Raw genomic sequence first — 72,089 nt, forward strand, 5'->3', positions numbered from 1 at the left:
GTTCCATTAAAGGAAACTACGTAAGAACTGCCTTATGTGACCTTGGAGCCGGTGTTAGTGTTATGCCGCTCTCTCTTTATCGTAGACTTGAGTTGGATAAGTTGACACCCACTGAAATTTATCTGCAAATGGCCGACAAATCAACTGCTTTCCCTATCGGCATTTGCGAGGATGTGCCTCTTGTGGTTGCTAACACCACTATCTTAACACACTTTGTTATCTTGGGTATTCCCGAGGATGATGCCATGTCTGTCATCCTCGGAAGACCCTTTTTAAACACTGCAGGGGCTGTTATAGATTGCAACAAAGGCAATGTCACTTTCCATGTCAACGGTAATGAGCACACAGTGCACTTTCCTAAGAAACGATATCAAGTACATTGCATCAACGCTATCGAAAAGACGTCATCGATTCTTATTGGGAGCTTTGAATGCCCTATTCCTCGTGTCAAGATGAAGTATGATTTGCTTGTTGGGGAGATACATATCCCCATTGAGGTGACTTAGTGGCTATTCGAAAATTCTCCGTTCTCTCTTGAGATTCGAGAAGGTTTTGTCATGAGGACTTGATCAACCCCATTGACGGATTTCTTTCGATGACCATAAAATGGATGAATCAAAGAGTCACATACCTCTGTTTTGAGCTTTCATTTTCTGTTGCTTAGAAGAAAATGATGGAATTAGTTTAGCTTTTCCTGTTTTCTGTTTTAGCGTCCCGGAGAAAAATACCTCGAAAATAAAAGTTCTCCGATGGTCCTGAAAATTTAGTATGATTTTTTCTGGAATTTTTGAAAATTACTGGGCCTGAGAGCTGCCCTGGGGGCCAGACCAGTGGGCCACAAGCCCTGCCACCGCCACCCCTGGTGGCAGAGAGCAAGCTTGTGGGGCCCACAAGGACCCCCTCCACTCATTCCAGCTCCCAGCCTCTTCTTCCACCTCCAGAAAAAATTGTTTCGCAGCTCAAACCTGTGTTCTTGCTCATTTGGCTGTGGTTTTCGATCTCCTTGCTCAAAGCACCATTCTCCGAACCGTTTTGGGGAAATTACTCCTTGGTAAGTGACTCCTCCATTGGTCCAATTAGTTTTTGCTCTAGTGCTTTATCTTTCGCGTATTCTTGCTACCTTGCTGACCCTGTTCTTGAGCTAGAAAGGTTGATTTTAGCTGGTCCCCAGTAGTTTTAGCGCGTGATACGGTCTCTAGGCACTAGTAGGAGTAGTTGCTACAAGTTATGGATGGTCTTCATTCACTTTTCTCTTGAACTTCAAAAATTTCAGCAAAAGGAAATTATGTTCAGGAGGAAGTTTCATGGTGGTTCCTCAAGTAAGAAGGGTCCCCGTTTTTCTTTTCGGGAGCCCGAACCTTTTCAACTAAGGGACGCACTGGTGCAACCATGTGAATGGCCTTCCGATGAGTTTATGATCGAAGCAGGTTTCAAGGATGAGTTTGATACACTTGTCCGCAATGCCGGGTTCGAAGAATTCCTCTCAGATAAATGTGAACAGTATGCTATGCTCACTGCCTCTTTCGTGCGTAGATTTAAATTTTCAGTTGGTCGTGACTCATCCATACTGTTTGATCTGTACGATAAATCCTATGCCATGGATTTGGAGGATTTCAATAGAATTTGCAAGATACCCGATGGGGGTAGTATTAATGATCCTTCTAAGTCTTCGGTCAGAGACTTTGTCTCCAATATAACTGTTGGAGAAACCAGAGATATCACGCAAGCCACCATAGGAAGCATCCTTTTCCCTGCCTTGCACTACTTTGCCCTCTTCATAGGTAGGTGCATTAACGGCAAGGATGCACATTGTCACCTATGCGCTTCTGACCTTAGTATCCTTAAGAGCGCAGTAACAGGTGACAAGAGCTTCAATATGGGAGCTTGTTGGAGCATATATCTCCATATGTGGTTTTGGTACTTGATGACAATTCCTATGGACTAATGGTTGCCTTAAGTTACATTTATAGGATTTGTCCATAGGCACTTCTTGAAGTCCATCTGTTGGGTTCAAGGAGTTTATATGATGACCAAGATGGTATTCAAGGTATTATCCAAAGAATGGTCATAGAGACACATGGTTGATCAAGATCTCAGACAAAGAGTAAATCAAGATGATCAACACACAAAGCGTACAAGATGTACCGAGAGGGATCAAGTGATCCCATGGTATGGATTTGTCCATAGGCACTTCTTGAAGTCCATCAGTTGGGTTCAAGGAGTTTATATGATGACCAAGATGGTATTCAAGGTATTATCCAAAGAATGGTCATAGAGACACATGGTTGATCAAGATCTCGGACAAAGAGTAAATCAAGATGATCAACACACAAAGCGTACAAGATGTACCGAGAGGGATCAAGTGATCCCATGGTATGGTAAGCATTGTCCATTACGTGTTTGTGTACTAACCCATGGTCTTCGTGAGAGTTCTATGTGGGGGTTAGGTGTGTTTACATGGGCTTGCGTCAAAGGGAAGATCTCATACAACCCATGGAGTATGACGTCAAGTTGTGATCATCATCAATGGTTGATCAAGATCTCAGACAAAGAGTAAATCAAGATGATCAACACACAAAGCGTACAAGATGTATCGAGAGGGATCAAGTGATCCCATGGTATGGTAAGCATTGTCCACTACGTGTTTGTGTACTAACCCATGGTCTTCGTGAGAGTTCTATGTGGGGGTTAGGTGTGTTTCCATGGGCTTGCGTCAAAGGGAAGATCTCATACAACCCATGGAGTATGACGTCAAGTTGTGATCGTCATCAAGATTGCGATGTGCAAGTTCAAGTGGATCAGCACGAAGATAGCATGCTTGAAGCTTGTCGTCCATTATGGTGGCAATGGACTTGTGAAGATATGCTGAAGAGTGGCTCACCCATAGTGAGTATGGGGGAGCAATCAACTAGTCTTCATCAAGCCAACACAATCAAGAAAGGTGGTCCATCTTGAGGAAGCCAAGATCATCATCATCTAGCTCAAGAGGACGAGGTGCAAGGTATAGGTTTTCCCTTGATAGGTTTTCTGGTTAGGATAGATTGATGTTCTATCAAGGGGGGCTCTCGAGTGAGTAGCTTGATCGTATCGTTCGTTGAGAGCTCAAACCATTTGCATCCTTGCATCATACTTCTTGGTTCCTGTTTGGTGTTTCTCTTTGTGAGTTTTAGAGCTTATGGTCATCTTCGTGACAAGCTCGAGTTCATCGAAAACGGAGTCCATATGCATCTACTATGATGTTTTCGATGTTGGAGTTTTTGCCAGTTCTTCATTCATAGAGATCTCACGTCTTTATGTCATTGGCATTTTCATAACCGCATGGTCTTAAGATTTCCAACAAGCTTGGGTTTGGATAGCCCTTGTCGTCCTGAATCCAACAAGCTTGGGTTTGCTCGATTCGGAGCTCGTATGCGAAAGTTATGGCTGTTTCAGTGGCGAGCGGTAGTACCGCTGGACCTAGCGGTAGTACCGCTGGCCCAAGAGGTAGTACCGCTGACTGGTCGTAGTACCGCCCCTGGTAAGCGGTAGTACCGCTCCAGGAGCTTAGTACCGCCTTCCTAGCGGTTGTTCGTGGACGGACCTTTTTGTGAATACTTTCTTGGCGGTGGTAGTGCCGTTGCACTACCAGGGGCCCAGCGGTAGTACCGCTGGGGCCAGCGGTAGTACCGCTGGAGTGCCAGCGGTTGTACCGCTGTAGCCAGCGGTAGTACCGCTAGCTGGCGGTAGTACCGCTGGAGTGCCAGCGGTAGTACCGCTGCAGCCAGCGGTAGTACCGCTGGAGCTCGGGCAGAAAGTGGGGGAACGGTCTGATTCCTTCCCCCACTATATAAAGGGGGTCTTCTTCCCCCTTGGTCTCATCCATCCGTTGAGCTCTTGTTCTACCTCCATTGTTGACATTCTTAGAGCTTGCTTACTCTCAATCCCTCCAATGATTCTTGCTTGTTCTTGAGGGAAAAGAGAGAGGAGATCTAGATCCACATCTCCACCAATCACTTTCTCCTCTATGTGAGGGCAACCCCTTGGATCTTGATCTTGGAGTTCTTTGTGAGTTCCTTGTTCTTCCTCTCATATTTCTCCATAGCTTTCATTGTTGTGGAGGGATTTGAGTGTGAGGGACTTGACCACTTCGTGTGTTCTTGCCATTGCATTAGTTGCATCGGTTTGAGTTCTCCACGGTGATACGTGGAAGTGAGAAGTTGAGAAGCTTACTACCTTTGGTACTTAGTACCCTTGATATTGTTCTTCGTGGATGCTTTGGCGTCCTAGAAGCTTGGTGGTGTCTTGGAGCTCAATCATTGTGGTGTGAAGCTCCGGGAAGCGTCGGGGTCTCCAATTAGGTTGTGGAGATTGCCCCGAGCAATTTGTACGGGTACCGGTAACCGCCCCCAAGGGTTGCCACGTGTACGGGTTCGGTGACCGCCCCCAAGGGTTGCCACGTGTACGGGTTCGGTGACCGCCCCCAAGGGTTGCCATTTGTACGGGTTCGGTGACCGCCCCCAAGGGTTGCCATTTGTACGGGTTCGGTGACCGCCCTCAAGGGTCCCTTAGTGGAATCACAGCATCTTGCATTGTGCGAGGGCGTGAGGAGATTACGGTGGCCTTAGTGGCATCTTGGGGAGCATTGTGCCTCCACACCGCTCTAACGGAGATTAGCATCCGCAAGGGTGTGAACTTCGGGATACATCATCGTCTCCCCGTGCCTCGGTTATCTCTTACCTGAACCCTTTACTTATGCACTTTACTTTGTGTTAGACATATTGTTTATTGTAATATATCTTGCTATCACTTAGTTGTTTATCTTGCTTAGCATAAGTTATTGGTGCACATAGGTGAGCCTAGTTGTTTGTAGGTTTTGTGCTTGACATATTAAACATTAGTTTTATTCCGCATTTGTTCAAGCCTAAACCTTAACTATTTTAAAGCGCCTATTCACCCCCCCCCCCTCTAGGCGACATCCACGTCCTTTTCAGAGCTATAATAGCAAGGAGGCTGAATAAAAATGTCAGTGAGGGGGATTTCTTTGGTGGAGTTTATGCTACACGCTTAGCAAAAATTTTTGGAATATCCATCCGTTCATAAGACCCTCCTCTCTGTACAGCCTACCTTGATCGTGTCGCTCTAACACGCTACCAGTTCCTTCAGAGAGATCATGGATCCCTCCTATACTGCTTGATATTTCACCGGCAGCGTGTTTTCCATATTACCCTTCCTGCTCCTGCTTTCTTTGACTTTCAGGTAAAACGAAGATACTACATAACCATAGGAGAGGCAGAGGAATATGAGAGGGAGGCGACGGTTGCTCGACTTCGCGAGGCAGCTATTCAGGCAGTGGCTGTAGCACTCCCGTATAACACACATTATGATTTTGGGTTTCGCCAGGACCATCCATGGGAGTAGACCAAGCTAGGCCAAAAGCCTAAGCTTGGGGGAGTACGTGTTCTCACCGACTTTACATTCATGCTTATGCTTTCACTTTGTTAGCCGGTGTTCACACTTTGCCACTGTATTATCCATGCTAGTTTATTTTCATTTTCTTGCTTTGTGTCCTTTTAAGAAAACCCAAAAAGATTTTTCTTTCTTCTTTTGCTTGTTGGGAGCTTTCCGTGTAAATACTTTTCTTTTTTCTTTGGGTCAAGGTAGAAGACATTGGTTACAATGTTTAGTGGCTCTTGCATGCATACCTGTTTAGCTTTCAAAGAGCCATATTAGTTTGTCTTCTCCTTTGTGTTTGCCTGCAGGTTCAGCTTAGTCCAATGCACGAGCACTCTTATTATTGTTCACATCGTTCGGTCGTGCAAATGAAAGGCAATAATGATGATATATGATGAAGTGACTGAGACTGAAAAGCTGGTATGAACTCTATCTATTTTGTTTTTGTAAATATGACTAGCTTGTCATTCCAGATTCAGCTTTGTTGTGAGAGAACCATGTTTGCAATGACAACTTAGAGATCATAGTTTCTGATGCCATGCTTATTTAGCTGAGAATTTATAATGGTTTGTCTTGAATGCCAACATATATTTTGAGATGATTATGATGTAGTATGATAGGAGGGTAATCTCCTTTGAATGTTTCAAGTGGCTTGACTTGGCGCATGTTCATGCTTGTAGTTGAAACCAGTGGCGGAGCCAACGCCGGGCTACCCTGGGCACTTGCCCAGGCTCGCTGGACACTAGCAGCAGCTATAGGTATATTAAATAAAGGCCTAAACTGATCTGTAACTTACTCTACCCGGGCAAAGAAAACTGGGCCTTAGTTTCTCTCACGTAAACAGGCTAATCAGCCCAACAATTAACAAGCCAGACAATTACGTGACTGTCCAGGCTGCCAAAACAAGGACTATTGCTGGTGTCTCTTCGTTTTTCGCAGGCGACAAAATCATACGATGGATCACGCAACTGCTGGTGGCTGAACCCTAGACGACAGGACCTGGACGCACTCCCGGCGCTCGGCGTCGGCCGCCGGCGGCAAGCGACGCAAGGCTCCGAGCCCCCGGCGCAGCTCATCCCCTCATTCCTCCCATTCGGCTTCAGCTTCCTAGTTCCTTCGGTAAGAAATCTCCATGAAAATTAGGGCCAACCAGTACTGGGGCCAACTGACCAACGATCTCTCATGTCTCATCTATAGAGTCTGAATAGTTGGGAAGTAGAAAATACTGATCGAGATAAGTATACATATGCGGTAGCGGTCAGCAGTCTGAATAGTTATACATATGCAAATGATATTGCTGCTGCTAGTGTCCAGTTTGAATTTTTTGCTGCGATATTGATATTGCAAATAATATCCTCGTCAATAGATATTGCCGTTGCTATTGTCCAGTTCTTATTTACCTGTTTAGCAACTAAGTTCAAACTTTATCATTAAATTTCAGAGATGAGGAGGTTTTTGGTTGATAGAGCAAGCACTGAAAATGTGAATGGTGTGCAACCGGAAGTAGAAGTGGAGGCACAACCACCTCCTAACATTGCCAATGAATTTAATCCAAATGATATTGAGCGTGATCCAGAAAAGAGGAAACAAATTAGTGAGTATCCTCCTAATATTCAAGATCAAGTGAGAAGAGCATATGTATTGAAGGGTGCAATGCAACCAGATTTGAATAAATTTCCTCGTACTAAATTTGGAAGTTCACGTACATCAAGAGCATTTTCTAAATCTTGGTATAAAAACATCCATGGATTGAATACATCGAGTGGAAGAAGGCAACTTATTGTTTTTATTGCTTTCTCTTTAAGCAACCTGGAAGGGCTGAGCACTTTGGTTATGAAGTATTTACCAAAGAAGGATTTACAGATTGGAAGCATGCATCTAAAGCCTTCAAAGATCATATTGGTGGTCCTGGTAGTAAGCACAACTCTTCCGTCAAGCATTATGATGATTATAGTAATCAAAGACAAAGTGTGGCAAGCAATCTTGCTAGAGCAAGCAAGGAATCAGAAGAAATGTATAAGATCCGCTTGACTTGTTCTGTGAGTTGTTCAAGATATCTCATCGCACAAGGCTTGGCTTTTCGTGGACATGACAAATCCTCTACTTCTCTGAACAAAGGAAACTTTAGAGAGATGATAGATTTAGAAAAAACTAAAAATGAACAAGTGAGAGATGCTTTTGACCGTGGTGCAAGAAATTGCACAATGACATCCGGTGACATTCAAAAGGAGCTTGCAATGTGTTGTGTACATGAAGTTACCAAGAGGATCATGGTAGATCTTGGTGATAAACAATTCTCTGTGCTTATTGACGAATCACGTGATATATCTGTTAAAGAGAAAATGGCGGTGATGTTGAGGTTAGTAATTTCACTTTCTTTCATTATTTGTTTGTCATTTATTTTCTATGTTGTCAACTAACCTTGTTTTTTATATTGGTTTTTGAATGACAAAGGAAAGGTTGTTGAACGATTTATTGCTTTGTACCATGTCAAAGATACTACATCTGAAGCACTAAAGAATGCTCTTTATGGTATTCTTGATCATTATAAGTTATCTATTTCAAGGATATGAGGGCAAGGATATGATGGTGCTTCAAATATGAGAGGCGAGTTTAATGGTTTGCAGAAAAAGATCATAGATGAAAACCCCTTTGCTTTATATGTTCATTGTTATGCTCATCGTTTGCAGTTGGTGGTTGTCTCTGTTGCTAGTAGTTGCTCATCTATTCATGATTTCTTTGAGTATATCTCCTTAATTGTGACCACAACAACTACATCTTGCAAGAGAAGGGATGCATTGGCAGAGGCACAACACCAAGATATTCTGGATAGACTTGAGAGTGGTGACATATGTACAGGAAGGGTCTTGCACCAATTAACTACCCTTGCTAGGCCAGGTGATACTAGATGGGGTTCCCATCATACTACCTTGCTTCGTTTGAATCAAATGTGGTCCTCCGTGTTACAAGTGCTTAGTACGGTTGATGAACATGGACGTGGGCCATCTCAAGCAGCAGGTTTGATAGAAAAAATGGAGAGCTTTAAATTTTCTTTCATTCTAAAACTTATGTTGAAGTTGTTTGGCATCAGAAATGAGCTCTCAAAAGTCTTGCAAAGAAAAGATCTTAATATTGTGCTTGCCATGGAATTAGCGGATGATGTCAAAACTCGGCTGGCAACATTAAGAGAGAGTGGTTGGGATGATTTATTTTGTGATGTTCAAGAATTTTTTGCTGCTAATAGTATTCCAGTGCCAAACATGGATGAAGTAATACCAGTCCGTGGTCACTCAAGGAGAGCAGGGAGGACTATCACTAATCTTCATCATTACCGTGCAGAGATTTTTTATGTTGCTATTGATAAAATTTGCGTGGAGATGGATCACCGCTTCACCGAAGGAGCTAATGGCGTGCTTGATTGCTTCTCATGTCTTGACCCCAATAATTCTTTCTCAAAGTTTAACGTTGATAAGCTTGCGCGTCTTGCTGAAATTTATCATGATGACTTTTCCAGTGATGATCGTGGAATAATTAGAGAGCAGCTTCTCACTTATATAAGTCAAGTGAAAAGGCATGCTTCTTTTTCTACTTGTGATGATGTTCAAAGTTTGGCCGTGAAGATGGTTGAAACTGAGAAACATTTGGTATTTCCATTGGTATACAAACTTATTGAGTTGGCTTTGATATTGCCGGTGTCAACGACATCTGTTGAGAGAGCTTTTTGAGCAATGAAAATTATCAAGACTAAACTGCGTAGCAAGATCAATAATGAGTGGTTCAATGACTTGATGATATGTTACACCGAGAGAGAATTATTCAAGTCAGTTGATGATAAGGATATTATTCAAACATTTACTGCAATGAGGTCTCGAAAAGGGCACTTGCCTCGTAATTTTCTTTAGTGCATTATCGGTATGTTCAATTTGACCATCTATATTCCTTAAGCTTTTGATTTCACATCTCAAAACTAAATTTATTTAATTACAAATCCATTTTTATATTGCACTCCCTTCTAGGCTAATTATATGTCTCTTTTCATTACAGATGGTATGGATAGATTTACTTTTGCTCACAACATGTCGAGTTCGCCTCTATGTAAGGTAGGCTATGTATCTTTTGTTGTCATGTCTCAACTTTATTTGGTCTATGAAGCGTATAATGATATATTAGGTCAGTTTAAAATTAAATTATGTATATTAGTCTTAACTTGGTGGTATACTGCATGTTGTGTATTCAACTAGCCAAATTTTTTTAGATTATACACTTAGGCTTAACTTGCCCAAGCTCCATAAAATTTCTGGCTCCGCCACTGGTTGAAACAAAATCAACATAGCCTCTATGATGTTCGTGTTCATGGTGATTTATATCATGTTCATGCTTGCATTCAATGTTAGTCCTCATTGCATCTTGATGACTGTTGTCGCTCTCTAGTTGGTCGCTTCCTAGTCTTTTGCTAGCCTTCACTTGTACTAAGCGGAATACTGCTTGTGCATCCACTTCCATAAACCCAAAAGTTTTTCCATGAGAGTCCACCATACCTACCTATTTGCGGTATCTACCTGCCGTTCCAAGTAAATTTGCATGTGCCACTCTCTAAACCTTCAAGAAATAATCTGTTTTGCATGCCCGAACCGCTCATGTGGTGACACAGGGCTATTGATATCTTCCATGCTAGGAGTGTTATCCTCGACATGTGTTTATTCATTGTCATTCGCGAGAAAGGGGCCGGTAATTGGAATGCCCAGTTCCACGCTTAAATCAAAAACATAATTGTAAAACAAGACTCCCCCCGGATTGATGTTAGTATGGACAGTACCCGAGGATTCGACTAGCCGTGGAGTGTGATTGATTGGTGGTGGGGGAGTTAAAACTTTACTTTTCTGTTTGGGAACCGCCTATAGCATGAGCAGCATGGAAGATATTGAGAACTCTTGGTCATTGCATTGACAATGAAAGCATGCAACCCAAAATTATTATCTCTGTTTTCAAAGCTTGAGCTCTGGCACCTCTACAAATCAATGCTTCCCTCTGCGAAGGGCATGTCTATTTATTTTCCTATTGAGTCATCCTCCTCTTTTATAAGCACCAATTAGAGAGCACCTCTGTCATTTTTATGCTTTGCTTTTGATTGATATTGAGTATGACTATGACTGGATCTTTGTTGCTATGAATTACAATGTTTAGTCAGCCCTTGATCATTGAAAGTGCTCTGCATTTATGTTTTGCGGTCTCAGAAAAAGCTAGCGAGATACCACCTATTCATATTGCTTTATGCTTGTTTTTATTGAAGTGTTGGTATTTGAAACTCATTATTATTTTCTCGTTAGCTGATTATGCCATTGATATTAGTTTATCGTGAGACCTTTGTGTCACTTGCTTATGTGGTTAACTTGTGATCTTGCTGAAATTCTGGTTATGAGTTAGACGTAGTTGCAACAACAAGATCAAACAGAGTTTGTCAAAGTTTTTCTTTCTCTCTCAGTTTGTCAACTGAGTTGCTTGAGGACAAGCAAGGTTTTAAGCTTGAGGGAGTTGATACGTCTCCATCGTATCTAGTTTTCCAAACTTTTTTGCCCTTGTTTTGGACTCTAATTTGCATGATTTGAATGGAACTAACCTGGACTGATGCTGTTTTCAGCAGAATTGCCTTGGTGTTATTTTTGTGCAGAAATCAAAGTTCTCAGAACGTCCTGAAAATTTACGGGGAACATTTTTGGAAAATATGAAAAATACCTGCGCAAAGATCCACCTGAGGGGGTGGGCCAGTGGGCCACAAGCCCTGCCACCGCCACCCCCTGGTGGCGGTGGGCAAGCTTGTGGGGCCACACGGCTCTCTGCCGCCCCCAATCTCAGCTCTATAAGTTCACTTTTGTCCCAGAAAAAATAAAAAGAGAAGATTTCGTCGCATTTGCGATACGGAGGCACCGCCACAACCTGTTCTTCATCTGGAGGGCAGATCTGGAGTCAGTTTTGGGCTCCGGAGAGGGGAAATCGTTGCCATCGTCATCATCAACCTTCTTCCCTCTCCAATTCCATGAAGCTCTTCATCGTTCGTGAGTAATCTATTCGTAGGCTCGTTGGGCGGTGATGAGTAGGATGAGATCTATCATGTAATCGAGTTAGTTTTGATGGGGATTGATCCCTAGTATCCACTATGTTCTGAGATTGATGTTGCTACTACTTTGCCATGCTTAATGCTTGTCACTAGGGCCCGAGTGCCATGATTTTAGATCTGAAATTATTATGTTGTCACCAATATATGTGTGTTTTAGATCCGATCTTGCAAGTTGTAGTTACCTACTATGTGTTATGATCCGGCAACCCCGGAGTGACAATAACCGGAACCACTCCCGGTGATGACCATAGTTTGAGGAGTTCATGTGTCCACCAAGTGCTAATGCGTTGGTCCGGTTCTTTATGAAAAGGAGAACCTTAATATCCCATAGTTTCCTTTTGGACCCCGCTGCCACGGGAGGGATGGCCAATAGATGTCATGCAAGTTCTTTTCCCTAAGCACGTATGACGACACACGGAATGCATGCCTACATCACATTGACGAACGGGAGCTAGCCACATATCTCTCCGTGTTATAACTGTTGCATGATGAATATCATCCAAACAAAATAACCGACCCATTGCCTACGAGTTTGTCCTACTGCTACTGTTACTTGTCTTGCTCTGCTGCTGTTACTACTGTTGTTGCTGTTGTTACTTGTCTTGCTGTTACTTGCTCTGTTGCTACTTGCTACTGTTGTCACTACTACTGTTCCTTGCCACTGCTATTACTCGTTACACTGCTGCTACCTGCCATAATCTTGATCGTTGGTCGTTGACGGGAACAGACAATTTCCGTCAACGGGGCAACTTGGCGCCATTGATACAATCGTTAGAAATAGTCTGTCGTATCAACAGATCGTTTCTGACACCGTTGTTATCATACTACTTTGATGTTACTACTTTGCTTGCAGATACTAATCTTTCAGGTGCGGTTGAATCAGACAAATTCAGCTGCTAATACTCAAGAGTATTCTCTCACCTCCTATAGGCGAATCAACAAATTTGGATCGAATACTCTACCCTCGAAAACTGCTGCAAACCCACGCGCTGGTGGGCCGTCAACAACATTCTTCTAGTTTCATTGTCGGGGGGTGCTAGTAGCATTCTTCTGGTGCCGTTGCAGGGGAAGGTTTGTTGCCACAAAATCAGCATTAGTCTAGCTATTGCCACAGAGTGCCAGTCACTTGGGTCCTTGCTTAAGTCCATATAAAGACTTCAGCAACTTGCACGCTTTTCCTTCCTGACCATCTACTATAAACCCATCTGGTTGTTCCATGTAAATTTCCTCATCCAACTCTCCATTTAGGAAATAAGTCTTAACATCCATTTGATGAACGAGAAGACCATGTGAGGCAGCTAGTGAAAGTAGTACTCGAATAGTGGTTAGTCGAGCCACATGTGAGTAAGTATCAAAGAAGTCTTCACCTTCCTTTTGGGTATAACCCTTGGCTATGAGTCGTGCCTTGTACTTCTCGATAGTACCATCAGGCCTAAGCTTCTTCTTGAATACCCATTTGCATCCTATAGGTTTACACCCATAAGGACGATCAATTATCTCGCAAGTTTCATTTGCCAAGATGGAATCTATCTCACTATGAACTGCTTCCTTCCAGTAGTCGGCATCTTCAGATGCATAGGCTTCTGAAATAGAACTGAGAGTGTCATGTATGAGTTACACAAGAAAGTCATCACCAAAGGACTTTGCGGTCCTCTGTCTCTTGCTCCTGGTAGGAACTTCACTGTTCTCCTCCATAGGATTTTCAAAGTTTTCCATCGAAATGGTGGGTTCAGTAATTGTAACTAATTCATGACTCGACGAACTAGGCATCTCCTGATTAGATGAGGTAGCCATATCTTTCATGGGAAAGATATCTTCCAAGAAAGTCGCATCATTCGATTCCATGATTGTACCGACATGCATGTCAGATACCTCAGATTTTACAACCAAGAATCTATATCCAATGCTATGAAAAACATATCCCAGGAAAACACAGTCCACAATTTTTGGTCCTAGCTTGCGCTTCTTTGGAATTGGCACATTGAATTTTGCCATGTTGGGGAACGTTGCATGGGAAACAAAAAATTTCCTACGCGCACGAAAACCTATCATGCTGATGTTCATCTACGAGGGGGATTTCAGATCTACATAACCTTGTAGATTGCACAGCAGAAGCGTTAATAAACGCGGTTGATGTAGTGGAACGTCCTCACGTCCCTCGATCCGCCCCGCGAACCGTCCCGCGATCCGTCCCACGATCCACTCCGATCTAGTATCGAACGGACGACACCTCCGCGTTCAGCACACGTACAGCTCGACGATGATCTCGGCCTTCTTGATCCAGCAAGAGAGACGGAGAGGTAGATGAGTTTTCCGGTAGCGTGACGGCGCTCCGGAGGTTGGTGGCGATCTAATCTCAGCAGGGCTCCGCCCGAGCTCCGCAGAAACGCGATCTAGAGGAAAAACCGTGGAGGTATGTGGTCGGGCTGCTGTGGCAAAGTTGTCTCAAATCAGCCATAAAACCTCCATATATATAGGTGGGAGGGGAGGGGCCTTGCCTTGGGCCTCAAGGATCCCCAAGGGGTTCGGCCGAACCAAGGGGGAGAGTCCTCCCCTTCCAATCCTAGTCCAACTAGGATTGGAAGATGGAGTCCTTCTCCACTTTCCCACTTCCCCCTTTTTTTTCTTTTCTCTTTGATTTTTCTTTCTCCTGCGCATAGGGCTTCTTGGGCTGTCCCACCAGCCCACTAAGGGCTGGTGTGGCACCCCTAAGGCATATGGGCTTCCCCCAGGTGGGCTTGCCCCCCCCCCCCCCGATGAACATCCGGAACCCATTCGTCATTCCCGGTACATTCCCGGTAACTCCGAAAACCTTCCGGTAATCAAATGAGGTCATCCTATATATCAATCTTCGTCTCCGGACCATTCCGGAAACCCTCCTGACATCTGTGATCTCATCCGGGACTCCGAACAACATTCGGTAACCAACCATATAACTCAAATACGCATAAAACAACATTGAACCTTAAGTGTGCACACCCTGCGGGTTCGAGAACTATGTAGACATGACCCGAGGGACTCCTCGGTCAATATCCAATAGCGGGACCTGGATGCCCATATTGGATCCTATATATTCTACGAGGATCTTATTGTTTGAACCTCAGTGCCAAGGATTCATATAATCCCGTATGTCATTCCCTTTGTCCTTCGGTATGTTACTTGCCCGAGATTCGATCGTCGGTATCTGCATACCTATTTCAATCTCGTTTACCGGAAAGTCTCTTTACTCATTCCGTAATACAAGATCCCACAACTTACACTAAGTCACATTGCTTGCAAGGCTTGTGTGTGATGTTGTATTACCGAGTGGGCCCCGAGATACCTCTCTGTCACACGGAGTGACAAATCCCAGTCTTGATCCATACTAACTCAAAGAACACCTTCGGAGATACCTGTAGAGCATCTTTATAGACACCCAGTTACGTTGTGACATTTGATACACACAAGGTATTCCTCCGGTGCCAGTGAGTTATATGATCTCATGGTCATAGGAACAAATACTTGACACGCAGAAAAACAGTAGGAACAAAATGACACGATCAACATGCTACGTTCATTAGTTTGGGTCTAGTCCATCACATGATTCTCCTAATGATGTGATCCCATTATCAAGTGACAACACTTGCCTATGGTCAGGAAACCTTGACCATCTTTGATCAACGAGCTAGTCAACTAGAGGCTTACTAGGGACAGTGTTTTGTCTATGTATCCACACAAGTATTGTGTTTCCAATCAATACAATTATAGCATGGATAATAAACGATTATCATGAACAAAGAAATATAATAATAACTAATTTATTATTGCCTCTAGGGCATATTTCCAACAGTCTCCCACTTGCATTAGAGTCAATAATCTAGTTCACATCACCATGTGATTCTAACGAATCCAACACCCATATAGTTTTGGGGTCTGATCACGTCTTGCTCGTGAGAGAGGTTTTAGTCAGCGGTTCTGAAAACTTTCAGATCTGTGTGTTCTTTACAAATCTTTATGTCATCTTATAGATGCTGCTACTACGTGCTATTTGGAAATACTCCAAATATCTACTCTACTATACGAATCTGTTTCACTACTCATAGTTATTCGGATTAGTGTAAAGCTTGCATCGATGTAACCCTTTACGGCGAACTCTTTTAACCACCTCCATAATCGAGAAAAATCCCTTAGTCCATTAGTTACTAAGGATAACTTTGACTGCTATTTGGTGATTCAATCCTGGATCACTCTCTGTACCTCTTAACAGACTTGAGGCAAGGCACACATCAGGTGCGGTACTCAGCATGGCATACTTTAGAGTCTACGGCTAAGGCATAGAAGACGACCTTCGTCTATTCTCTTTATTCTGTCGTGGTCGGGTTTTGAGTCTTACTCAAATTCACACCTTACAACACAGTCAAGAACTCCTTCTTTGCTGATCTATTTTGAACTCCTTCAAAAACTTGTCAAGGCATGCATCTTGTTGAAACTTCTATTAAGCGTTTCGATCTATCTCCATAGATCTTGATGCTTAACGTTCAAGTAGCTCAATCCAGGTATTCCTTTGAAAAACTCCTTTCAAACAACCTTTTATGCTTTACAGAAATTCTACATTACTTCTGATCCACAATATGTCAACCACATATACTTATGAGAAATTCTATAGTGCTCCCACTCATTTCTTTGGAAATACAAGTTTCTCATAAACCTTGTACAAACCCAAAATCTTTGATCATCTCATCAAAGTGTATTTTCCAACTCTGAGATGCTTGCACCAGTCCATTGAAGGATCGCTGGAGCTTGCATACTTGTTAGTATCCTTAGGATCGACAAAACATTCTGATTGTATCTCATACAATCTTTCCTCAAGGAAACCGTCGAGGAAACAATGTTTTTGACTTCCTATGTGCAATATTTCACAAGTAATGCAGCAACTACTAACATAATTCCAACAGACTTTTTAGCATCGCTATGAGTGAGAAAATCACATCATAGTCAACTCTTTGATCTTGTCGAAATCATCTTTGCGACAAGTCGAGCTTTTCTTAATAGTGACTTATCACCATCATCGTCTGTCTTCCTTTTAAAGATCCATCTTTACTTAGTAGTCTTACTACCATCAAGCAGTTCTTCCAAAGTCTACACTTTGTTCTCACACATGGATTCTCTCTCGGATTGCATGGCCTCCAGCCATCTGTCGGAATCCGGGCCCACCATTGCTTCTCCATAACTCGTAGGTTCATTGTTGCTCAACAACATGACCTCCAAGACAGGGTTACCGTACCACTCTGTAGCAGTACGCGACCTTTGTCGACCTACGAGGTTTGTAGTAACTTGATCCGAAGCTCTAATGATCACTATCATTAGCTTCCACTTCAATTGGTGTAGGCGCCACAGGAACAACTTCCTGCACCCTGCTACACACTGGTTGAAGTGACGGTTCAATAACCTCATCAAGTTCCACCACTCTCCCACTCAACTCTTTCGAGAGAAACCTTTCCTCGAGAAATGATCCGTTTCTAGAAACAAACACTTTGCTTCTGGATCTGAGATAGGAGATGTATCCGACTGTTTTGGGTATCCTATGAAGATGCTTTCATCCGCTTTGGGTTCGAGCTTATCAGACTGAAACCTTTTTCACATAAGCATCGCATCCCCAAACTTTCAAGAAACGACAGCTTAGATTTCTCTAAACCTGAGTCTATACTGTGTCATCTCAACAGAAATACGCGGTGCCTTATTTAAAGTGAATGCGGTTGTCTCTAATGCATAACCCATAATCGATAGTGGTAATTCGATAAGAGACATCATAGTATGCACCATATCAAATAGGACGTGGGTATGACGTTCACACACATCACCACACTATGGTGTTCCAGGTGGCATGAACTGTGAAACAATTTCCACATTGTCTTAACTACGTACCAAAACTCGTAACTCAGATATTCATCTCTATGATCATATCGTAGATAGTTTATCCTCTTGTTACGATGAACTTCACTCTGAAACAGAATTGAACTTTTCAATATTTCAGACTTTGTGATTCATCAAGTAAATACTCATGTATCTACTCAAATCGTGAGTGAAGTAAGTACATAACGATATCCACTGCGTGCCTTACCACTCATTGGACTGCACACATCAAAAATGCATTACTCCCAACAAGTTACTCTCTTGTTTCATGTGGCATGTTTTGCATGTCTCAACTGATTCAAAATCAAGTGAGTCCAAACGATCCATCTCTATGGAGTTTCTTCATGCATTTATACCAACATGTATGGTTTGCATGTCTCAAACGTTTCAAAAATGAGTGAGTACAAAGATCCATCAGCATGGAGCTTCTACATGCATTTTATACCAGCATGACTCAAGTGGCAGTGCCACAACTAAGTGGTACTATCATTATTACTTTGTATCTTTTGGCACTAATATTATGAACATGTGTAACACTATGATCGAGATTCAATAAACCATTGAGGGTAATTATTCAAGCAAATAGAACAACTATTATTCTCTTTAGATGAATAATCGTATTGCAATAAACACGATCCAATCATGTTCATGCTCAACGCAAACACCAAATAACAATTATTTAGGTTTTACCACCAATCCCGATGATAGAGGGAACGTGCGACGTTTGATCACATCAACATTGGAAACACTTCCAACACTTATCGTCACCTCGCCTTTAGCTAGTCTTTGTTTACACTATAGATTTCATTTCGTGTTACTAATCACTTAGCAACCGAATCGGTATCCAATACCCTCGCGCTACTAGGAGTACTAGTAAAGTACACATCAACATCATGTATATCAAATATACTTATTTCGACTTTGCGAGCCTTCTTATCTACCAAGCATCTAGGGTAGCTCCGCCTCAGTGACCGTTCCCCTCATAATAGAAGCACTTAGTCTCGGGTTTGGGTTTAATCTTGGGTCTCTTCATTAGTGCAGCAACTGTTTTGCCGTTTCACGAAGTATCCCTTTTAGCCCTTGCCTCTCTTGAAACTTAGTGGTTTTACTAACCATCAACTATTGATGCTCCTTCTTGATTTCTACTTTCGCAGTGTCAAACATTGCGAATCGCTCAAGGATCATCGTATCTATCCTTGATATGTTATAGTTCATCACGAAGCTCTCTCAGCTTGGTGGCAGTGACTTTGGAGAACCATCACTATCTCATCTGGAAGATCAACTCCCACTTGATTTAAGCGATTGTCGTCCTCAGACAATCTGAGCATACGCTCAACAATTGAGCTTTTCTCCTTTACTTCGTGGACAAAGAATCTCATCGGAGGTCTCATACCTCTTAACAAGGGCACAAGCATGAAATCGCTATTTCATCTCTTTAGAACATCTCTTATGTTCCGTGACGTTTCAAAACGTCTTCGGCGCCTTGCTTCTAAGCCATTAAGTATTTTGCACCAAACTATCGCGTAGTCATCAGGAACGTGTATGTCGGATGTTCACAATATCCACAGACGACGCTCGAGGTGCAGCACTCCGAGTGGTGCATTAAGGACATAAGCCTTCTGCGCAGCAACGAGGACAATCCTCAGTTTTTACATACTCAGTCCGCAAAGTTTGCTACTATCAACTTTCAACTAAATTTTCTCTAGGAACATATAAAAATAGTAGAGCTATAGCGCAAGCTAGATCGTAATTCGCAAAGACCATTAGACTATGTTCATGACAATTAGTTCAATTTATCATATTACTTAAGAACTCCCACTCAAAAAGTACATCTCTCTAGTCATTTGAGTGGTACATGATCCAAATCCACTATCTCAAGTCCGAGCATCACGTGAGTCGAGAATAGTTTCAGTGGTAAGCATCTCTATGCTAATCATATCAACTATACGATTCATGCTCGACCTTTCGGTCTCATGTGTTCCGAGGCCATGTTTGCACATGCTAGGCTCATCAAGCTTAACCCGAGTATTCCGCGTGTGCAACTGTTTTGCACCCGTTGTATGTGAACGTTGAGTCTATCACACCCGATCATCACGTGGTGTCTCGAAACGACGAACTGTCGCAACGGTGCACAGTCGGGGAGAACACAATTTCGTCTTGAAATTTAAGTGAGAGATCACCTCATAATGCTACCGTCGTTCTAAGCAAGATAAGGTGCATAAAAGGATTAACATCACATGCAATTCATAAGTGACATGATATGGCCATCATCACGTGCTTCTTGATCTCCATCACCAAAGCACCGACACGGTCTTCTTTGTCACCGACGCCACACCATGATCTCCATCAACGTGTCGCCATCGGGTTGTCGTGCTACTCATGCTATTACTACTAAAGCTACATCCTAGCAATATAGTAAACGCATCTGCAAGCACAAACGTTAGTTTAAAGACAACCCTATGGCTCATGCCGGTTGCCGTACCATCGACGTGCAAGTCGATATTAACTATTACAACATGATCATCTCATACATCCAATATATCACATCACATCGTTGGCCATATCACATCACAAGCATACCCTGCAAAAACAAGTTAGACATCCTCTAATTGTTGTTGCATGTTTTACGTGGTGACCATGGGTATCTAGTAGGATCGCATCTTACTTACGCAAACACCACAACGGAGATATATGAATTGCTATTTAACCTCATCCAAGGACCTCCTCGGTCAAATCCGATTCAACTATAGTTGGAGAAACCGACACTCGCCAGTCATCTTTGAGCAACGGAGTTACTCGTAGCGATGAAACCAGTCTCTCGTAAGCGTACGAGTAATGTCGCTCCGAGCCGCTTCGATCCAACAATACTGCGGAATCAAGAAAAGACTAAGGAGGGCAGCAAATCGCACATCACCGCCCACAAAAATTTTTGTGTTCTACTCGAGAAGACATCTACGCATGAACCTAGCTCATGATGCCACTGTTGGGGAACGTCGCATGGGAAACAAAAAAATTCCTACGCGCACGAAAACCTATCATGGTGATGTTCATCTACGAGGGGGATTTCAGATCTACATACCCTTGTAGATCGCACACCAGAAGTGTTAATAAACGTGGTTGATGTAGTGGAACGTCCTCACGTCCCTCGATCCGCCCCGCGAACCGTCCCACGAACCGTCCCGCGATCCGTCCCGCGATCCGCTCCGATCTAGTGCCGAACGGACGACACCTCCGCGTTCAGCACACGTAGAGCTCGACGATGATCTCGGCCTTCTTGATCCAGCAAGAGAGACGGAGAGGTAGATGAGTTCTCCGGCAGCGTGACGGTGCTCCGGAGGTTGGTGGTGATCTAATCTCAGCAAGGCTCCACCCGAGCTCCAAAGAAACGCGATCTAGAGGAAAAACCGTGGAGGTATGTGGTCGGGCTGCCGTGGCAAAGTTGTCTCAAATAAGCCCTAAAACCTCCGTATATATAAGTGGGAGGGGAGGGGCCTTTCCTTGGGGCTCAAGGAGCCCCAAGGGGTTCGGCCGAACCAAGGGGGAGAGTCCTCCCCTTCCAATCCTACTCCAACTAGGATTGGAAGGTGGAGTCCTTCTCCACTTTCCCACTTCCCCCTTTTTTTTCTCTTTGATTTTTCTTTCTCCTACGCATAGGGCTTCTTGGGCTGTCCCACCAGCCCACTAAGGGCTGGTGTGGCACCCCTAAGGCCTATGGGCTTCCCCCGGGTGGGCTTGCCCCCCCCCCCCGGTGAACATCCGGAACCCATTCGTCATTCCTGGTACATTCCCGGTAACTCCGAAAACCTTCCGGTAATCAAATGAGGTCATCCTATATATCAATCTTCGTCTCCAGACCATTTCTGAAACCCTCGTGACGTCCGTGATCTCATCCGAGACTCCGAACAACATTCGGTAACCAACCATATAACTCAAATACGCATAAAACAACGTTGAACCTTAAGTGTGCAGACCTTGCGGGTTCGAGAACTATGTAGACATGACCCGAGGGACTCCTCGGTCAATATCCAATAGCGGGACCTAGATGCCCATATTGGATCCTACATATTCTACGAGGATCTTATCGTTTGAACCTCAGTGCCAAGGATTCATATAATCCCGTATGTCATTCCTTTTGTCCTTCGGTATGTTACTTGCCCGAGATTCGATCGTCAGTATCCGCATACCTATTTCAATCTCGTTTACCGGCAAGTCTCTTTACTCGTTCCGTAATACAAGATCCCGCAACTTACACTATGTCACATTGCTTGCAAGGCTTGTGTGTGATGTTGTATTACCGAGTGGGCCCCGAGATACCTCTCCGTCACACGGAGTGACAAATCCGAGTCTTGATCCATACTAACTCAACGGACACCTTCGGAGATACCTGTAGAGCATCTTTATAGCCACCCAGTTACGTTGTGACGTTTGATACACACAAGGTATTCCTCCGGTGCCAGTGAGTTATATGATCTCATGGTCAGGAAACCTTGACCATCTTTGATCAACGAGCTAGTCAACTAGAGGCTTACTAGGGACAGTGTTTTGTCTATGTATCCACACAAGTATTGTGTTTCCAATCAATACAATTATAGCATGGATAATAAACGATTATCATGAACAAAGAAATATAATAATAACTAATTTATTATTGCCTCTAGGGCATATTTCCAACACGCCAAACAACCCCACGTTCGTAGATAAGAGAGTTTTAACCTTTTCTTCTCCCATTCCTCGAATGGAGTTATCTCTTTGTTCTTTGTGGGAACTCGGTTTAGGACATGACATGCAGTCAATATCGCATGCCCCCACCATGCCTTGGAGAGACCCGATGTGTCTAACATGGTGTTAACCAAATTAGTTAGAGTATGGTTCTTTCTTTTGGATACCCCGTTTGACTGAGGTGAATAGGGAGGTGTCCTCTCATGGATTATACCATGTTCCGCACAGAAAAAATCACATTCATTTGAGGAATACTCTCCACCATGATCGGACCTAAGCTTCTTGATCTTCCGATCAAGTTGGTTTTCAGCTTCAACTTTATAGATCTTGAAATAGTTCAAAGCCTCGTCCTTAGACTTCAGAACATACACTTGGCAGTATCTAGTGGAGTCATCAATTAACGTCATGAAATATTTCTTTCCACCTTTTGTCAAAATGCCATTCATTTCACATAGATCTGAATGTATGAGCTCTAGTGGTGCAAGGTTTCTCGTTTCGGCAGTCGTGTGAGACTTACGAGGCTGCTTGGCTTGCACATAAACTTGACACTTAGATCCCTTGACGGTGGTGAAACTAGGGATTAAGTATGGCTAGTCGCGACATGCAACCAAAATTAACATGACAGAGACGTGAATGCCACACATTTGATTCACTATTGTTGCAAACATGATTAACAACTTTATTGCAAACATTTGCCAAGGATAAACGGAACAGGCCTCCAGACTCATAGCCTTTACCAACAAAAGTTCCATACTTGGATATTACAAATTTATTCGACTCAAAGACAAGTTTGTTGCCATCTCTACACATAAGAGATATGCTAACAAGATTTTTATTGATGGAGGGGACATAATGCACGTTCTTCAGCCGCACGACATTCCCCAAAGTAAACTTCAGATCGACCGCGCCAACACCACGAACAGAAGCACTTGAACCGTTGCCCATCAGCACAGTGGAAGTCCCCGCAATGTGATAAGACGAAAACATGGAAATATCACCGCATACATGCACATTAGCACCCGTGTCAATCAACCAATTGGGAAAATGACATACTAAAAGGATAGTGGGAAATATACCATACCCAACATCCTCCACGTTGTTGTCACCAAAGACAACATTAGCGGTCTTGCCGCCTTTCCCATGTTGACGCTTGTCATAACGGTGAGGGTAGTTAGGTGCCCAATGATCAGGATCTCCACACAACATGACAAACACCTTTCTTCTTGTCATTCTTCTTCTTGAAGTTGGTGTGTTGTACAACCTTGTTCTTCCCATCAAACTTTGCTTTACCATCAAACTTGCCCTTGTTCTTGAAATTGTGGGGCTGGAAGTTTTTCTTCTATACCACATTGGCACTAGATCGTCCCTCAATACCTCGAGCACGTGTGTCTTTTGCTCTCGCCTTTTCTTCCAGTACCAATGAGATCCGGAACGGAAAAATCCTGCCTCTTATGCTTCAGTAAGGTAGCAAAGTTCCTCCACGAATGAGGAAGTTTAGTGATTATGCCTCTCGCAACAAACTTGTTTGGTAGCATGCAATTGAAGTGCTCAAGTTCTCTAGCAAATGGCTGTATCTCATGAGCTTTCTCAGCCATGGAGCGCTCTTCAGTCATCCTGTAGTCATAGAATTATTCCATGATGTACAACTCAATGCCAGCATCCGAGACCCCAAACTTGGCCTCGAGTGCATTCCACATATCTTTTCCATTATCAATTGACGCATAAGCATCAACTATGTTCTCACCAAGAACACTCAAGAGAGCAGCCTTAAACAAGGTATCCATTTTCTGAAAAGCTAGTTCCCGTTGAGCATCATGATCTCCTTCAGGTTTGCCAAGAGTGGCGTCATAGCAGCTCATGGTTTGAAACCATACAACAACTCTCACGCGCCACCTCTTATAGTGGATACCCTCAAACATAGGAGGTCTCATGGAAGCAGCAAAACCACTTGGGGTAAATTGCCTATAATAAGGTTTTTGGATTGTTGGAAAAAAGAGCGATTTGCCAAGTGATTTTACTAGCAGAAATAATAGATAAACCACGACTACCATAGCAAACATATGATAGGCCATGCAATTATAGAGAAAACATGGAAGTTGCATTTGAAAGGATGAACATGAACACAACATATCCAGAAAAGAAACTACAACTAGAAGTTGATGTATGAACTCAAACAAGAAGAATACGAGAACGTACTGAGTTGCAGCTGCAGCAGAAGTGGTGTTGGTGTTGTCGTTGGACATGTTGTCGAAGAGGTGGTCGATGTCAGGGAAGAAGTCCTCGTCCGGGAAGAGGTTGTCGGTTTCCATGATGAAAGCCAGTAGTCGCGCGGAGCGCTCCCAAAAAACCTTATCGCCCTTCTCCCGTACATGACCCAAAGTGACGGAGTTTCAAAGGCCTATTGTCCCGACCTATGATGCATGCCGCAAGCCGGGATGGGAAAGAACGTAGCAGCATCACAGAGTCTGGAACCGGTGGCGAGAGGAAGTTCTGATTCGTATCTCTGGAGAGGAGAGACCTCTCTTTTATAGGCGCAAGAGAAGGAGGCGAGAGGCGAGCGACTGGAGCCGAAGAGAACGAGGGAGACGAAACGAACAGACAACAACCGAAGGGTGCAGCGTTCGTGTTCAATATCCACTACAACAAAACGTTCAGCTTTCGAGTGACCTTTCATATACTAGTCGTGTGTGGCAAAAATTTAGTTCGGCTCGGCTCATTCCCACAACCCGCGGCACGGCGGGACGAGGCGAGGCGGGCGGTGGAGGAGGAACGCGCGTGTATGTCTCTCTTGTTCTCATGCTCATACAGACCTGGCCAAACGGGCCGGCACGGCATGACACGGTCCGTGCTAATCGGACCTTGCACGACACGGCCCGCCCAGGCACGTTTATTAGTCGGGCCGTGCCGTGCCGGCCCGTGGGCTGCGCCTCTAGGCCCAGGCACGACCCGATTGTTAAACGGGCCGACATGTTGGCCCGATTAGCACGTTGGGCCGCATTTTTAGCCTTATGGGCTTATTTTTGGGCCTATTGGGCCATATTTTTGTATATATATAACAAAAAAATCTAAATATATATATAAAAAATAAACGGGTCGTGTCGTGCGGGCCCGCGTGCCCAGGCACGGCCCGAGCCGTGCTTCGTGCCGGGCCCGAGCACGAATAGCCCGTGTCGGGCCGGGCCCGTGTCGTGCCAGCCACGCGGGCTGTCGGGCCGACCCATTTACCCGGCCCGTTTGGCCAGATCTGTGCTTATACATGTGTGGAAACATTCTCCCTTATAAGGAGGTCCAAATCCCACTAAACTAGCAATGTGGGACTAAACTTTTCCACCTCTTGCCTTGCACAAAAGGCCTGCGTGGGCCTCTAGGATTTATTAGGAATTTCTAAAATTGTACCTTGGGCTGGCCCAAAAATAGGTAAAAATTCCACCACATGAAACCATCTTCGAAGGACGTACGTTCCCTTCATAATCTTTGAGGCCCATTGCATGGTCAATTGTTCAACGAAGGCCTCCAATCACCTTCACCCCCGCACGTGACCACGGATATATTCCTTTTATTATCCTTGAATTGTTCTTCCCTATGTAAGCCCCTAACCTTTTGCATCGTCCTCTCGAGAGGACGGTTATTGAGCAGCCTCGTCGAGTACACCTTGCCCATCATAGACCATCTTGCAACACTAACTTGTTCTAGAGACGGATCCGAAACCGTGATGTTCTTTCTTCATCACGATCAACTCGCCTAGCTTAGTCGAGGGGCTGGAGGCCTCCCTAGAAGTCTTGCGGTCTGCGAGAGATATTGAAGATTTCCTCCTTGTCGCGCCCGTTGTCGCTTCTGCTCATGGAATGGTCATCTCCTTTGCAGTAGCCACTCCTCTCCCCGATCACTTTGCCATAGGCTCGTCATAGGAGAGTGAAAGCGTCGCTGATCAGTGCCATCGCCACCCCGAGAACCACCGGAGAAAACACCACCCCCAATGAGAGAACCCTAACCCTAGTGCGACAAAGCAGCCGCGTGCGGATGATGGACCCGCCTAATTTCAAAGATACATTAGAACTTTAACTAACTTTTTTTGTGAAGAAACTAGTACTAGTACCAACTAAGGGCATCTCCAATAGTCGTATGATCATCGTTGGTAAAATTGTCACATAGACGCTTTTAATGACATGTCATATAATGAAAGAAGAGAGAGAATGCAATCGTATGAACTTGAAGCAACGGTTCAGGAACAAGCTCCGAGGCAAACATGATCATTTCTTCAACATTTTGTGAACTCGTTTAGTTATTTTATATACGGTTAACATATAGTACATTGAAAAGCATATATGATGTGCTGTTGGCTGTTGATGTGGACATTTATACCAACGACTGCCGTTGGAGATGCTCTAACTCGAAGATGGCTAAAAAAACTCAAGATGCCTACAGGTGGGACCGCCAACCCTAACGACCTGCTACCTGCTTGTGTACCCGGTAGAGTTACGGCCATAAAATTGTCTCCTCCACTCCTCCGACTCCACGTGCACCCTACACGACCGTGCCCGCCGTTCCCCTCAAACAGCTCCATCGAGCCGCGCTCACTTGCAACTCGGCCGCCACATGTCTGTGACACGAGCCAGCCATTAAAAATCCCCTTCCAACCTTTCTCTCCCCCTTCACCCTCCTCCTCTTTGGCTCTTTCTCACCAGCTCTACCGCCGCCTCCTTCTCCCACTACTCCGCCTCCGATCTCCGGACCCTCCGGCGACCGGGCCCCACCGCCCGGCCTCTACGCCGCCGCCCAGGCCCCACGTGCCAAACTCGCGCCGCCGCCGCCGCCGCCATTAACCAACTACTCCTACCTCCCATCATTCCTTCCCGATCTGCCAACTAGCCAAGCCCACTGACGTGCTACGCCGCCGCCCTCTCCTTCTCCCCCGCCAACGCGTTTGGCCTCCCCTGCGTCCTACTCCCGCGGGGTCCCAAGCCCCAACCCTAGAGCTCGCTAGCCCAGGGATCGGCCAAGTGATGCGCGGATCGGGGCGGGCGGGGCGGCCATGTTCGGCCGCATGAAGTGCCTCGTCGGCGGCGCCGTTGACCAGGGCAGCCCGCGTGGAGCCACCAGGAGGGTTTCGCCGGCGTCCGGCCGCGTGCACAACGCCGCCGCGGGGCCGGGGGCCAAGAGGGCCATCTGCTTCCGCCCGCCGGACGTTATGGAGACGGTGCACGAGGTGGCCGTCTACATCCACCGCTTCCACAACCTCGATCTCTTCCAGCAAGGGTATGGAGCCGTGTCTCGTGGAGATGCTTGCTTTTGGTCTTTTCTTTTCCGTGGATGTCTTTTTTCTTCTTCTTGGGTTTAGTTTCACTATTCTCTTTTTTGACTATACTAAAGTTCCAAGTGGTTTGAGTTAAAAAGTTTCATTTTTTTGTGACATGTAAAAAAGCCAATACAAAGTTTCGGTACAAACTTAGTCAATAGTTTTGGTTTGTTGGAGCATTTCGTGTTAATTCGGTTTTTCTTTTTTCTTTTTTGCGAGTCAGACCTCCCCCCCCCCCCCCCCCCCCCCTCGTACTGGCAGTTCTGAGTTTGTCCATACACATTTTTGCGCTGCGAGACGGCATGCAGATCTTTGTCTCCATATTTCTGGATCTCCGAAATTTTTATATTTTATGTCAACTAGGGAGTGCTGTTCTTCGTTGTGAAACGAGTATTGGGTTATGTGCAGATGGTACCAGATGAAGATTAGTGCAATGTGGGAGGAGGGTGAAAGCGGTAGCAAGACACCAGCTTCACCCGCAAGGGTAGTCCAGTACGAAGGTGCGTCCATCTCTTCTAACGAGGGACAGTATGATGTGATCGCCTGCTTCAGTGCTTCTGTTATTTTCACATGATTTCAAGGAAATACATGTTTAAATTGATACCTTTGCAATCTGTGAGGTTCTTGAATTTGTGTAGTGAGCTAAAAGTTCATACTAACTGTTTGATTGTTGTCAATATTCAGTACTATAGTCGAGAAGAACCATGCTACTGTTTCCTAGTGCAGAAAATGAAGTCTACCTATGTACTTACATTGGACTGTTATGGTTTTAACTTTTAAGCTCTACCTTGCTTGTATAAATCTATCAACCTACCTTGTTGCAATCTACCTATCCTTCTTAGATAACATCAAGAGGCATGTTGCATAGCTGGATACGAACTGTACAAGCATGTCAATGTCGTGTACTATAATTATCATGCAGCACACATAATATATGTGATATGTCTGTTAATCTTTGTCGAGGCTTGTATTCCTTCTAGACGAACCAACTGATAAATTGCGGTAGTTTACAAAGTGCACCTTATCTTGTGATGAGACAATGACAGGCAGCTGAGATTTCACAGCTAAGTATGTGGCCCAGGCCCACCAAACAGTGTGCTACAGTATTATGGAGAATGTGATCTACTGATCTGTACTGGTCTACCGGACCATCTGTTTAACATGGTGACAATGTTGTACCAAATATCTGTGGACTCTCATCTAAATCACATATGTTTATGTCTATTTATCTTCATTGTACACGAAAACAAGCGTTCCAGATTCCAAGGTTTTTTTATCTGGTTGCAATTACTTGAAAGATTCTTTTGTTAGTGTCCTTGCCAATCATTAGCTAATAGATAATGACATGCTAGGTGGATTGTGCAGCTCCTGATGTCGGTGCGGACGATGCTTTAGGCATTTGGAGAATAGATGACGCTGATAACAGCTTCTACACACAGCCATTCAGAATCAAGTATGCTCGACAGGACATATATCTATCGGTTATGGTGTCTTTCAACATACTCAACGGTGCAGAAGAGGTTGGAAATTCGAATGTTAGCATTCCTTTTCCCCTTTCGAATTAACTAATTGCAGCCTTATGAGAGCACATATTTTATTTTTTCAAGGGTCCAGCAGCTTCTGCTGTGATATTGAAGTACGAGTTAATATATGCCCCAACACTGGAGAATGGGTGAGTCTAGTTCTAATTTATATGTGCATTCTTTCTTCTGAGATTTAGTTCAGTCATGTGCAGCTTATGGTTTTCATTTGCCAAGACTGATGGGGTTATTGCTTCTGTTTCAGATCTGATATCCAATCTTCTAGTGCTACATCTTCAGCTGCCGTACATGAATTTAGGATCCCACGCAAAGCACTCCTGGGCTTACATTCATATTGTCCAGTTCACTTTGATGCATTCCACGCGGTGCTTGTCGATCTGACATTGCATATAGTGTACCTGAAAGCTGGTGCAAATAAATCATCATTGAAGGTACACAGGTTTGTGAAGCTTTAGCTTTAATGTTCTTTGAAATGGTGCTCCTATGCAACTTGTGTGAGGCGGTGCGGTAAATAGATGCTCTGAACAACTTTTGACAAAGTCACACAACCATAGAACTAGGTCGGTACTAGAAACTGTATGGCTGGTATCCAGTAGGATTCATGTTCTAGGTTTCTATTCCTGATCTACCACTTGAAATTCAACTCCACAAATGAGTGGAATTTTATTTTAACATTGTGTCACACAACCATAGAACTAGGTTGGTACTAGAAACTGTATGGCTGGTATCCAGTAGGATTCATGTTCTAGGTTTCTATTCCTGATCTACCACTTGAAATTCAACTCCACAAATGAGCGGAATTTTATTTTAACATTGTATCACATTTCCCAAGCGGTGTATTCAAAAGATCACAGTTGTTTTACTTTCAGAAGTTTTCCAATTATTTTGCTCTGGCAACCTGATGGACGGTCTGATTTTATTTGTTACTATGATTACTTTCTCCTTGTAAACACGCCATTTTAATATGCAGATACCAGATCAAGGTTTACGCCCAACAGCACATCAGATTGTCAAGGCATTATTGACTTCAAGGGAAATGTTACTTGAAGAATTGAAGAAAATCAGTGGTGCTGTTGGCAAAACAATAGAAGATTTAGATGATGCTGACTTTAGTCTTGGTAAATATGAGTCACTTCAGTCTTCAAAACCAGTCCATCCTGATTCTGGTAAAGTGTTCCCTGTAACTACCAAGGGTGTTGGGCATTTGGCTGGCATCTTACATGACTTTCTGGAGGCAAGTTTCATCATCCTTTTTGTAGTGACCTATGAATGCGCTCATGATATGGGACCCTTTTTTTTTTGAGTTGGTATATGGGACTTGCTGATTGGAAATATTTCTGCACAATTCTGCAGAGACCTAATGATGTCGTTGATGGCACTAGTGATGGTATGCTGTATACTCTTTCCAGTGAAGAGTTGTTAGAATTGTTTATAACCGTGAGCAGCCAACTTTCACTTCTATGGAATGCATTCTTGAAATTTCATAGGTGAACTTAACTGTTCTCTCACTTTCACTTGTTATTTGCTGTCCATGGTCCTGATGGTTCCTCAGTTAACCTACTTTTCAAAGATATCATTTGCCCAACATTGTTTTCTTGTTTACTGCAGGATAAATAAAACTAAGATAATGGATTACTTGCGGGACATTTGGGCCGTTGACAGGAAAGCAGAATGGTCAATCTGGACTAATCACTCTAAAATCGAGATTCCACACCGCTATTTGCGGAGTATGAGTGATGACCCATCTTACCGTCACTCCCTCCTGAGAGTTTCTGGTTCGAGGAAGTTTCATGAAGATGTAATTATCTCCCGTTCATAAGTAGCATATATATCACTTCTTATAATCTCTTACTAGTTTACATCTATCTGCAGCCTGTACAAAATTCTGCTTCACGGGCTGAGCTACACAGGAAGAGCATAGCCCAAATGAAGGTTAACATTATTTTTTGGAATAGTTTATGTGCACAAATATCTATTGTAAACTGTTACTAATTTGAAATCTTGCAGATCAACACGAGGTCTGTTCAAGATATGCATATATATGCCGATCCTTCACGTGTCCCGGTTGTTCTTATAGAACAACATGTCATGGTTGTTCCACAACATGGTTCAAACAAGGATTTCGCATCAAGTTCTTCAGAACAGAAGGATACTATTGTGCTACCTAAACTACAAGGAGAGTATTTGGCGCTGAAAAATATCAATGCTAAAAAAGGTGGACGCGTATTACGAGCTGTCATCTTTGTGCATGGATTTCAGGCAAGTCCCGTGCATCTGCTTTAATTCCCTGGAGTTGCAGTATTGTTGGCTATAATTTATTGTGTTTACGGAAAGCAGGGACACCATTTGGATTTACGTCTTGTTAGAAATCAATGGCTTCTATTGGATCCTGGAGCTGAATGCCTAATGTCTGAGGCTAATGAAGATAAGACTTCTGGAGATTTTAAGGAAATGGGCGGCAGGCTTGCCGGGGAGGTTGTTGCATTCTTGAAAAAGAAAGTGGATAAGCTTGCAAGACATGGAGGCTGCAAAGAATTGAAGCTTAGTTTTGTTGGCCATTCCATTGGAAACATTATCATCAGAACTGCCTTAGCAGGTATTTTCCAACTTGTCAAATTCCAGTGGATCAATCAAGTGAGTCTTTAGGTGACTAACTATATTTCTGCATTCCAATAGAACCTGCATTGCAGCCATACTTGAAGAACCTCTACACATACATGTCGATATCAGGGCCTCACTTAGGTTATTGGTACAGCTCAAATTCTTTGTTCAATTCTGGTCTCTGGCTTCTAAAAAAGCTTAAGGGGGCACAATGCATCCATCAGCTCACTTTCAGTGACGATCAAGACCCCCAAAATACCTTTTTCTATAGGCTTTGCAAGGTACAGCATCGCCCTGCTTCATTCTGGAATGCACTCGTTGCCAACTTATACCAGCTACATTTTCCAGTAAGAATTAACCATGAAGCATTCCTTTTGTTTTCTTCCTTCAGTCAAAGACACTAGAGAACTTCAAAAATATCATATTGTTATCGTCACCACAGGTTAGCCCATTTTCTCCTTTTGACCGACTTCAAGTTACGTGTGGATCTGAACTATAAAGCTCACATGTCATGCTGTATTTCTCTGATCTACCAGGATGGGTATGTACCATATCATTCAGCAAGAATAGAGCTCTGCCCTGCTGCGTCGTCTGATACTTCAAGGAAAGGTCAAGTCTTCACGGAAATGCTGAATAATTGCTTGGATCAGATCCGTGCACCGTCGTCTGAAACCCGTATATTCATGAGGTGTGATGTTAATTTCGACCAATCTGCCCATGGGCGGAACCTCAACACAATGATTGGCAGAGCAGCCCACATAGAATTCCTGGAGACTGACATCTACGCCAAGTTCATCATGTGGTCCTTCCCTGAACTATTCCGATGACAATGACCATGACCATGACTATGCTCTCTCTGTAATTTGGGAAGGCATGACGTTCCAAACAAAACCAAAACCAAACCAAACCTGGATACTGCACTACTGACCAAGAAAGGAATATAAAGGTTTCGTCACCAAGATGGATAGCACTGTAAAGTTGCCTAGCAGTAACATTTTGCCAGTTTGTTAGATTTGATTTGTATAAATAGTCGATTTGTTCATTTCGATTTATAGTCCTGTAGATGTGCCGTCAGGTCTTGATAATCCAACGTCTTCTGGTGTGGTGTATTTTAGGGCTACCAGCCAGTTTAGGAGGCCCAAACAGGCAGTGAGCTTATGTCAAATAAGCATGACATGTGTTTTATCTTTTTTTAATGATCACCACATCAGGCAGAGATCATTGTGTGGTTCTTGTCATGTCATGTAGTTGTTGATCTGTAACTGAATGTTGAGGATTCATTGGATGCCGGAGAGTGCAGTCAAACTTGTACGACTTTTGACTTTGGATGTACAAATGCATTATTGAGATTGTAAGAATCAAAATGATATTCATTATATTTGTCATCAAGATTCCGTAGATCATTTTTCATCTTTATTATTGTGCTCTAAGTCTTCTGTCTCCTCTTGGAGGCAAGGCAGCAAAGAGGACGACGAGCTGCAGCCACCTATCCACCGCGTGAGGTTTTGTTCGGTTACAGGAGATTAGTTCCACCACGGGAACTAATCCCTGCAGTGATTGGGTGTCAGCACTTGACCCCCTTGGGGGTTGACTCCCTGCCACAAAAATTCCACGGCCTCCCTCCGCCACTCGGTTAAGTCCAGACCCCCGCTTTGGTGCGTCGATTGAGAGACCTACGTACCAGAGAGAGAGAGGAAGCTGATTTTTTCCACGGGTATGTACAAGCCGTGGTATCAAGGGGTTTCGACGGGGGAAAATTTGCTTGAGGCTAAACCGAATGCGTCAAAACAAGAAGGTGGAGGTTATTTCCTAGCGGGTCCGATCCGCGTGGATCCCTGTGGTTTGGGCCCAAAACCATGCGGGGTAGTGCGTAACCAAACGTAGCCTGTAAGAGCCATTAGTTAGCGATCGTTTCTTTGAAAGATTCACAACAAGCATTTTCACACACCATCATTTGACGCGTTCTCAGCCGTCGTCACATGTCGTGTTTTGAGGGCTTTCTTTGAATTTTATTTATTTATTTTCCGCATGTGTTTTTGGCTTTTTAGATTTTCATTTTTTATTTTTTTGGTATTTTGGTTTTCCATCGATTTTTCTTAGTTTTTTGACGGAAAAATCGTAAAAAAATATGTTTTTGTTTTTTTCGCGAGAGGCATAGTTTTGCTTCCATAAGAGGCACGATTTTGCCTTCGCGAGAGGCACGACCGTGCCTCTCCAAAACAAAAAACGCATTTTTTTATGAGAGACACGGTTTTGCTTCCGCGAAAGGCACAATTTTGCTTCCAAGAGAGACGGTTTTGCCTTCGCGAGAGGCACGACCGAGCCTCTCAGAAAGGGAAAAAATAACACATTTTGTGTTTTTCTATGAGAGGCATGGTTTGTTTCTGCAAGAGTCATAATTTTGCCTTCGTGAAGGCACACCCGTACCTCTCGATAAAGGAAAATAAAGTTTTTTTTTTCCGTGAGAGGCATGTTTTTTTTTGACCGGCTGAGAGGCATGGTTTTGTTTTCACGAGAGACACGGTTTTGCCTTCATGAAAGGCACGGCCATGCCTGTCGAAAAGGAAAAGAACGCATTTTTTGGTTTTTTCCCTATCGCGAGAGGAACGATTTTTTTGGTTCGGTTTTTTGGTGATTTTTTTCCTCAAAACTTATCAACATGGGATCTAGTTTGAAGATCTCGACGCGAGAAATTCAACAATGAAAATGATTCGAGATTTAGATGCACGGTTTAGGAGATAAAATGTTTTAAAAACACGAATCTACAAAAAAAAGAAAACTCTCAAGTTGCGACAAGTGGCACGCATGCAGTACACCACTTGTCGCAACATAGGAAGGTGAAAGTGATCTTTGAAAGGAATACTTCCTAATTAGTGATGTTTGTGAGGATCCATAGTTGCCGCCTCGCCACCCATGAAGCAGAAGCCGCCATCTCCCGACGCAACCGCGGTGTCCAAATCAAACATCGCATCCAGGACAAGCCAACCTTGCCATTGCGCAACATGCAGCTGGGGCGGTACGATCGATCGACATCACTCTTGTCCCGTGTCTGGCATGACATGGAGAGGGCACCACCATTGCCGCCTCGTCCTAGTCGTCGTGAAGGAGCCCTTCCAGACGCTCGCGAATGCACGCAAGCGCCTCTTGTATTGTATTACCTCGGCTTTAAAATAAATGCCTGCAGAAGTTTAGGGCATATGACATTGGATGAATGACTAATCTATCGAGTCTGATTTAGGGAATGGCGCTGGAGATGCCTTAACTACATGTAACAAAAATAAAGCTAGTGTCGTCTCTAACCTTTGGAGTCACTCTGTGCATTTTAAAACCGAACCAAAAATAGACCGAATCAAATCAATTTTATGTTTTTATGGTTTATGGTTTCGGTATGATATGAACTTTTCATACCGTTTTAAACTTTGCTTTTCGAGATATATACCAAAAAACTGAAAGGTTAACCGAATAAATCAAAATAAAAAAATATTTATATTTCTTGAGGCGAACAGCCATATAAGTAGTTATTTTTTGCACAAGAGCCACCTTTCATGATAAACACATCCATTTTTTTGTAACATAGTCATATTTCTCTTAAAAAAGATGCTAAGTACATCCATGACCATTGAATCCATGCATGCATATACACTTGCATATAGTTATGTACTCTTCATATAAATAGGTATATGTTTTGAGTCATAAATTTATAAATTATTTTATTTTATTTTAAATTCGCATCAACTTTAGTTTTTATGGTATGTACCAAAACTATACCGAACTAATTTGATATATACCGAAACCGAACCGTATTTATCAAAGTATTAATACCGTATGAATCAGAAAACCATATAACCCAATCTATGTAAACCGAATAAATCGAAAGCACAAAATGACTTTGGAGGCTGCCTCTAACATCCAAACAATTCATCTGGTCCTGATTGTCGGCCTTAGAAAGCCATAAGGAAATACTACTCCTACTACCTCTTTTCTGGTTTGTTAGGTCCACATGTATCTTAGAACGATAAATTCAGAAAATAATATGATTTTTATATAAAAAAAATCATACCATTAAAAATTTCAATTGTTGTATTTCTTAATGATATAGTTTTCATAATATCTAATTTATATTACTCTAGAAAATTAACGACTTAGAGATACACGCATGACATATACTCCCTCCGTTCCTAAATATAAGACCTTGTAAAGATTTTATTATGAACTACATATTGATGTATCTAGATATATTTTAAAATGTACATTCATTTATTTTACTCCGTATGTAGTCTACAATAAAATCTCTAAAAGATCTTATATTTAGGAACGAAGGGAGTACATTGGGAAATGCGGTCCACTACACATTTTTTTTGTAATTCAAGATCTACTGTTGGATAAATACCCTTGGAAGCTAATCCTTTGGAAAGTACGGTAGTAGCATACAAATGAGCAAATGTTGTGGCACGGGCATGATGACTTGGCCTCATCCTCTCTTTCCTCCAGTTTAACACCTGTGGCCTGTTCAGGGTTTCAAATTGCTAGTGGCAACTAAACATGAGGGTTGCGCTCGTTGAAAGACTTGACCCAACACCTTACGAAGACAAACTTCCTAAAAGAAACTTGTAGAGGACAAATCATGTGGGATCTACATAAGTATGCATGTATTAAGTGTGAACCAATCTATGGTTAGATGGTTAGAGAGACAATGAAATCCCGAGTCCATCAGGATTAGCTCATCATGCTGGTATTATTTTTGAATTTATTTCAAGATTTCTGATGATGTTAATTCAGTGGAAGGAGGCGTTTTCGTTGACGACAAGACGTCTATGATGACTTTATAAGTCTTAATATCATATGCCGGTTCAATCTCTCAAAGATACGCATAAGATAGTTTATATATGCATGCATTTATAAGAATATATATATATATATATATATATATATATATATATATATATATATATATATATATATATATAGGGTCGCGCTATTCGTCACCCTGGATGATGAATAGTTATTCTTCACCTCCTCTATTTTTCACATCAATACACCGTAATTTTACGTTTCTGAAATTTTAATCTTATCTCATACGTAAAAAGAGACCGTAAAAAAATACATAGTCACCGTAAAAAATATTTTATGTCACGTAAAATTACAAACATAAAAACATAATGTAAATTATACATAAAATGTGATTTTTCTGGTCTTATGACCTATATTTTTGTTTTCTTATGTCAAATTTTTCGTAGTGAATCAATATAAACGTATGTATTTGCATTTCAAATTTAATTTATTTATGAAATGGTCGTAAACTACCTCGGATGAGGAATAATTTAGTCTGCACCCTGGATGATGAATAAATTTTATATATATATATATATATATATATATATATATATATATATATATATATATATATATATATATATATATATGCCTGGGCACCTATGTGCCCCAACACCTTACGAAGACACCTTATAATGACTTTTAGGAAAAATACATTGGGATCTGACTTGCAAATGAGCAAATGTCGTGGCACGGGCATGATGACTTGGCATCATCCTCTCTTTCCTCCAGTTTAACACATGTGGCCTGTTCAGGGTTTCAAACTGATAGTGACAACTAAACATGAGGGTTGCGCTCGTTGCAAGACTTAACCCAACACCTTACGAAGACAAACTTCCTAAAAGAAACTTGTAGAGGACAAACCATGTGGGATCTACGTAACTATAACTATTAAGATGACTTATAGTTATATAAGAACTTACGTTGCAAGACTTAAACCAACACCTTACGAAGACACCTTATGATGACTTTATAGGAATATATATATATATATGAGACAAATTTTATCTACAAGCAGTGGTAGTTACCACCATTTTCTTTGACCTCCACGTGTCCCTCTTTCCTCGCTCAAATAATGGCATCAAGTCAACAGGGTAATGGATACTGTGTTAACGGGTGCCGATGCAATTTTATAGGCATCAACTAATTCAGTTTATATAATAAAATAAACCGGCAAGCCGTTGAAAGGCTGTTGCAACTACCTCCTTAATCCAGGGTGCGTACAACAATATAAGCATGTGAACATGATGCTGTTTTTTTATAGGCACCGTAATTTTTGTTGGAAATAGATAGTATGGTACAAATAACTCCTTTTGGATTCTGCTATTATTGTGCGAAATATATTCCCCTTTTTAGAACCACATAGAGTATAGTCATACGTGTAGTATTGAGTATTGACATGTAAATTTTGTAGTATGAAGTATTGACATGTAATTTCATTAGTATGTAGTATGCAGTGCTAACGTAAAATTGGAGTATGAAGTATAAGCATTTGATTATTGGAGTATGGAGTATTAACAACAAGCTGGAGTATAGAGTATTAAGATTCTTACGTGGACGTACAAAATGTCTTCTAAAAAATTGTACTTCGCATGTAATATATAGTTCGTTTTAGAAGTATGGTGTGTACTACATACTACCATAGTGCTACAGTATGGAGTATATTTGAAAAGGTGAATGAAGTATGGAGTACGTCCAAATAAGCAGCATAATTCCCAAAATAAGGAGTACCTTCCCACACAAAATGTACATATACTCGAAGATAAGAGGAGTATCTCCAGAATAAATATATACTGATCAAATGTACAAAAGTATGGTTGTGTTTGTCATGTTTTTTTTTACGTACAAAAATAAGATTGCAAAATAAAAAATTCACCAAGATATGAAATCTTCAATCAATTACATATGCAAGCTAGAACATGACCGAGCTAAAAATAATATGGGGATACAATTCAACACGAAGTGATGATACATGTCCACACATGTACGTATACTGATCTGTAACATGAGAACTGGATTAGAATTCATGATAGTGATGAATGTAGTGATAGTTTGGAAACGTTTCAGAACATGAGGACGATGCGGCAATGGTGAGCTCCTCAATGGCCGGCGGCTGTGTCATCGGCAGAGCGCGCAACTCGACGGCGGCTGTGTCGCCGTCGCCGACGACTCCACGATGGTGGCGCTGGGACGCCGTTCATAAGGTCTTGAAAATTTGATGCATGGTTGACATCGGCCATGACTGCTTATCAAAGAATTCAATTAGATAAAAAAAGTCAATGCCCATGGCTGCTGGTCAAAGAATTCAATTAGATAATAAAATTTATCAGGAACAATTTGAAAGATTTTGTCCGCCGGATGAATACCTTGCAACATGCATCGATGCTCATAATGCGAATTGACTGGGATTGCCATAAAATCTGCTGCAGCTGGCAGTCAAATGTGAAAGCTAGATATGTGTTGGACGTGTGGTAGTTATATCCATACATGAAAACAGGGACTGCACGATTAGTTGCTTTATGGGATGAAAATAAAAATGGTGTATTACTAGAACCAAACCCGTTAATCAAAGCGTCCATCACACACCAGATCAGACGGTGTTGGGCATGGGGTAACTACCCCCTAGTGGTAGTATTGATTTTCCATATATATATATATATATATATATATATATATATATATATATATATAGGTAAATTATCTAGGGATAGCTACCCCACATGTATACCAACCAGGGATAGCTACCCCACATGTATATATAAAAAAAATACATGCTACCAACCAGGGATAGCTACCCCACATGTTCCATATACTATCATGCGGTAGTATATATATTAATTTATCATTTTTATTATGTTTATATATTATCTATAATTTTTTTAAAGTGAGTTACATGAAAAAATTACAAGTTAGTCCATAGTTTTTATTATATTTATGAAATACATATATTTTTGTACGTAAAAAAAACATACACAAAATATGATACATATTACCAAAAAATAGTATATATACTACCTAAACATTATTATATGCTACATACTACGCGTACATACTCTTTGATTTGATAGATACTACATACAACATACAAAACGCAAATGGTGGTAACTACCACCGGTGGTAGATAAAATTTGTCAATATATATATATATATAGCGCATGGATTTGGTATCAACACTAGCTGGAGTGGTTGCTATCTGAACCGTTTGTTTGCATCGAGATTCGTACTTTCTTATAGATAAGGTTCTCTCTCTCACATGCACACACACATGCGCGTATCCCAACATATACCGTGTGGCATAGATTGGTTACGCTCCAGTGTAACTTTATGTCTTTGTTTATATATATATATATATATGAGCTATACTGTATAAAAAATACTGTCTATATATGCATGTATCAATACAGCATATATATGCATGTATCAAAGGAGTCGCTGTCATTTTGTTTGTTTCCCTGGTGGTGGCTGTGGAGCGTAGACAGGAGGAGGAACGTAATGTTTGTTGCAGGCCGGACATGCTGCCGTGGAGGAGGCGTGGAACGAAGACGAATGCGGTAAGCAGCTTGGACTCTTGAAAGTTGACGATCCTATTCCTGGTCCTGCCTCACCTTGCCCTGCCTCCCAGGTTGTTGTTTCATCTTGAGGAGCACTAGGAAAGCCAAGGCCGAGAAAGGAGAAACTGCCACCGGACCGGGTCGTCCGGTCCCTCCTGCCGACCTCCGTGATGCGAAAACGAGGGATTCATCCGTCGTCGCTGCTGCTGTCGCCGTCCGGCGACTTTCACAGAGGCAGGGCAGTTTTAAGAGGATCCATAGAGTCCACAGGGCATTCGTCTTGAGCCTCCCCTCTTGGTGGAGTGGCATAGGAGCGGAGCGCTGTCTGTCTCTCGTGGGCACGCACGACATGCCGCCATCTTTGGCTGCACGTCTGAATCCCGGCGTGTAGTAGGTGCATTTTAACGTTGAATCCAAACCCAACCCAGGTCGCAGCATTGCATCGTTCGGTCATTCCTGCTGCCGCTGACGCGACCAAATCGTAAATTTTATCTTTTTTTTTTCGTTTGAATTAACCGAACGGCCTGATGTGTCCGTTTTATTTTTATCGGCAGATGGCGTTCAATAGTGACCGATGCGTTCAATGATGATCGATGCATTTTTTTCTATGAACTCAAAATAAATACATAATCAAAACATACACATAATTTATAACATAAAGTCAACCTAATTCTACATTAAATTTCAAATAAAATTTAATTCTACATTAAAATGGCCGGTCGGCTATGGACCCAAGTTCATTTAAATTTAATTAAACAAAAGATAAATGCTCCGTCCAGCCGTCACCCACCATGCTGCACGCGTGGTCGTCCCTCGGGCTGGTAAGGCTGACGAAGTGCGGCGGCGGCCTCACCCACGGAAAGGCCGTGTGTCACATTGTCCGCGTCGCCTTCTTTCATGATTGGTGCGCTGGCGGATTTGGTGCGCGGTGCGCTCACTTCTCCTCCTTTTCCCGTGTCTCCAACGTCGCACGCATTCCTGCTCCTTGCTCCCAATGCATGCGCAACTCGGCGTCCTCACGCTCCATCGTTAGTGAGTGGGCCCTCCATTGCTGGAGGTACACCGCCTCCTGTTGTAGGGTCAAGCCTAGCCACACGATCGACGCGCTTACCCACTCGGAAACAACGCCCTGCCACTCGTACGTTCCTTGAGGTTCAGGGGCATCGGCGTGGACGTGGGGGCAGGCTCGGCATTGGGCTCATGCAACGACAACGATGGCAGATGGTAGACGTAGTACCTTGCCGTGGACAACTAGAGGGCCACCTTCAAGCCTTCTCACCGCGCGTCCTCCTCGTCATCTCTCCTCCAGAGCGCATTGGATCGCCTCCTTCAGCGCGGCCTGGTAGGCCACCTTCGCCACCTCCGGGGACTGCGGTACGTACTTGGGGTCGTGCTCGGGGGCGAACCAGACTTTCAAGTTGGGGGAGTCTGGCACGTACGCTGGGTCACGACGCTACACCGGCGTCAGGAGGGCATGGCGCTTGAAGAGCTCCTCCGCATGCGCGCGTGGCATCGCCGACACAGGGACACAATGGGGTTGAGGTGCCAACCATGGGGGAGGTTGACGGCAGGCCACGACACCGACATTGTGGGGTAGTTGGGCGACTAACACGCGGGACCGAGGCGGACAACGAGCGGACGCGCAACTCATCCGTATCATGTCCATCTAGACATAAATCGGGGTAAATATGAATCGGAAATGCATATAGATGGACCACAAGCAAATTAATTTTGGGTTTCGATCAACGTGTTGGGTTTATGTTTTTATTCGTTTCTAGCAAAGGGACAAACATGAACCATCTGAATCGCCGCGTTGGAGTTGTCATGAGGGCAACTCCAACATAGACCCCCAAATGGTTCGGCCTCGTTCGTTTTGGCCCAAACAGACAGACGAGCCGACTCAACGTGCAACTTCATTCTCAAAATGTGTTTGTTTTTGTCCGGCTCGACCCATTCCAGGTGTAAAGTTGAGCCGGCTTTCCGGTCGCGCGGACAATGAACGAACGAGCACGCAGCCTCTCCGCGTCCGCCTCGAGCCTGCTTGTCGGCCGTCCAACTACCTCTCACTGACCCTACTCAATGCACATGGGTGGTTGGGCCTGCAAGTCAGCAACCCAGACGGCCCCGACCACATCCTTTTTTATGTCGAAGCCGTAGACTTCCACTACATCGTCCCCATCCACTTCCCCATTATCTCGCTCCCTCCACCGCAGACACGAAAACCCAAGCCTAGCATCTCCGCCGCATCGATTCCAGCCCCGCCATGGGGTTCTGGAAGTGGCACCCCGACAAGAAGACAAAGCACGAGCACGAGGCTAGATCGTCATCCGGCTCGTCTAGTAGCGCGACCAGCCAGTCGACCTCTCCAGCGTCCTTCTTCATCTCCCCTCCGTCAGCCGCGCTACGCTTCAGGCCGTACGTCAAGGTCAAGGTGTGCCATCGGTACTCGGAGACCGGCACCCCCTGCCGTGGTCAGATGGCCACCTCCCCCATGGGTGGCATCTCAACCCGAATCGGGTGCCCATTCCTCCTCCCCCACCCGCGCCCGCGATAGGTCATGACCGCCTCTAGGAGATCGCTCGTCGTCTCGCCAGGATTTCGTGCGAACTCCTCGCCGACCGCACGTATGCCATGGACTCACCACTGTGGGACACATGGTTCCAGGATGAGCACGACATGCGTCCACAAAACTTTTTTTGTCGACCGTGGTCGTAGCCCGCCCGTGTGTTCGAGAGTTTGCAGACTGAGCCTCGTGCGCGCGCACCTAGCCTGCCAAGAGTGCGCGGGCGCGCGCGGGTCCGCGACCTGATGCCGATGTCGCCTCCCTCCTCATCAGCGCCACCCCCTCAACCTCCCGCCATGACAACCAAGGAGGAGGAACGGCTCCTGAAGGCCATCATGGAGGACCCCAAGAGGGAGTACAGTTGCCACGAGGAGGAGGAGTGGGAGGGCCTACAGGAGATGTTGGAGCTGTCGGCATTTGGGGACGTGTACGTCCATGACCTGAATGTCTAGCAAGAGGTGAAGGAGGAGCCCGCACAGGAGCGTGCATGGGTGCCTTGGTCACCACCCCCAGCACCGCCACCCCTGCCTCTTCCGCCGCTTGCACAGTACGTGCCCGATCCAATTTGGGGACCGCCGCCGCACCCCTGAACGCCCCCAACCTACATCGACCTGACGAGCGACGATGAGGATGGTCACGCGTGAAGACGGCGGCGACGATGACAAGGGCTTCTGCGACACGCGGGGCGGCCCATTATTTTTTATGTTTTTTGTTAATTTCAAATAAGTACTGTGGTTGGGTCATGAGTATGACAGTCTTTTAAATAAGTTGTTTTATATTTTTAGCTATTCTATAATGTGTTGTTTTAGTTTTTACATGCATATTTTCTATGTCCAGTATGAACAAATTGGAATTGGGACCGTGCGTTGAACGCCTTGATACCAAGCCGGCCTGGCCCGGCCCGGCCTGAACATGAGCATCCGTTTTTCAATCACCAACGAAAAAAATCTAAATCAAACGGATGTCCATTTAAAATTATGCGTTGGAGTTGGCTTTAGGCAAAACAACCAAGGTCAAGAAGAGAAGCACTCAAACAGGCAGACGGACCGGGTCATCGTGCCCGATCACCGGCAGGAGAGGACAGGACGGGTCCATCCATCTCCATGGTACCGGCACCCTCACACTAGGTCTTCACTTCCTTCCCATTAGTATCTCATAGGAACGCTACCATCAGATCAGATCTGATGATGTAACCGGAGCATCATAACAACAGTGCCACGGCAGCAGATCAGACGGTTTAAGCACGGCCCAGCCCCAACGCAATCGGTTCCAAGCATCTACGTCCACATCCTAAAAATCCTCTCAAATGTTCGGATAGACTGTTCGATCTTTGTCCGCTAAAAAAAAAACATAATTTAGATAGTCCTCTTAAACCGGTCTCAAACGTTCGGACTAACCGATATCCTCATTTTTAGTACAAATATGGGGTGTATATGGACCCGGACACGTCCGCGACGTCGGTCTGTTGGCTTCGCCTCATGCAGACTCGCTGGACTATGTGAAACCCGACGGTCCGACAAACACTTCGACTGTTGAAGCGGTGTGAACGCAGCGTGGCGCCGCTCCGTCTCCCCGCCCGAGGTCGGGGCCAGCTATTTAAGCCGGCCGGCGCCCCCAGTCCTAGCTCATCCACCTCTTCCTTATCTTCGTCGCCACCGTGGCCCTTTTGTGGAGCAAGACTCTTAAAGTAGCCTTTGTTGGATATGTCGAGAACGGTCTCTATGTAGTGAACTTTTCAGAGCGATCTACTAAAACCGTGACTTGTCTAATGACTAAGGTTGATGTGGGTTGGCTATGGCATCGATGACTAGCCCATGTCAATATGAGATCTTTGCAAAGTCTCCTTAAAGGGGACCATGTTCGTGGACTAACGAATGTGAGTTTTGCCAGAGACTGTGCTTGCAGTGCTTGTATTGAAGGAAAGCTTCATGTAACAGCTCACCGTCCCACAACTGTCAGCTACTCTAAAAGGCCTTTGAAGCTCCATCACATGGATCTCTTTGGACCTCCCTCTTTTGATAGTCTTGGGGGAAGAAAGTATTCCTTGGTGATCGTGGATGACTGCTCAATATTCACTTGGGTATATTTCTTCAAGAAGAGGAGTGAGACTCAACAAACTGTCATCAACTTTGCTAATGAAGCTCAACTCAACATGAAGCAAAGATATTTATGATTAGAAGTGACAATGACACTAAGTTCAAGAACTACACCTTAAATGAGTTCCTTAGTGATGAGGGGATTAGGCATAAATATTCAACACCCGGTACCCCCAACAGAACGGTGTTGCGGAAAGGAAGAAACCGGACATTGATGGACGCGGCAAGAACCATGATGGTGGAAATCAAATATCCGTACAACTTTTGGGCTGAAGCCATTAGCACCGCGTGTCATGCATATAATCGGCTCTACCTCCGCAAAAGCTTGAATAAGACTCCGTATGATATTCTTACCGGGAACAAGCCCAACCTCAAGTACTTACGGGTGTTCGGTTGTAAGTGTTTCATACTCAAGAAAAATGTTTGTTTGTCTAAATTTGAATCTAGAGCTCAAGAGGGCATATTTGTTGGTTATGCTACAAACTCCCATGCTTACGTGTTCTCAACAAGTCCACCGGACTCATTGAGGTGACATCTAACGTGGAGTTTGATGAGAATAATGGCTCCCAAGTGGAGCAAAGTTTGTCTTTGTGATGTAGGTGATGAAATTCCTCCTCAAGCAATAAGAAGAATGGGGATTGGTCAAATACTCCCCATTGAGGAACCCCTTGTGGCCGAAGGAGAAGGAAAATTGTGACAACCCGATGCCGACGTTCCAGAAGATTCCCCCTTTATTCCGTTTTTGTTGTGTGATTATTTGTCACATCGTCATCGCATCATGCGCATCATCTGCATTGCATCGGCATCTCCGTTGCCGCAAGTTTTCAAACTTGCATCCGTTGTTAGTTGCCGGTTCTCGTCGTTATCCGTTCTGAGCCAGACCGCACTCGCACGCGCCCACGGCATCGTCGAAACCTTGTTTTAAAGGGTGTGTAAAACTTTCTCTGATTGGGTTGGAACTTGGCGTGCGGTCTTATTTAGTTGTAGGTAGGCCGCCTGTCAAATTTCGTCGCAGTCGGAGTCCGTGTGGTACCCGAACGGTCGACCGTAGCGGCACCTTATTCGGTCTATCGTCGGACGTCTTTCAGTGTTTTAAATCTCGTCGTCGGGCCGCCCGTTTTCCCTCTCGTCTCCGGATAACTGCTCTACACGGCCATTTAACCGTCCCGCGTTCGAGATTGTTCAATTCCGACCGCGCGGTTGGATCCGGGACGAAATTCCGCTAAACCTAGCCCCCCTTTGTCTATAAATAGACCTCCCCAAGCATTTTAGACATCAAACTCTAGCCGCCTCAGGATCCGCGCCCCACCTACCCCCAGCAGCCGCCACCTCCAGCCTCTCCCCTCCCCTCCTCCGGCAGGCCCAGATCGGGCCCGGCCAAGCCCATCGCGCCGCCGCCTCTCCGTCCTCCTCCCGCAGCTCCCGAGAGCCGTAGCTCACGAGGCGCCCCGCGTCTCCCGTCGCAGCCTCCTCCTGCGGCCCCGGTCGCCGCCCGCGCCGGATGCAAGTCGCGGCCGCCTCGCCGGAGGTCGGTCTCACCGGCCGTCGTGCCCCGTCGCCGGCAGCAGCTCGCCGGAGTAGGCAGCCCCGCCATGGCGCGCCTCCCGTCGCCCGGTTCCCATCCCCACGCCACATCTCGCGCCTCCCGTCGCGCCGGCCTGCGGCCGCAGCCCCGTTGGCGGATATCGTCGGCTCCGTCGCCCTGGAGCTCGCCGCCGCCGTGCCGTCACCTCGATCGATCGAGAGGACGAGGCTTCGCCCCCGCGTTGACCGCCCGAGGCCCACTGCCCGAGCCGAGGCCCAGGAAACCGGCCTAGGCCAGCGCGCCCTCGCCTCTGGTTGCCTTGGCCTACCACGCCTCGGGGCCCAACAATCTCTCCACCGACCTGGCCCATGGCCCCAGGTGAGCCCCGCATCTATCCAGCACCGCGTGCGCTTCTTAGTGTTTTGTGCTCACCCTTGCTGGCCCACTAGCTGCAGTTAGGCCAGGCCCGGTAGTTTATTTTCTTTTTAGGGATTTTTCGGAATTATTAAATTCCAGAAATTTTGACGAATATTTAAACGCTCGTAGATTCTTAACCGTAAGTCGGATGGAGGCGAGTTATATATGGATCTTGTGTAGATTTTCGTGTAGATTACGAATTTGTAACTTGCATGTATGTTTGACGTAGTTTGACCCTCCGAGTGCCTAGTTTTGCGTGCTGTCTCAATAGGTTAATTGCCCGTATTTAATTTTCGTGCGTGTGCGGGTTGCTCGAACTCCGTAGATAAAATGTTCATGTTTTAGGAACCCATTTGCCATGTATTTTAGAGTATTCGTTAGTATTTTTGCATGTAGGATCCGGTCGCTAGTTTATTATACCGTGTTTAGGGCATATTCCCGCATTTACCTGTGGCGATATTTTTGTGTTGCCACCCCACATGTTTTATATGTTTTCGGGGTAGAAAAATCCATAGGATTTACCTGTGCATTTAGTTTTAGCTTTTGAGAAAGTTAGTTCGCTTGATATTTTGCCATGTTGCCCTTTTGTTTATTTTGTGGGATTTATTCCGTGCGCGATATGATTAAGTTATCAACTTGAGAGTTGCTCTTGGATGTTTAGTCTAGCCCCTGGTAATGTTGGTTGCAATAGAAATCCATGTTTAGGTGTGGTTTGTTTGTTCTTTACTTGCTAGGAAATAGTGTTGTTTTGGAGATCCTGAAATATTTCTAAGTCTGAATCTGTTATATTTTGTTGCTGGCTTGTCATGAGTTTATCTGGTGATCTGTAGCTCTTTTGAGGTTGATGCAATGGAGTTAGTTGTAGACTTTAGGATTCTCTAGCATGATGTCAATTTTCACGCCATTTGGAGTACTGTAGCTTATCTTTTTTCTGCTGTCAATATGCCTTCAGATCGAAAACTGCAGTTTCATAAACTGTTATTTTCACTAAGTCTGAAACTGTGTGTGAGAAGCCATTTTGTGACTTCTTTTCCTAGTGATCCATGCTTCCTTGCTAGATGTTATTAGTTGCATGTGGTAGTCCTTCGTGCCCTCTACCGTCTCATGCCTTGGTTGAGTAAATTGGAATTGTGTAGCTCGTAGTTGTGGGGTGTAGAAAATGCTATGTGGCTGATTTTGGCAGTTTGTAGTGATTTCTTGTTTTGCCCGTAGTTGTTGAACCGCAGCTCCGTTTTGATCGTGCCCTACATGAAAATTGCTTAGAATCTTGTGTAGTTTCATATTATCTTGCTGGTTGTATGTTTTGAAGTGCTCGTGACCGTCGTTGCACACATTTTGCATTCATGCCATCATATCTTGCGGTGTCCGTTTCTTTTGATCCGTAGCTCCATTGGAGATGTTCTCTATGTGTAAACTGCTTGTAAGGACGCGTAAAATCAAGTGAACCTATTTGTTTTGATGTTTAACAAACATTTAAACATGTTAGTTCAGGTCTGGACAGAATTGTAAATTAACACGTGAGGTCATTTCGGAGGTGCTATATGTCGTTTCCGACCTCATTTAAAATGCCTAGATAGGTAGATTAATTACGCTTCACCTCTTGCCATGTTTAACCACATTTAATATTGCCGTGTATCTAATCGGGATAGAACTAAATAATTAAACATGGAGTTTTGTCAATATGCAACTCGTTGCATATTGAACTTCACTTAATGTGTAGTATTTGGTTGTTGTGAATTGACATGCCATGTATTGCATTTCAGCTGTTCATGCATCATTTGTGTTGTGCATCGTGTGGTGAATATCGTGTGTTGATTCTTGTTTCTGGTTTCCTTTGTCTCGATAAAGTTCCGCAAGCGCGTCGGATTATGAGGACCTGTTCGACTACGTCGGTTCGTCTTCTTCACGGAGTCATTCTTCTTCCAAGCGGGATCTCAGGCAAGATGACCATTTCCCTAGATATCATTACTATCATTGCCTTGCTAGTTTTATCGCTTGTATCGATTATGTCTCGTTGCCTACCACCTGTTAAATATCAACCTCTCAACATTGCCATGAAAACCTTCAACCTGTTCACAACCTAGCAAACCACTGATTGGCTATGTTACTGCTTGCTTAACCATGTGTTAGCGTTGCTAGTTGCAGGTGCAGTTGCTTCCATGTGAAAACATGGGTTCCTTGTTATATCACCCTATTAAATGCTATTTAATTTAATGCACCTATATAGTTGGTAAAAGGTGGAAGGCTCGGCCTTTCTAGGCTGGTGTTTTGTTCCACCTTTGCCCCCTTAGTTTCGGCTACCGGTGTTGTGTTCCATAATTGAGCGCTTCTAACACGATCGGGGTTGTTATGGGGACCCCCTTGATAATTCGTTTTAGATTAAAGCTGGTCTGGCAAGGCCCAACATTGGTTCTACATTTCCCAACATAATAATTCTGTTAATACTGGAATGCATAGGGCGTCATGAACCCGAGGAGTAATTTTTACATACACAGGGGGGGCCAGTGCTGAAGGTGTTGGTCCCAAACGGTCTTCCCGCGGGGCCACCGCGAGGAAACTCGAGGTTTGGCACTCGTAGCTAGTTCCATCCGGTCGTGTCCTCAGAACGAGATACGCGGCTCCTATCCGGATCGTCGATACGCCGGGCGGCCTTGCTGGATTAGTTTTACCTTTGACGAATGTCTTGTGCATCGGGATTCCGGTGATGCTTTGGGTAATCTCAAAGTTGAGGTTTTCCACTAAGGAGTCCGACGAGATCGCGAGCTTTGTGATCGAGGATTTCTATGCGACTTGTGGTAATTTGTGATGGATTAGTTGGAGCTTCCCTGCAGGGTTAAATCTTTCGGAAAGCCATGCCCGCGGTTATGTGGCAACGTGGAAACTTTGTTTAACACTGGTTCTAGATAACTTGGAGTTAACTTAATTAAAATATGCCAACTGAGTGCGTAACCGTGACTGTCTCTTTCGTGAGTTCCTTCTCCGATCGAGGACACGGTGGGGTTATGTTTGACGTAAGTAGGTATTCAGGATCATTCATTTGATCATCACTAGTTCACGTCCGTTATGCATAGATCACCCCCCTCTTATTCTTGTACTCGTAAGTTAGCCACCTCATATATGCTTAGCCGCTGCTGCAACCTCACCACTTAACCATACCTCACCTATTAAGCTTTGCTAGTCTTGATATCTTTGGAAATGAGATTGCTGAGCCCCCTGTGGCTCACAGATTACTATAACAACACTTGTAGGTACATGTAAAGGTTACCTGACGCGAGAGCGTTGATTGTTCATTTGGAGTTGCTTCTTATTCTTCTTCATCGATCTAGGATGGGTTCGAGGCCGGCAGCCTGGGATAGCAAGGATGGACGTCGTTCTTATTTTCTCGTTTATTTTCGTCCGTAATTGGACCTTGCTCTTCTTCATGATGATTATGTATTGTACTGATGTGACTCTGATGTAGCTTGTGGTGAGTAGCCAATTCTTTATATCTCTTCTTTTCAGTACATGTACTTGTAACGATATCCATTCTTGCGAAACGACGAGATGCGCTTCTATCCCTGACGAGGCCTCATGCCAAATTGAGGATAGGATCACACCTTGGTTGTTACAAGTTGGTATCAGAGCAGTACCGACCTAGGAGCCCCTCTTGATTGATCGAACTTGGCCGAGTCGAGTCTAGTGAAAAACTGCTTTGAGTCTAGTTATATATCGGAGAGTAGGATTCTTTTTCTCCTCTTCTATGCTCTGGTGAGGAATCTTGACGTAATAATTTAATTCTACTCCTCTTCTCACTCAAATTTTTTTAGGTTCACGCGGATATTCTTGGAATCTATATGATGCCGATGTGATGGAGTTCTGTCTTGGTGCCTCCTGTCTGACCTGATTTCTTCCGGGGAGTTGAGCTCCAGGGGATTCTTGAGCACACCGCTATCATTTAGATTTCTTTGTATCTCAGGATGAAGTGTTGGGGATATTACCTGTGGGTAACCCGCGCTTAATGGGCCGGGTCACCAAAGGGGCGACTCACCATTAGTCATGCGTTCTATGGCCCAGGAGCTGTAGGGCGGTTCAAAAGGATCGTGCGGATGATGGAACTTCAAGGAAGCTCCTGATCACGGGGAACACGACGATTTAGAGATAAGAAAAGCTACCAAGAGTAGGATGGCAGGACTTTGTAAACCCTAGGGCCTCGACCTGTATATAAAGGCGAGTCCCAGGGAAAGGCTAGGCGAGTTAGAAAGAATCTAGAGCTAGGTCAGGCGAGTGACGCCCTCCTTGTAATCGAAACCACCATTAATCCACACAAAGCAGGACGTAGGCTTTTACATCCTCACGAGGGGCCGAACCTGGGTAAATCTGAGTCTCGCTTTCGCTCACCCCCTTTGAGTCGCCACCAAGGTGCGATGGCTCCATCTCTAAGTCCTTTCACGAGGACATCTGCCGTGACAAAACCACGACAATTGACGCCCACCGTGGGGCCAACGCACAGTGGAGTTGAGTTCTCGAAGGGAGCCCTATCAGGGTTAGAAAGCTATGCGGTCGGCATCATGACTAAGAGCCGGCGCGGGAAGTACTACATCGACAACTTGCTATGGGAATCAGAGGCCGATTTCGTCGAATCTGGCTAACGAGTCCCCTTCGGCAAGGTCAACATCTTCATCGGCATGATCGGGACGCCTGTTCCTGAGCCGAACACCTCCACCGACATCGTCGAGCCGGCCAGGTACGTCCTCCATGTTACACGGCGGAACAAGAGTCGCGAGGTTTTCGTCGGTTTTACGCAGGGAGGCGACGCGGAAGACGAAGAGGTGGGCCAGGAGATCACCCCTGTCAATTCCGATGGCGAGTCATCCATGGGCGAGACGGAGTCGATCCACCCTCTTGAGGAAAGACAACTCGGGGGGCTGTCGTTGGCAATGGATCCCGAAGTCCTCGAGAGGTCTCGTCTGCAAATCGCCATCTACATGACAGGGTCAGCCCAGCCTCATCAGAATCCAACTGGCAACAACGAGACCGGGGGAACATCCAAGCCCCCAGCGCAAACCATGACGGAACTAGCAGCGGAGATAGCCAGTCTTATGGCAATCACAATTACATCTGAAAATCAGGAGTCGGTCAATGCCCAGCTAACCAAACTGCGGGAGGCGATGGCCAAGGCACAGCGTGACATGGAAGCAGAAGCCGCCAGGATCGAGACACAGCGAGCTGCGGTCGCCACAGAGACGGAGCGGCTGAACACCGAAGGCTGGCGGCTCGAGATACAGCAGCGCGCCTCTGACGCCGTCCGTCAAAGGAGGCGCAATGGACGCGTCCCGTCCGACTTACACCCAACTCGCCTTTTTGACACTCCGTGCACCCCCGGGGCGGGTCCTGATCGGCCTTTACAAACCGCCCGAGGGGAGGAACGGTTCCACCGCCCAATCCGCCGCCGGCTCAGCCAATGGATGCCCATGCGACTTGATTCCAGACGGCGCTGGCTCACTTCTCAAATCTCGTCGACAATGTGCTGGCAGCGACCCGCCACCTGGAGTCCCTTCCGATTTACGGGAACACCCCGGTCGAGATAGAAGCTTGAAACGCCATCGAGATGCTGAAAACGGCCATGGTTCCGCACGCACAGTATTCCCATAGACTTGATCGGCTCCACTCCACGCCTCAGGCGAGTCACACCAGAAGTCGCCACGAGGACTTCCACGCAGTAACCAGCGAACCGCGGCGGCTCCCCCAACGCGACCCGCTCGGGATGCCCGACACACGATCCCAGGATATTGTGGATGCAGCGCGAGCCGCACAGCACGTGGAGCCAACAGTCGTGGCGGGTCAGGCCTACCCGGCTTACATACCGTCGCCGCCCACACCCCTGGACAGCGGGGGCAAACACATTGGAGTATCATGCCTTGCGCCGGCTTTGCGCAACGAGCGCATGCCAAATGACTTCAAAGGGCCCAGGAAGGTTCCCAACTACTCGCCAGACCTCGAGCCCGGGTCATGGATCGAGAGCTATGAACTCGCAATGGATATGCTTGACGTAAGCGAGGCGGTCAGCGCTAAATACTTCACTATGATGCTCAAAGGGACGGCACACACTTGGCTGAAAAACTTGCCGCCCAACTCCATCAACACTTGGGCAGAACTGAAGGAGCGCATCATCAAGAACTTCAGAGGGACCTGCAAGCGCCCAATGACTATCGTCGACTTACAGCACTACATCCAGTGGCCGGATGAGTCGGCCCACCATTGGACCCGGCGGGTTGCGGAAGTTATCCATTCATTGAAAGGCATTTCGGCGGCTCAGGCGGTGTTGATCTTGGAGAAAAATTGCCATTACGAGCCTCTGGTACTGAAGCTAGGGAGACTTAAGCGAAAGGTACAGGACATGGGAGAGCTAATGGACGCCCTTACCAGGTACGCTGAGTCGGATGACACCAAGGATCCTGGAGAGGGCGACGATAAAATTGGTGCCTCCCGCAAGGGTGAGTTACAAAAGGGCCAATCCCAGTTTCAGAACCGGGGCAATAACCACCATGGCGGGCATGTCAAGAAGCGGCAACAGGAGGGTCCTACGGAATTCGTTGCTAATACTAATACCGACAGCACAAACCCACGTCAGAAGAAGCGGGACTTTAGTGGGAAGAAACCACGTAACTACCATGAAATGCTTAAAGGCCCGTGCCCGCAGCACGCCACGACTGAAGGACCGGTGACTCACTCGTGGGAGGATTTCTACGTGATGCAAGAGTTTCGGGTCGAGGCGCTGAAAAGAAGTCATGGCAGTGAGCAGGGCCAGCGGCAGGAGCAACCCGACGCATCCGGATCACGACAGGTCACGTTCGGAGATTTCCCCAACCAAGGACCACAGGGCGGGTCGCAGCACAATGCCGGTCAATACCAAGTTCATAACAAGCAGTACCACCCACCGGGAATGTTCCAACAACCCCCCCGCAAGGAGACCCCCAGCGGCAGGAGGATCGGGGCGGGTTCCAAAATAACCCCAAACAGTTGAACATCGGGCAGTACCACGTGTTCACCACCAACACGTGTAAACGGGATCACAAGGTGAAGCATAGAACTTTCATAGCTGAGCCAGCGCTCCCTCGGTACCTTCACTGGTCAGAGCAACCCATAACGTGGAGCCGGGAAGACCATCCACCCCGAGTCGACAACGCTGGCGACTTAGCCCTGGTCGTGGCTCCCCAAGTCGGGGGATACACCCTCTCCAAGGTCCTCATGGACGGGGGCAGCAACATCAACATCCTATATTTCGACACTTTCCGGCGGATGAACCTCCTAGAGAAGGACCTGATGCCGTCATCCACGATCTTCCACGGTATTGTCCCTGGTAAGTCGGCGTACCCGATTGGGCGGGTTAAGCTTAATGTGGCTTTTGGCACGAAGTCGAATTACAGGAGTGAGTCCCTCTTGTTCGAGGTAGTCAAGATCAATAGCGCCTATCATGCGCTGTTTGGACGGCCGGCTTACGCCAAGTTTATGGCCCGCCCATGCTATGTTTATCTCAAGCTCAAGATGCCTGGACCCAAGGGTCCCATCAATGTCCACGACGACAGGAAGATAGCCCAAGAGTGTGAAGAAGGAGATGCGGCTTATGCCGAGTTAGCTTGCGCGGCCGAGGAGCTCAAGTTTCACCAATCCCATGTCGACCCGGCGGACATGACGCCACTCAAAAGGCCGACTATCAATTCTGAGCCGCCCCTCAAGTTCAAACCAGTGGACGACACCAAGGTTATCGATTTTATGCCGGGCAACTCCACCAAGCTGTTCACTATTGGGGCGGGTGTCGACCCCAAATAGGACAGCGCGCTCATCGAATTCATCCGTGAGAATCGGGACATCTTTGCATGGAAACCTTCTGACATGCCGGGTGTACCGAGAGAATTTGCTGAGCACCATCTTAATACTGACCCTAAAGTTAAGCCAGTGCGGCAGTACCTTCATAGGTTTAATGAAGAGCGCCGTAAGGCGATTGGAGAAGAAGTAGCTCGGCTCCTTGCCGCTGGGTTCATCATCGAGGTTTTTCACCCAGAATGGCTGGCTAACCCGGTCCTGGTGCTCAAGAAGAACGACACTTTCCGCATGTGCATTGATTACACTGACCTTAATAGAGCCTGCCTGAAGGATCCGTTCGCCCTTCCCCGCATTGATCAAATTATTGATTCGATGGCGGGTTGCGAACGTTTGTGTTTATTGGACGCTTATTCGGGATACCACCAGATAAAGATGGCGGTGGCGGATCAGGAGAATACATCTTTCATAACCCCGTTCGGAGCTTTCTGTTACATGTCCATGCCATTTGGGCTCAAGAGCGCGGGGGCGACTTACCAGCGCTGCATCCAAAACTGCTTACATAGCCACATAGGCTGTAACGTCCACGCTTACATGGACGACATCGTGGTCAGATATCACCGCAAGGAGTTGCTCCTGGAGGATCTCAAAGAAACCTTCGACAACCTGCGTGTTTACCAGATGAGGCTTAACCCCACCAAGTGCGTTTTTGGTGTTCCTACGGGGAAGTTATTGGGTTTCTTGGTATTAGAACGTGGCATCGAGGCCAACCCGGAGAAGATCGATGCAATTACTTCACTTGGGAAACCAGCCAATGTTAACCAAGTACAGCGCATGGCGGGTCGAATCGCGGCTTTGAGTCGTTTCATAAGTCGCCTTGGGGAGAAGGCCATCCCTCTCTACCAGCTGCTCAAGAAAACCGATCGTTTCGTATGGACGGACGAGGCCAACGAAGCCTTCAAAGCCTTGAAGCGGCAATTAGCTAACCTGCCAGTGCTGGCGGCTCCGGCAGACAAGGAACCTATGCTCGTGTACAATGCGGCCAATTCGAAAGCAGTCAGCGTGGCAGTAGTTGTCGAGCGAAAGGAAGAAGGAAAATAATACCCCATCCAGCGACCGGTGTATTTCATCGGCGAGGTCCTTACCCTCTCCAAACAACGCTACCCACATTGGCAAAACTTGGTTTTTGGAGTATTCACGGCGAGTCGAAAGTTGAAACATTACTTCCAGGAGCACCCGATCACGGTCATCAGCTCCGCCCCCCTCGGCGACATCATACAGAACCGAGAGGCTACTGGACGGATTGCCAAATGGGCCATCGAGCTTGGATCCCATCAGGTGCGGTATACGCCTCAGACAGCTATCAAATCTCAAGCACTCGTGGACTTCATCAATGATTGGACTGAGTTACAAATCCCTGAGGAAAAACCAGACCTTACATATTGGACCATCTATTTCGATGGGTCCAGACAGTTGGAAGGCTCGGGGGCTGGCGTGGTGATAACTTCGCCTCAAGGGGACTAGTTTTGCTATGTCCTCCGGCTCATGTTCCCATGTACCAATAATGCAGCAAAATACGAAGCTTTGCTCCATGGTTTGCGACTCGCCAAGGAGATGAACCTCACACGGGTGAGATGTTTGGGCGATTCAGATCTGGTGGCGCAGCAGGTTTCTGGCACCTGGGATTCACGAGACCCTCTGATGGCGGCTTACAGACGAGCTGTGTCAGATGTGGCGGGTCATTTCAATGGCTATTAAGTGGATCACATCGACCGACGGCTTAACGAAGAAGCGGACGCTCTTTCCTGCCTTGGTTCGCAATGTAAGCCGGTTCCTCCCAATGTCTTCTTGGATATATTACATAACCCTTCAGTAAAACTGCCTTCGGAGGAAGATCTAGCGGTACCAGACCCCGAATCTCAAGTTGTGGCGGCTCTTCACGCTACTCCAGACTGGGCGATTCCCTACATGGTGTATCTAACCAGAGGCGAGTTACCTACCAATGAGTTGCTAGCTCGCCAAATTGTCCGTCGGTGCAAATCCATGGTCATACACAATGGCGAGTTACACAAACGAAGCACCTTAGGGGTATTTCAAAGATGCGTTTCTACTGAAGAAGGATGTATGATTCTCAATGAGATTCATGCGGGCAACTGTGGTCATCATGCTGGATCCCGATCCTTGGTTTCTAAAGCCTTCAGACATGGGTTTTATTGGTTGACGGCTCACGCAGACGCAGAGGAGATCATTCGCCGATGTGATGGCTGCCAAAAGTTTGGATGCCAGATGCATGTAACGGCTCAGGAATTGCGGATGATACCAATCACTTGGCCGTTTGCAGTCTGGGGGCTCGATATGGTCGGTCCCTTCAAAATGTCTTCCAACAAAAAGACTCATCTATTGGTGGCGGTTGACAAATTTACCAAATGGGTGGAGGCAGAACCTGTTAGCAGTTGTGACGCTGATACAGCCGTCAAATTCTTGAAGAAGCTAATTTTCAGGTTTAGATATCCACATAGTATTATTACTGACAATGGTACTAACCTATCCAAAGGTGCAATGCAAGAGTTTTGTTCACGAGAGCATATCCGGCTTGATGTTTCCGCGGTTGCACATCTGAGTCCAATGGACAGGCAGAGAGGGCGAATCAGGAATTATTGCGGGGGATTAAGCCTCGGCTCATGGTACCTTTGGAACGCACACCGGGATGTTGGGTCGAGGAGTTGCCATCAGTACTATGGAGTATCAGGACGACTCCAAACCGCTCCACGGGTTTTACTCCTTTCTTTCTGGTCTATGGGGTAGAAGCGGTGTTACCAAGTGACATCAAGCATGATTCCCCACGAGTCGGTGCCTACGTGGAGCAGGATAACGAGTTGGCGCGACAAGACTCGCTGGATCCTTTGGAGGAGGAACGTGATTTGGCCGCGTCATGGTCGGCGATTTACCAACAGGACTTGCGACGCTACCCTAGTCGCCGGGTCAAGAGCCGAGCTTTCCAAGAAGGCGACTTAGTGCTTCGTTTGATTCAAGATCATACTTGTATGCACAAGTTATCACCGCCATGGGAAGGACCGTTTGTCGTCAGCAAGAATCTTCGGAACGGCTCATACTATTTAGTGGATCTTCGCCCAGATCGGCCAACTATAGAGGTTGAGACAACTCGCCCCTGGAACATAGCCGATCTGCGGCCTTACTACACTTAGAGCCATGAGCTCCCTGTTTTTCTTTACCAGTTTTTAGCAAATTGTAATCTATGAATTATGAAAGCAATAAAGACGGCACCCACGAATTTCGGGGTCCTTTGCCGTTTCAGCTTTTGAAAGCATGAGTCTTTAGTGTTCTATAAGTCGCCCAAACATGGACGCTATCAAAGTCAAAGGGCGTAAGTCGCCATGTTACACTTGCTTCAAAACTGGGCTTTGATAAACTGCCAAAGAGGACCAATGTTGCCAAGTTGCACGGTCCAAACATAGGCGCCTTATATGGTTTTGATAACTAAACCGGCTTACTTGGGGAATACTAGTCCCCAAGTCGTTTTGCAGTAAGAGCGTATACGCTTCTGTAATCCTATGCCTGGTTTCTTCCTAAACCATAGGTCACTTGGGGGCTTCCACTCATTGAGTTCAGCCTGGATACCCTCTTGGCTAGCGAAAAATTACCGCATTACAAATGTTTATACTGGAGTATGGGTTGAACAAGTCGCCACATGGACCTATGTACTCGAGACGAGTCAATCCGCTATTTGGACCCTGAACTCGCCTTGGTTAAAACATAAAAGCTACCGGCCAGAGTCACACATGGATAATAGAGAAATCATTGGTTCATTGAACCTGCTTCACAGAAACTTGACTCGCGCCTGATCAGCCGGTCTAAAACAACAAAGCTTTTTTGCAAAAGCTTCCTAAGGGTAACACTAAAGTTTTGCAAACTCGTCTTATCCTATCGAAACTCCTTGAGTCGATAAATCTTTTACTTTGAGCCGGCTTTGATTATAACTCGCCCCGGCTCATATTTCTCGCCATAACCCGGGGGCTGATTTATTTCTCGCCATATCCCAGGGGCTAATTTATTTCTTGCCATGATCCAAGGGGCTGGTTTACTCCTGGCCATGCCTTTACTGACTCGGCTGTAGTTGTTATTAACATACCAGGAAGAAATTGGAGACATTCCTTGGTTTACCAAAAGTTGCAGGCGAGTCATGCATAAGATTCAAGGACTACAAGTGGTTCCATCCAAGAACAATACAACATGTTTTGTCTTACACACATACTAGCAAGACTATTACATGGCTCGCATGGCCAGAATGGGTATCATCCCCCAGAAAAGGAAGGATCCATGGGCGAGTCAGGCCGCCGCCGAGTTGCCTTGCCTTGAGCTCTCCCCGCCTTCAATTCATAAGTCGTCCAGCTTCCAGTTATACTTGGACAAGGCAATGAACTCATCTTCATCGTCAAGGAAGAGAGATAGGTCCAAGTCAAGATCAAATGGATTCTTGGGATGACTAGGAACCAGGCTAGCAGTTTCATATGTAGGAGGGGTCACTTTCTTTTTGTTCTCGTCATAGGCGGCTTGGTACTTGTTCAGTTCCAAACTGGCTGCCAGTTGAGTCGCCGCGTAGCGAGATTCTATGATGGTTCGGTGATAGTCCATCTCGGTGAATTCCGACCCGTCATCTTTCATCTCGGGGTAGCCCGCGACTATTTCTTCGGTTTTGAGCTCCGGAGCAATAGCTAAGCACCAGCTCAGGGTGTTCAACACTCCCTTTCGGGTGGCTCATCTTTTTAACTCCTCTATTTGAGGAGGAAGCGTAGACAAGAAGCCAAGCATCTGCTTGATGGTCATTACTAGTCCCTTGTTGCCCATCACTGCCTTGATCGATAGCACGCCTCCGGTGTATAGCTACTCAGCAAAGGTGTATATGGCTCTTAACTTAAGCAGGCAGTCGTCCGGAAGGTTGACAGCTCGTGCGCCTGCAAAGGGGAAATCAGTATTTGATAGTTTTTGATTCCAGATTGGTTAGTCAAACAAGTTCAAAGATAAAGCTTACCAAACATGGCGACTGTCATATTGGACACATGCTTTTTTAAGCCGGTCAGCTCTTGTTGGGCGGCTTCCAATTTCTCCTCTGCCTGCTCAGCACGCTTCAGGATGGCGGCTTGATCGGCCTTGGATTTCTTCTCAAATTTTTTTTGGTCGGCCTTCATCTTTTCTAGATCAGCCTGCAGCAAGCGGAATTTTGTCTCCAACTCGGCGTAAGCATCCTGTTGTTCAGCCAGGTTTTTCTTTAAATCGGCTACCGCCGACTCAGTCTGTGCCATAGACTCCTCCACATCATATTTAGGGAGACAAGTCTCAGAATTTTTGCAAGCAATACTCCTGACACTTTGGGGCTAATGTATGATTTTTTATCAAAGTCATACCATATGCAAGATCCGGCTCATCTTCCAAAAGATGACCCGACCCTTGGGGGCTACATGTTGAAAGTTTTTTCTAATACAAGACCCGACTCATCTTCCAAAAGATGACCCGGCCCTTGGGGGCTACAGATTGAATTTTTTTTCTAATACAAGACCCGACTCATCTTCCAAAAGATGACCCGACCCTTGGGGGCTACAGGTTGAAGTTTTTCTAATACAAGACCCGGCTCATCTTCCAAAAGATGACCCGACCCTTGGGGGCTACAGGTTGAAGTCTTTTCTAATACAAGACCCGACTCATCTTCCAAAAGATGACCCGGCCCTTGGGGGCTACAGGTTGAAGTTTTTTTAATACAAGACCCGACTCATCTTCCAAAAGATGAGCCGGTCCTTGGAAGACTAATGGGTACAGGAAAATACATCAACATACCTCGTGTTTGGTCCTCATAAGGCGGAGCAAGCTTTTGTTCAGTTCAAAATCCCTCTCCAGATGACTTGTGAAGCTGGAGCAAAGCTGGTCGAATTCTAGCTTCACATATTGGGGGAGCATTATGGGTTCTGCGTCGTCATGAGGGGAAAGGCGAGTCGCCTTGGAAGTATGTTTGGAAAGCACGACAGTTGGTGGAGTGGAGTAGCCAACGCCAGTAACCACGACGTCTAGATCGTCAGTCGCCTTGAGAGGGCTTGGCGGGTTACTCTGACCAGCGGTTTCCTTCAAAATGATGGGCGAGTCATCCCGGGCATCGGGATTATCGCCCGCAGGAATATCACAACCCGCTGTTTGCTCCTCATCAGTCTCAGGAACAGAGGTGCTCGTGCCTAAGGCATCAGATGTTCGGAGAACAGAAGAGGAGTCGCCGGTCTTTCTTCTCTTCGCTTGTGCCTTGCGACAAAAGCATCAAGATTAAAAGCATATATTATCGTTTAGGAAAAATTGGGTTAACAAAGAAGGCTTACACTTGCACATGAATCATCGGCGGGAGAGCAGATATTGCCGAGTCGCCAGATGTCGGAGGAGATGTCTGACAAAACAAAGACTTGAAATTCACAAAGTGGCGAGTCATATTTCATACGAAAAAGGGTATAATAAAACAAGAATGTACCTCACTGGTGCATTTCCGACCGATTGTCTTCTCAGGCAGTCCGGTGATCAAGTCGCCAGAGCGACTACGGGTCTTGCGTGAGGGGGTAAATCTTGCTTTCTTCAAAAGGAAATCAGGGTCCATATAAGCATGAGGGTGAGACATGGGCACTTTTCTGCAGATCTGCCTGGTTGGTCTAGGGGAAGGAGAAGGTGAGTTGGAAGAAATGGAAATTACCTCGACTGCATCATTCTTGCTCTCATCATCGTTGCCCTACACATAAGGATGTATGGTGTAAACTTAAGTCGGAACACATAGATAATGAGCAAGGGAAAAACCTTACCTCTGACTGCGCCTCGTCTGCGTGTGAGTCTCCAACAAAAGATGAATCCTTTGTGGCGGTTTTATTTTTGCTCACCATATTTTTCTTTTTGGTTGGCACCTTGGTGGACTTCGGGGCGGCCGTTTTGGGGCCCCTTCGCCAAAACACATCGGTTTTCTGATGGATGGAGGCAAATCTTAAGCCACGAAAGTTGTTAAGCATAAACAAGACAAAGGGCGGCTTGGATTCTTACTGGTGGCACCGGGTTGGCGCGGGAGAAGGCTTTAAGACCAATCTTGGCGCATTCTTCCAGAGACTCGCCGGTCAGTTTCTTAATGACTCTGACAATTTCGCTCTCTCAGAGCTGGCGGCGACTGACGCGCTGTGAATGGTCTACTGTGCCGTCGTAATCATACATCAGCCCGTCGCGGCGACTCAGGGGAAGGATCTTCCATTCTATCCAGCAACGGAACATGTCGATCCCGATGAGCCCGTTGTTGTTCAGGAATTTCAAATCGGAGAAGAGTGGGATAAACTACGACTCTTCTTCTTCTATGAGCTTGTCAGGAAATTTGAAGTCCATGGGCAGGCGGTCTGCTCTGAAGCCTGGGAGAGGAATCTCTCCTGGTGGAGAAGTGTCTCGGCAGTAGAACCATGACTCGGCCTAGCCTTTGGGATGGCTGGGCAAAAGAACTGTCGGGAATCCACGTTCGCGGCGTCTTTGGATGTTAACTCCTCCAAGCTCGTGGTTGGGACCGTTGGGGAACTCGGTCTGGCGGTTTAGATGAAAAGTTCCAGAATAAGGGGATCATGGGTTCTCTCTACAAATATACTTCACAGAAGACCTGGAACTGGCATAAGTTGCTGATGGAGTTGGGTCCCAGATCTTGAGGATGGAGGTTGAGGAAATGCAGGACGTCCCGGAAAAACTTTGACCCAGGCGGCTTAAACCCACGCTCAAGGTAATCGGTGAAGATCACTACTTCTCCTGGAGCGGGGTTGCGGGTCAACTCGCCCGGGGAGGTTCTCCAACCAATGGTTTCCTTACTGTCGAGGAGACCCGCCTTAACGAATTTTTCAAGCGTGGCATCGTCGAATTTGGTTGGCAACCAATCACACCTCGTAATGGCCATGACTACAAAAAAAATGGAGTACGAGGCGACTCAGTTATAGACTAGAAGATGTTCTAACCCGCCGGTATGGGCCTACGGTGTTCGTACAAGAATTGGTAACCCGCCAAAGGTTGATGTACATCAAGGCCCGCTATTTGGGCGATCTACGGGTGTATCTTCAAAAAGTATTCTATCCCGCCCTTTAGACTGGAAGAGAAGGCTTCATGGCTATAGTAATGAAACTAAGTCGCTATGAAGACTGAAGCTAAACGGCGACTCTCAGAAGTGTTCTTTTCCTTAGAGATATTCTCAAACAGGTGAACAAACATGTTTCTACAGATAGGCAGTAAATTATGGATCTACGGACGGATTAAAATAGAAAGATATTGCCTGGAGTAATGGTGATGAACTACGCACGTAACGCAATGATAGTGTTGGTCAGCAGTATGTGTGTTTAAACTAACAGGAGGACATGATTAAATGGACGAAGCCTGTTACTACCTAAAGCCAATCACTAGAGCAGGGAACGGATCTAAAGCAGTTCAAGGTGTTCATCGCATTATGAAGCTAGCTCGCCAGAGGCTACGGTCATGGCGTTCTTGGCCTAACCCTAAGTGGGGGAAGATGTGTACCTCTAAACGGGAGATTGCCGCCAGGGATGAATGCTCGAAGGTTCGTGTTCCTTGGCTCCCGGAGAGTCGCGGTCGGTGGAGAAAATTCCAGGAGCCGGAGACGACGTCGGGGTGCTGGTGCTTGGAGACGACGCCGGGGTGTTGGCGCTCGGAGACGAAGTGCGCAGGGAAGACGAAGACGAGATGGAGGTTGGTGACGGGGTTTCTTTCCCCCATTTATCTTGTTATTTAAAGAGGAGGAACGAAAAACGAGGCTGTCGAGGCGGAGATCGAGGTGACAAGTCACAGATCGCGATGATGGCGCCTAGATTTTCGGGATAAACAATTATGGGCAAAAGATCCGTTGACGGTTACAGTGTTGGGAGCCCTGGAACCAAGGGGATGAGGTGACGCCATTTAATACTATATGGCGACTCAGGTTAAGTACAACGGATGGCGAGTTAACATTCGCCGATGGCTGGAAATGAGGAGAGTCGCCCCAAGTTGATGGGAGTTTATTGACACGAATGAATTCACGAACATATGGGGCCTAATGTTGGGGATATTACCTGTGGATAACCCGCCCTTAATGGGCCGGGTCACCAAAGGGGCGACTCACCATTAGTCATGCGTTCTATGGCCCAGGAGCTGTAGGGCGGTTCAAAAGGATCGTGCGGATGATGGAACATCAAGGAAGCTCCTGATCGTGGGGAACACGGCAATTTAGAGATAAGAAAAGCTACCAAGAGTAGGATGGCAGGACTTTGTAAACCCTAAGGCCTCGACCTATATATAAAGGCGACTCCCACGGAAAGGTCAGGCGAGTTAGAAAGAATCGAGAGGTAGGTTAGGCGAGTTACGCCCTCCTTGTAATCGAAACCACCATTAATCCACACAAAGCAGGACGTAGGCTTTTACCCCCTCACGAGGGGCCAAACCTGGGTAAATCTGAGTCTCGCTTTCGCTCACCCCCTTTGAGTCGCCACCAAGGTGCGATGGCTCCATCTCTAAGTCCTTTCACGAGGACATCTGCTGTGACAAAACCTCGACACGAAGGATGTTCGTAGTTGCTTCAATACTAGTAGTGGCGAGATAACCCTGATGTCCCGAGTACTGGTGCAGATTGTTCGAGAGTACTGCCATACTTTGTATCGTTGTGATCACGAGGGTCTGTAGTAGATGAAGGTCCGAGATTCTGGTTATGTGTTGACGGATGTGATACACCGGATGGGTTAGTATAGGAGTTGAGTGACATATTACTCCTTGTATCTGTGTACCAGATTGCATGACCAGAAATTTCGGGATTTCTTAGGTGGGAATTCAAGTAGTTACTTATAGGACAATCTTCCAACAAATACATGATGTTAGGTTGGGGTTTGACATCTAGTGGATTCGTTTGTTCACGGTCGTCTTACAACGGTTCTCGTTGTGTCTTAAAGAGTCCTTGTAGCTTGCTACGACTCGGGGACGCTTCGTATGTTGTGTGCACTGCCTTGCATAGGATGGCTACTGTAAGGATCGAGCCCGTGCGATCTTGTCCACGAAAATATCGAACGGAATTCTCTCTCATGAGTTTGTTCTGGCTTGTTTCATAAGCCTCACCCTTTGTTTTGTTGGAATATGGTAATTCGAGTTGCTTCGATGTCAAGTGGTGATTTCAGATCTTTCCTAAGTGGTGTTCTCATATTTTTATGAGAGTATTAATTCTGTTTCTCAAATCAACTTGTCTTTTCAATTTCTTGTCAACCGGAGTCGTCATATCAATTCTTTTCCAACCGACGTGCTTCTCTTCAGTGAATTCAATCCTCCCTAATTTTGTGAGATCATTCTCTCATTTCATCCGGAGTGCATCTCATCTGTCCCAAGTCGTCTTTGTTTTTCCCTGCCCTCCCGGCCTTTCCTCCAGTGATTCAATTTTATCCAAGTGTCTTCTTTTAAGTGTTGCTGCCGCTTTCTCTTCTTCCTTTTGTAGCCGGTGATTCATTGTGAAGATTCTCAGGAGCTTCGTGTTCATCTTTATTCATTCTTGTCATCTTTTCCAGTGAATTCAATTTAATTATCCGTGTTAATCATATCCTTTTCATCCTTGTAAATTCTTTCCCATGTGAAAATTCTTATTAGCCTATCTTGTTATTCATTCATCTCTTTTCTATCCGGTGTGTTGAAGATATCTCAGAGTTTCTTGTTTTCAGATCTTTCATTATTTCGAGGTTTTCAACCTCATCTAGTTTTCATTTGTACCAGTGCAATATCTCTCTTTCTAAGCAATCTTTCAACGGTGGTTTCTTTGAGTGGGCCCATAACCCAGATGTTCTTTCCGAGGATCTTATCTGGCTCTTGTATTCTTTCTGGAGTTCTCTTATTCTGTTCATCTATGACGTAAGTATGAATTTCATCAGTCATATTCTTTCTTCAAGATCAATTTTAATTAATTCTCATATTTGGCTCAACCTTGCATTTTTCTTTATTCCGGAGTGTCTGAGTTATTCTTTGTGGTGTTCTCCTCATCATTTTCAACTTGGAAGACCGAAGGGGTGTTTCTCTCAAATCTTGGTCCATTCTCTTGGAGATTCAGCTTTCAGCGTTGTGGCATCATCTTGAATTGTTCCCAATCATGAGGGATTCATTTCTTGCTATCCGGTGCATTTTGAATTGTTTTCATTCTCGATCCTCCGAAGTCCATCATTTTCAGAAGATTTCTTCGTTCTCAGCTTTCAGCTTTCGTTCTCAAATTCTTCTCAATTGTTGTCTCTTCGTTCGTCTCTCAATTATTCTGGTGTCTTGTTTAAGTTTTCTTCTCCGAGGTGGCTCATGATCTCTTCATTCTCTTGTATCTCCATTCATTCTTGTTGTATCCCCATTCAATCCAATTCTTACCGGTGTCTCCTTCAACATTTCTTCTAGTTTGTGCTCATATATCTATTCAACCTTTTCAAGAAGAATAAGTGGTATGTTAATCCATTGCTTGTCATCAATTAAACTTGATGAAGGATAAGCATAACATAATTCTTATTCTTGTTCATAGTAATATGGATTCTTCTTCCGGAGTGGCTCATGGCATCAATTATTTGTCTCAAGGTGTTCTTCAAGATTCTTGTGATAGTAGTTGTCATTCTCTTATTCATTCCTTGATCCCAATGATCTAGTTTTATTATCTTGTTCGAGAGGCTTGTGATGTTTCTCATTTGGGTCAATCTTGTTGTTCTATCAAGATCATGGTGTTCCCCTGTTCTATTTAGTTGTTTGTTATGAATATTGTCTATTTCTCCCATCTTATCGAATTTTTTGTCCCCTTTTCCTACCGAAGTGCTACCGAAATTTTCCGTGAATTCTTGCTTGTTTCTCATATCATTCCTCATCGCTTTGGAACCTTCAAGGATCATTGGTTTCACTCGTTTGTCAAAGAAGTGATTAAGTTTTACCTCTTGCTTTCTCATCCTCTTCCCCTTTTCATTCTTGGATCTCGGGTCGAGATCCTCTTGTAGTGTAGGAGAGTTGTGACAGCCCGATGTCGATGTTCCAGAAGATTACCCCCTTTATTCCGTTTTCGTCGTGTGATTATTTGTCACATCATCATAGCATCATGCGCATCATCTCCATTGCATCGACATCTCTGTTGCCGCCAATTTTCAAACTTGCATCCGTTGTTAGTTGCCGGTTCTCGTCGTTGTCCGTTCTGAGATAGACCGCACTCGGAGATAAATAGAAGTGCGGTCTTATTTAGTTGTAGGTAGGCCGCCTGTCAAATTTCGTCGCAATCGGAGTCCATTTGGTACCCGAACGGTCGACCGTAGCGGCACCGTATTTGGTCTATCGTCGGACATCTTTCGGTGTTTTAAATCTCGTTGCCGGGCCGCCCGTTTTCCCTCTTATCTCCGGATAACTACTCTACACGACCACTTCACCGTCCCCGCGTTTGAGATTGTTCGATTCCGACCGCGAGGTTGGATCCGGGACAAAATTCCGCTAAACCTAGCCCCCCTTTGTCTATAAATAGACCTCCCGAGACATTTTAGACAACAAACCCTAGCCGCCTCGGGATCCACGCCTCACCTACCCCGAGCAGCCGCCACCTCCAGCCTCTCCCCTCCTCTCCTCCCGCGGGCCCGCCAGGCCCAGATCGGGCCCGACTGAGCCCATCGCGCCGCCGCCTCTCTGGCCTCCTCCCGCAGCTCCCGGGAGCCGTGCTACTGCAACAAAAGACCTTCCAACGACGCCAGAAATAGGTGTGTTGACGGCACCAGGAATCCTTCTGCTACGGCTACGCCTTAAGGGACTTCCTAGGCAAATATGCGAAGGATTTCCCCCGTGGCCTTGGACCCTTGTGTTGGTGTTCCCTCGAAGCGGAAAGGGTGATGTAGCACAGCGGTGGTAAGTATTTCCCTCAGTTTGAGAACCAAGGTATCGATCCAGTGAAGGAGTATCTCAAGTGCCTGCACAAACACAAAAAGCTTGCTCCCAATGCTATGAAGGGGTTGTCAATCCCTTATAGATTGTTTGCCAAGTGAGAACTGAAAGCAACAAAGTAACAAAGCAAAGTAAAAGCGAAAGTGGAAATGATAGGTGTGAATAGACCCAGGGGCCGTAGTGTTTACTAGTGGCTTCTCTAATGAAAGCAAGTAGACGGCGGGTGAACAAATTACAATCGAGCAATTGATAGAACCGCACAAAGTCATGACGTTATCTATGGCAATGATTATATCTATAGGCATCACGTCCAAAACAAGTAGACCGATACTTTCTGCATCTACTACTATTACTCCACACATCGACCGCTATCCAGCATGCATCTAGTGTATTAAGTCCAAAAGAACAGAATAACGCCTTAAGCAAGATGACATGATGTAGATGGACAATCTCATATCTACGACAGAGCCCACCTTGTTACCCTTGATGGCAACTACACGATGTGTGCCTTGCTGCCCCTACTGTCACTGGGAAAGGTCACCACACGGTAAGAACCTAAAACCAAGCACTTCTCCCATTGAAAGAATCATAGATCTAGTTGGCCAAACAAATCCCAAGACTCGTAGAGACTTACAAGGATATCAAATCATGCATATAAGAAATCAGCAAAGACTCAAATATATATCATAGATAATTTGATCACAAATCCACAATTCATCGGATCTCGACAAACACACCGCCAAAGAAGATTACATCGGATAGATCTCCATGAAGATCATGGAGGACTTTGTATTGAAGATCCAAGCGAGAAAAAAGCCATCTAGCTACTAACTACGGACCCGTAGGTCTAAAGTGAACTACTCACGAGTCATTGGAGGGGCGATGATGTTGATGTAGAAGCCCTCCAACTCCAAAGTCCCCTCCGGCAGGGCATCGAGAAGGGTCTCCAGATGGGATCTCGCGGAACCGGAAGCTTGTGGCGGCGGAAAAGTATTTTCGTGGATCCCTTGATTTTTTTCTGTATTTTAGAGAATATATAGGCGAAGGATCTAGGTCAGGGGGGCGCCAGGGAGGCTAGAAGCCTGCCCACCGTCGCCCCCTGGTGGCGGATAGGGGGCTTGTGGGCCCCGTGTAGCCTTCCTGGCTTGGCCCTCAAGCCCCGTGATCTTCTTCCATTCGGGAAAAAAATCATTTCGGGGATTTTATTCCGTTTGGACTCCGTTCCAAAATCAGATCTGCAAAGAGTGAAAAACACAGAAAAACAGGAACTGGCACTTGGCACTGAATTAATAAGTTAGTCCCAAAAAAGATATGAAAGGTACATAAAACATCCAAAGATGACAAGATAACAACATGAAACCATAAAAAATTATAGATACGTTTGAGACGTATCAAGCATCCCGAAGCTTAACTCCTGCTCGTCCTCGAGTAGGGAAGTGATAAAGAATGAATTTTTGATGCTTTCATGCTACCTAGCATAGATGTCCTTTGTAACTCCTCTTATGTGACGTGAATGTTCAAATACATTAGATTCAAAACAATAGTTTTCTATTGACGTGGAAACAATAATAATTCAAGCAAACTAGCAAGGTAATCATGAACTTTCAAAATAACAAGGCCAAAAGAAAGTTATCCCTACAAAAGCATATAGTCTGGCTATGCTCTATCATCATTGCACAACGAATTTAAATCATGCACAACCCCGGTATTGGCCAAGTAATTGTTTCACACCTTTACTTTCTCAAACCTTTTCAACTCTCACGCAATACATGAGCGTGAGCCATGGTTTTAGCACTATAGATGGTGTGGAGTGTGATGGAGGTTGCAAGACAAAACAAGGAGAAGATAGTCACATTAACTAGGCATATCAATGAGCTGTGGAGATGCTCATCAATAGATATCAATGTGAATGAGTAGGGATTGCCATACAAATGATGCACTAGAGCTAAGAGTATGTGAAAGCTCTTAAAGAAAACTAGTGGGTGTGCATCCAACTTGCTTGCTCACGAAGACCTATGGCAATTTTGAGGAAGCCTATCATTGGAATATACAAGTCAAGTTATATAATGAAAATTTCCCACTAGCTATATGGTGGTGACAAAATGAGAGACTCTCAATCATGAAGATCATGGTGCTTAATATGCACAAGTGTGGAAAAGTGGTAGCATTGTCCCTTCTCTCTTTTTCTCTCATTTTTTTGGTGGGCTCTTTGGCCTCTTTTTTTGGTGGGCTTATTTGGCCTCTTTTATTTCCTCACCTGAGATAATGCTCCATCAATGATGATCATTACACTTTCAACTCAAAACTTAGAGCAACGATGACTCTATATGGAATGCCTTCAGTAGTGTACCGTGGTAATGATCTAGCATGGCATAGACATTAATGGAAACATCATGCTAGCTATCTTACGATCATGCAATGACAATGTAGACGTGGTGGCACATGTCATGGTGGTAGTTGCATGGCAATATATCCCGGAATGACTTTGAAAAAGCCATAGTAGGTAGGTATGGTGGCTGTTTTGAGGGAGGCTAACGGTGGGTTTTGTGCACCGGCGAAAGTTGCACGACACTAAGAAGATAGTGATGGTAAGTGCATCTAAACCATGGACTCAACATTAGTCATGAACAACTCATATACTTGTTGCAAAAGTTTTATTAGTAATCGAAACAAAGCTTTCAACGCATACTCCTAGGGGAAGGGTTGGTAGGTATAAACCATCGCACGATCCCGATCGCCACGCAAAGGATGATAATCAATAGACTAATCATGCTCAGATTTCATCACATAGCAGTTCACCATACGTGCATGCTACGGGAATCACTAACTTCAACACAAGTATTTCTAGATCCACAACACCTTACTAGCATAACTTCAATATTACCACAACCATATTTCAAAACTAATTGAGAGGAATCAAACTTCTCTAACTATTCAATGCACATGAAGGTGGAAGTTTTCGTATCCCTTTGGATATCTACCCCTTTTGAGACTACTTTCAAAGCATAGATCAACTACCAAGCCACACACCGCTGTGCTCTAAAAGATATAAGTGAAGCACATAGAGCAAAAGTATCTAGCTCAAAAGATATAAGTGAAGCACATGTGAGCTGAATTGTCTACCAAAAGATATAAGTGAAGCTCGACAAAATCAGGTGAGCGCATGTCTCTCTCTCTAGGTGTGCAGCAAGGATGATTGTGACACAACAAAAAATAAAATACTCCTACGATACAAGACGCTCCAAGCAAAAACACATAACATGTGGTGAATAAAAATATAGCCCCAAGTAACGTTACCGATGGATTGAAGACGAGAGAGGGGATGCCTTCCCGGGGCATCCCCAAGCTTAGGCTTTTACGTCATCCTTGAATCTCTTGGGGTGCCTTGGGCATACCCAAGCTTGAGCTCTTGCCACTCTTTGTCTCTTTGTCCATAAGAACTTCACCCAAAACTTGAAAACTTCACAACACGAAACTTAAACAGAAACTCGTGATAACATTAGTATGAGAAAGCAAACCACCACTTCCTTAGGTACTGTACCAAACTTAAATTCTACTTATGCCGATGTTGGGTTACTGTATTTTCAATCTTCCATGGCTAATACCCCCTGATACTATCCATATTTTCATCAAAATAAGCAACCAACACAACAAAAACAGAATCTTTTTGAAAGGATCGATATGGTTGACTAGAGGGGGGGGGGGGTGAATAGGCAACGACCACTTTTTAATTAATCTTAGAAAGTTAGGGTAAACAACATATGGCTTCACAAATATAACAACAATGGGGTGAACCGTAATGAGGCTAACAACGAGAGCTACTAAGACAAGTAAGAAATAGACAACAACATAAGCATTCACAAAGTAAAGGTTAGAGATAACCACAAGTGGAACCAATGAAGACGAGGATGTGTTACCGAAGTTCCTTCCCTTTGACAGGAAGTACGTCTCCGTTCGAGCGGTGTGGAGGCCCAATGCTCCCCAATAACCCACTAAGGCCACCGTATTCTCCTCACGCCCTCGCACGATGCAAGGTACCATGATTCCACTATAGGTGCCCTTGAAGGCGGCGACCGAACCTTTACAAACGAGGTTGGGGCAAACTCCACACAAAGCTTGGAGGCTCCCAACAAGACCACGAAGCTTCACCACAATGGAATGTGGCTTCGAGGTGACCTCAACCGTCTAGGATGCTCAAACACCCAAGAGTAACAAGATCCGCAAGGGATTGGTGGGGAATCAACTTTTCTCTTGGTGGAAGTGTAGATCTAGGCCTTCTCAACCAATCCCTAAAGAATCAACAAGTTTGATTGGCTAGGGAGAGAGATCGGGCACTATTGAGCTTAGGGAGCAACAATGAAGCTTGGGAGGGTAAGAGATAAGGTTCCACAGCTATAAGAACCCCTTATATAGTGGGTGGGGGGGGAATCCAACCGTTTTCCCACTCACAGCTCGTGCCTAGCGGTACTACCGCTGGATGCAGCGGTACTACACCTGGCACTCCAACGGTACTACCGCTAGCTGCAGCGGTACTACCGCTGGGCCCATGGTAGTGCATAAGCACTACCACCGCCAAGAAAGTCTTCGCTAAAAGTTCCGTCCAAGTACAACCGCTAGGAAGGCGGCAGTAAGCTCCTGGAGCGGTACTACCGCTGACCAGGGGTGGTATTACCGTCAGCTAGCGGTACTACCGCTGGCTGCAGCGGTACTACCGCTAGCACTCCAGCGGTACTACCGCTAGGGCTAGCGGTACTAC

The 72,089-nt window shown here is 45.3% G+C and overlaps 1 protein-coding gene and 1 pseudogene across 2 annotated transcripts; both read left to right on the forward strand.

Moving 5' to 3' along the window:
• The first annotated feature begins 8,462 nt into the window (after positions 1–8,462).
• LOC123396580 lies at positions 8,463–9,332 on the forward strand (annotated as a pseudogene).
• Positions 9,333–26,678: 17,346 nt separating this feature from the next.
• Positions 26,679–32,970, forward strand: LOC123451758 (protein FAM135B-like). Of its 2 annotated transcripts, XM_045128289.1 has the most exons (14): positions 26,679–27,412; positions 27,861–27,952; positions 28,818–28,972; positions 29,060–29,124; positions 29,238–29,424; positions 29,964–30,227; positions 30,347–30,480; positions 30,602–30,791; positions 30,866–30,925; positions 31,001–31,252; positions 31,331–31,589; positions 31,670–31,875; positions 31,986–32,036; positions 32,131–32,970. In XM_045128289.1, the coding sequence occupies exons 1-14, from the start codon at positions 27,189–27,191 to the stop codon at positions 32,419–32,421; spliced, it is 2,430 nt and encodes an 809-aa protein (XP_044984224.1). In that variant the 5' UTR covers positions 26,679–27,188; the 3' UTR covers positions 32,422–32,970. The 2 variants fall into 2 exon arrangements, with proteins under 2 accessions (XP_044984224.1, XP_044984225.1); XM_045128290.1 differs by lacking the exon at positions 26,679–27,412 and having other exon boundaries at positions 27,866–27,952; positions 28,805–28,972.
• The last annotated feature ends 39,119 nt before the right edge of the window (positions 32,971–72,089 follow it).

The sequence above is a fragment of the Hordeum vulgare genome, chromosome 5H (assembly GCF_904849725.1).
Source record: "Hordeum vulgare subsp. vulgare chromosome 5H, MorexV3_pseudomolecules_assembly, whole genome shotgun sequence".
Lineage (NCBI taxonomy): Eukaryota > Viridiplantae > Streptophyta > Magnoliopsida > Poales > Poaceae > Hordeum > Hordeum vulgare.

Coding starts and splice junctions, on each gene's coding strand:
- LOC123451758 (XM_045128289.1), top strand. CDS start 27,189: ATGTTCGGCCGCATGAAGTGCCTCGTCGGCGGCGCCGTTGACCAGGGC. Junction 30,926..31,000: donor AGAGCATAGCCCAAATGAAG/GTTAACATTATT, acceptor GAAATCTTGCAG/ATCAACACGAGGTCTGTTCA. Junction 31,590..31,669: donor CATCAGAACTGCCTTAGCAG/GTATTTTCCAAC, acceptor GCATTCCAATAG/AACCTGCATTGCAGCCATAC.